General features: G+C 55.2%; 1 protein-coding gene across 3 annotated transcripts; it reads right to left on the bottom strand.

The window, feature by feature from the left end:
- Positions 1–34,983: 34,983 nt before the first annotated feature.
- On the bottom strand, positions 34,984–56,985 carry TRMT44 (tRNA methyltransferase 44 homolog). Of its 3 annotated transcripts, XM_032855764.1 has the most exons (11): positions 56,393–56,985; positions 54,845–54,959; positions 52,850–53,069; positions 51,106–51,174; positions 50,283–50,390; positions 49,061–49,132; positions 46,125–46,231; positions 45,124–45,307; positions 43,127–43,535; positions 40,839–40,955; positions 34,984–35,920 (listed from the first exon to the last, which is right to left on the bottom strand). In XM_032855764.1, the coding sequence occupies exons 1-11, from the start codon at positions 56,967–56,969 to the stop codon at positions 35,688–35,690; spliced, it is 2,211 nt and encodes a 736-aa protein (XP_032711655.1). In that variant the 5' UTR covers positions 56,970–56,985; the 3' UTR covers positions 34,984–35,687. The 3 variants fall into 3 exon arrangements, with proteins under 3 accessions (XP_032711655.1, XP_032711662.1, XP_032711668.1); XM_032855771.1 differs by lacking the exon at positions 50,283–50,390; XM_032855777.1 differs by lacking the exons at positions 45,124–45,307; positions 46,125–46,231.
- Positions 56,986–57,265: the final 280 nt, after the last annotated feature.

Below are 57,265 nucleotides of genomic sequence, written 5' to 3'. Positions count from 1 at the left end.
GTCCACTGCTCAGGCTGGCTCTGACCCTTCTTCAGGTCTACTCTAGGAAATCTCAGATCCTTTCTCAGTCTGGGGGACGTGTCCTCCAGGGACCCCAACAGTCCCGTGCCCTGACTGTGATGTCACCACTATGTAATTACCTGCTTACATTTGGGGTACCCCCTCTAAGCTCTGGGGGCAGAGACTACATCATGGCACCACCATGCCCCAATGCCAGGCCTTAAGCCGCACCCCTGAAGTCCCCATTATTAACTCACATTCTCCCCCAAGAAAGCCACACAGGAATTCGTTATTCCCAGTGGAAAGAGCCAGCTTCCCTGAAGGCATCCCCCTCCCCAGTGGAGTGGACATCAGTAAGCCAGGGACAAAGCAGCCGCTGGCCGCCAGCAATGCTGTCTTCCCAGCCAGTGTACTGAACAGTCCTTTACCGCCCCAACCTTATAGATAGGGTACTTGAGTCTCGGGTTTTTTAGTTGATAATGGAAATCAGCAATCAGGATTTGTCTCAGCTAGATGGGAGAGAAAACCCAAATGAGCAGAGAAATAAGGTAGAAGTTTTGTCTCTCCCATAGTAAAGTCCAGAGGGGGAACATCCAGGGCAGAGGCAATGGGCAGTCACAAGATCATCCAGGACCCTGGCTCCGTCCTTTTGTTCCGTCATCCTTACAGAGCAGCTGACATCTTCAAGGTCACCTCCTGGTCCAAAATTGCCACTGGAGCTCCAGCCATCACATCCAAATTCCAGGCAGAAAGGAGAAGGAAGGGGAAGAAGGCAGAAGGGATATATACAAATAGCCCAGTCCCTTCAAACATTTCTCGGTAGCCCATCCAAGCAACTCCTGTCACCTCTCTTTGACCACACTGGGTTACAAGGGAAGCTGGGACATGGAGTTTTCCAATGAGCACATTGCCACTGTGCTGATTGCTCACCCTTTTGCTCTCAGCCTCATCCCTGCTCCGTGTCATGGGGACACGTCTCAGGCTCCCAGGCCAGGTGGCCTTCAGGTAGGCTCTGGTGGTGGGAGATGTGGCTGGGGGATGGGAGAAGCAGACTATCTGCTCTTTCCAGGGTCACATGGGAGCTCTGGACCCCTGCAGTAACAGCTGTAACAGTCTCGGTGCTGGGCCCAGCGGGCCACGTCTGCGGAACTCCACCAGCAGGCACGGACATGGTCTCAGCCACCGAAGTGAGCAGCCCTGATCTCAGGGCAAGCTCCTGCCACCTGCTCCCCCAGCCTTTCCAGCACTCGGTGACCAGCACCTTGTATTAGATCCCGTCTGAAGGACCTGGATGGGCTTCTGTTTTCCAGACCAATAGTAGCACGGGATGAAATCAGTTTGTATTGGGAAGAAATCGGGACAGCAGGCAGTGAATGGGCAACTCTCAGTGTCCTCCAGCCACACTGGGGAAACAGGGTCCCCACGCCCAGCGCCCTGCAGTCCCCATTCTGACTCACTGCCTTATTAGGACAGGAGGCCACACATTGCATTTTGTTTTGTTCAATTTATGGCTGGACCTAAAACAAGCAGTTTCCCTACCGTCGCAATCTCTGGTATTCTGTGTGCTCGAAGACTCTCAGGCCACTGCCCCTGCCCATGATAAAGGAAGCTAGAAAAGGAAAAGCTTTCCCCAGTCTCATCGGCAGAGAAGGTGGCTCAGGCTTGGGAATGCCATCCCCGCAGTGAATTGACCAAGAACAGAGAAGTTTGTTTCTTCACAAAAGATGCCAGGCTGTGTAATCAGGCTCTGGGTTACCAACAGATTTTGAACGTATCACAAGAAACCTCTACCTTCCAAGAAGATCTCCGATCGCCTGTAGATACTTGGAAACCCCGCGGCCGGCCCAGACAGACGGGGGACCATGTTATTGGTTGGATGCTCTCAGGAGTAACTGTCACCTGCCCATCAATCAGGCAGTGCCAGCGCTAGCTGAGCTCTCCGCCCTGCTGCCCGTTGAGGGACAGGCCATATATACAGTGACTACACTGCTAGGTTCTTCTGCTACCTCTGGGGTGGGGGTGGGGGGCAAAACCCAGCCACTCGGGCTGCTGAACCCACAACACATTTGGACTCAGATGTGCAGGCTGGATATGGGGTGGGGGACACGGGGAGCCTCATCATTGTCACCCAGCCACCTCCCCTGCCAGGTGGGGGAGCACAAGAGAGAAGCGGAGTAAGAGGGAATTGCAGGAGAGTTAGGGAATGAATGACTGCTCGTGAGAGCTGCATTAGATAACTGCCTTCCCGTGCCCCGGGCCTCCTGCTTCCAAAGGTGCAGCAGGCCCTGTGGGGGCTGTTTGCCGACGATGGGCCCAGGGCCATGCTGCCTTCAAGACTGGGATTCCTTGAGGACCTGGAAGAGCAGCTGGGGACCCTTTCTGGAAGAGGTCCGTTCAGCCATTTATCCTGCCGTTCAGTACCCCGTGTTGGGTCCCCAGGGCAAGGTAGGGTGCAGGAAGGGCACAGACTTGGTGTTCCCCTGTTCAGCAGTGGGGTTCCGGGTGCGTGTTCTATGGGGCTGTCGATTGGACACAATGACAAAGCCCCCCATTCCTGCAGTGGTGTTTAACATCTGGGCCTGCACATCAGCTGTGCTCAACACGCCGACAGAAAACAGCCTAATCTGAGATGAGCAGGTGGTCTGGGGGCAGAAGCTGGGGCGGGGGCGGGGGCGGGCAGGCAGCACAAGGCCCAGCTGGAAGACAAGGTCCTAAGGTGTGTGCGGGCCACCTGACTCCCCTCCGTGGGTGGTGTGCTGGCAAACCCGCTCCCAGGGAAGCCAAGAATGAAGAGCCCTGATCTGTAGCCCTTGTCGGTTTCCTTGGCGCAAACACAGCTCCCTTGGCCGATTCTGAGCTGGGGGCCATTTAACAGTTCCTCCCTGTGTTCCTCAGGACTTAGCATCTGTCCTCTAGAAGATGAAGGCCATGCCCCCAGCAGCATCCCCCAGCCATTTGTCCAGACCATCCGTCCACCCGACCCCCCAACTCTGACACACAGCCCTCATGCATCCTCAGCAGCCAGGCTCCTAGCTGCCTCCAGAAGGCTTTTCCAAACCATGAGATGTCCCAGATTCCTCGAGGAGCCCATGTCGCCAGAGGGCTGGGACCTCTGCTCAGGGCAGGACCCCTCCCAAGAGGAGACTGTTTCCTTTGCGTCCCTCCTGGGTCCAAGGGAAGGAGGAGACGCACCTGCACCAAGGCCCCCCATGCTGTCCCAGGCCCCAGGCTGCACACTCGCCCTCAGAGCCCATATCACAGGTCAGGAAGTAGAGGCTCCCAGGAGTGAAGAGTGTCCACTCAGGCTTGATGGCAGAGCCAGGATCCCAGCCTGGGGCTCAGGCTCTTCCCTGCACCCCTCCGCCTCCTAGAGGGAGAGGAGAGCAGAGCCTGGGAGTGAGTGGTCCGGTTCTGGAGCGTAGCCAAGCCGCACCCCATCCTGACTGCCCAGCCCACGGGCTCAGCCAGTCCCACAGTCCGACCCAGCCACCCCACCAGGCAGCTACCTCCACTCTGGGCTGCTTGGTCTCGGCAGTCGCTTAGGTTCCCACTATCATGCTGCCACCCCTGCCCTGACGAGGGTCCCCAGACAGTCAAAGCCCCTGTGTCCGCCACAGGCCAGAGCCCATTGGGGACAGCCCGTTTGAGCCACCTGTTTCTAGCCATTTCTGTGATGACCAAAGCCTTGGATGGCTCCCAGAAGCCCTCCTGGCTGAAGGTCAGCTTCCCTGACTCTGGGTGTCTGGGGAGAAGAGGGACCCATGGCACGGATGCCAGAGCAGCAGGGGTCTCATCGGACACATCACCCAGGGTTTACAGGCTCCGTTGAGACTTCAGTTCTCCCTCACGAGCCGAGAGGCAGTGCTGCTGTGTGAGTGACCCGTTTGAAAAGTGTCACAGAGAGACAGGGCTTGGGGCAGTAGGGAGGATGATCGCGAGGCAAGAGTGGGGAGCAGGGCCTCATGGGCAGACACAGCCACAGTGAGAGGTCGGGAGGCTGGCTGCGGGATGTCTGGGAGTAGAGCCAGACGCTGTCATGAGGATCGGGAATTGCACAAAGCCGCGAGCAGACAGTGGGCTGTTGTCCGAACGTCCACTCAATCCCCCCGCCGCGCCCCGGGAAAGGGTTACTGCTCTTGCCATCCACGCAAGGCTTCGGGATGATTCCAGCCCCTCAGTCTGCAGGCCTACCTCCTTTGCTGTGACCTAGGCTGGTGGCCTGCTGCTGGAACACACCCAGCATGACCCCATGGAAGTAGGACAGGAGAGGAATCCAGACGCCTGGCACTGTGACCTCCACGTTGGCCACGGCAGGTGCCCAGGGTCTGACCTGGAGATTGAGCCTGGAACCCCCACTGCCCAGCCTCAACCTCCAACATTCTCTCTGCCTGGCTCCTGCTGGGTGTCCTTTCAGGCCTCACGTGCTGGCCCCCAAATCCCCGGGACCCTGTCGCCGCCTCCCCACCCTGCACGTTTCTTCCTCCCACCGGCCTCCCCCTGAATGTGCTCTGGGCTGGACTATTTACAAGGGCAGGTTTACTGCAGCAGTGCTCCCGGAGGCCAGTGCTCCCAGAGGTCGGTGCTCCGGGAGGGCTGTTCTCCTGGAGGGCAGTGCTCCCAGAGGTCAGCGGCCACGCCTGCTCCCCTAGCCCAGGGCACCCTGCAGAGCTGCACTAGGGCTGGATCACTGAGCTCCAACCGTGGAAACTGCCCATTGCTTCTGTGCAGAAAGGGACAGAAGGTCACCTTGGAGCATCTCTGCTTGGCCATTGAAGAATCACCTGAACCGCTGTCCATAGCTTGTTACTGAATTCCAACATAATTAACGAACAGCGTTGTGTTCGTTTCCGGTGAACAATATGATGACTCGATTCTGTACATCGCCCCGTGCTCACCACCAGTGTGCTCCCCAGTCCCCACCACCTCTTTCAGCCATCGCCCCGCCCACTGTCCTTCTGGTGACCATCTGCTTGCTCTCTTTAGGTAAGAGTCTATTTCTTGGTTTGGGTCATTTTTTCTTTGTTGATCTGTTTTGTTTCTTAAATTCCACAGATGAGTGAAATCACATGGTCTTTGTCTTTCTCCGATTGACTTATTTCGCTTAGAATAATACCCTCTAGATCCATCCACATTGTTGCAAATGGCAAGATTTCATTTTTTTGATGGCTGCGTAATATTCCATTGTGTGTTTATATACCACATCTTCTTTATCTATTCACCTGTTGATAGACATCTGGGCTCTTCCCTTGTCTTGGCTATTGTAGATAATGCTGCTATAAATATAGGGGTGCATGTGTCTTTTCAAATTAGTGTGTTAATGTTCTTTGCATAAATACCCAGTAGTAGAATTGCTGGGTCATAGGGCTGTTCTATTTTTAACATTTTGAGGAAACTTCGTACTGTTTTCCAGAGTGGTTGCACCAGCTTGCATTCCCACCAACATTGCATGAGGGTTCCACTTTCTCCACATCCTCACCAACATTTGTTGTTTCTTGTGTTTTTTATTTTAGCCATTCTGACTGGTGTGAGGTGGTATCTCGTTGTGGTTTTGATTTGTATTTCCCTGATACCGAGGGATGTTGAACACTTGTTCATATGTCTGCTGGCCATCTGGATGTCTTCTTTGGAGAAATGTCTGTTTGATGTCTTCTTCCCATTTTTTAATTTGTTAAAAAATGATTATTTATTTTGGGGGTGTCGAGTTGTATCAGTTCTTTATGTGTTTTGGATATTAACTCTCTCTGGATATGTCCATTGTAAATATCTTCTCCCATTCAGTATGCTGCCTTTTTGTTTTGTTGATTGTTTCCTTTGCCATGCAGTAGTTTCTATTTCGATGTGATCCCAACAGTCTGACTAGAGACAGAGGTCACGTACCTCAGTGGTGGCCCTACCCCCCAAGCCATGCTGCACTGGGGTTGGAACCTGCCATACGGTGAGAGCACATGGCCAGTCCTCCTATCTGGCCCACTTCCTCCTGGTACCCACCTGACCCAGTTCCCAACATCTGGTTTGCCTCAAGCGTTGTTCTCAATTCCTCCAACTACCCATTGGGACAGGGATGCTCTGAGCCATCTCATGGGCTTGTCCTTGGTGCTGCCTGACCCCAAGCCCCCTGTGTCCTAGAGCGAGGCACTCCCCTCCAGGCGGGGATGTGAGCTGGGCTGGACGCCCCTGTCCTGCCTGTCCAGCATCCAGCCCACAGTTCAGGCCAGACTTTACCTGGTGACTCATCCTCGCCATTGGCCACTACCTTGGTGAGGTATGGGTCAGGGACCTCCCCTTCCCTGCCTGGCAGAGAGGGCTCACAAGACCAAAGCCAGGTTACCCGCTGCTCTCCCAGGACGGTACTCCCGGATCTACAAAGCACTGTGCACTCATAGTGAAACTGTCTCAGAAGTCACACTGAGTCACTCCCGCCCCTGGAGTCCCACTCCAGTCCTGCCCTCCCACCCTCTTCAAAGCGGGGATCCTTAGCATCTCCCTGGCTTCTGTTAATGTCTTGATATGCTTCTAGCACATTCCACTTTGACTTAAGTTTTCCAGAGCAGTTCCCACTATTTGTATTTTTTAAAAGATTTTATTTTTATTTATTTGATAGAGGGAGAGAGAGGCAGGCAGAGGGAGAGGGAGAAGCAGATTCCCCACTAAGTAAGGAGCCTGATGTGGGCCTTAATCCCAGGACCCTGGGATCATGACCTGAACTGAAGGCACTTAACCGGTCATGGTGTCTTCTCTGTGAGGTCTGTAGCTCTCATTTCAGCTTGCTCAACACCTCAAGTTGGGCTTGGACCTGCAGCTGCCAGAGAATGTGCCTTCTCCAGAAAAAAGGAGGGGGAGTAGGGCCTTTGCTGTGCCTCAAAGCCCTTGCCAGCACAGCCACGGTCCTCAGGGGGGAAAGTCGGCCCTGAAAAAAGATGAGGAAGTAACAGCCTCCCTTTCCTCCCTATCCCCCTGCCTACTGCTCAGCCCTGGTCCCTGACCCTGCTCCCAGAGGCTCCACGGGGAGGTAGTCCTGGGGATCCCCAGAGGGATGGGGAAAGGCCTAGCCCAGAGCCTCCCTGTGGCCTTAAGCTGAGCTGCAGTCAGGGCCCACCCATCTGTTCAAGTCTCATCTCCCATGATGCATCTCCACACACCTAACTACACAGACTTTCCTCTTTCCTGTTCTCAGCTGAACAACTTCTCTGTCAGGACCTTCCAAATGCAGTCCACCTGCAGAGATGGTACTGTCTTAACCAGCACCCAGGGAGAGTGGGGCCAGGGCAAGTGGCTGGTGGGTCTGAACAAAACAGAAAAAGCTAGAAATTGGCCCCAGACACTCAGGTTCCAAAACCACTAACCTTAACTCACTCCCATGGATGAGGGAGCCATGGGACCTAGGAAGCAGCAGAGCCAGTCCAGGAGGAGAGCAAAGACAGCTGCAGAAACTTGCAGTGCGGCAGACCTGAGGGGCAGCCTAGCCAGGGTGGAGCTGTAGGTAGAAGGCCCCAGGGAAGAGGCTTTTAAAAATGACCAGGAGGTAACCTGATGCACTTGGCCACAGTGTAGGGAGTTTAGGGATAAGTTAGTGATAAGTACGTGAAAAAGCAAGCAAATGAAAAATACAAGGCAAGTGCTAACTCCAGGCAAGCAAGAAGGCTGGAAAGTCAATATAATCATGGTCTATTTCGTGTCCATAGGTGAGGGGTATTTACTAGGTCCCAACACTGAACACTGGCTAAGCCAAAACTGTGCTGCAACTTCTGGGAGAGGACATAGAAGGGAGGGAAAAGAAGAAAAATACCCCTCTTCCATAGGAGGAAGCCAGGAATAGTGTCTACAGTTAGGAAACTGAGAAATAGCAGCACTTTTCAAGTGGGGGAAGGAAGATGCCATGGCAGACACACAGCCAATTTTGCCAATACCCAGCAAGACTGAACATTTTGTGAGATTTTTACCTAGCAAAGCATCAATATTTTCCATAAACAGGGTGTTTCATTTTCCCTGTTTGGATGCTATGAAGCCCCAAGAAGGAAGATGTGTCCTAAGGGTGCCAGACTAAAGTCAATAAAGAAATGGACAGTCTTAGCCATGAGCACGGCTTTCCTGGGGCCTCTGGAACATTCTTCCCAGCATCCAGAGAGCCATGGCCAAAGGTGTGGACACCTGGGGACCATGGCAGGGCTTGGTCCTGAGAAGTTGGGTCTGGACCTGCTCCCTGATGACCCTAGTCTCAGGAGCAGACCTGAGAATTGGCCCCTCCCACAAACTGAGACCCTGCCTCATCCCACCTATCCAGGTTGCCCCCAGCAGGAGAAGACAGGTGGCAAGCTCAGAAGAGGTTCCCAGCTCCTGGACCTCACAACTGGGTGGAGGGTGTGGGTGAAGCAGTATGGGGAGTGGAAGAAAGGTTTGCAGGTGGGCAGACCTAGGTCTAGCTCTGGCCCTGCTGGGGACTGCCATGGGTCCCAGGCAACACTACTTCCTTCTGAGCCTCTTCTTTTCCTGCTGTGTTATGGGTGCCCCCTAGGAAGCCACAGAGGACTGGAAGGGCTCATATGGGTAAAGCCAAGCCAGTCCATGAGGAGCACACAGCCTTTACATCTCTGCATCTTGGTCCATCACGTTTCTGAGTTTGGCATCTGGAGGAACTTGGCAAATGTCTAATAAGTGAATGACTTAATGAATGGACAAGTGAATGAATGAGTGAAGGGCTAGAACCAGGCAGCCAGGATCCTGGTCCAGGAATCTTAATGGCATCCTTGTTGCTACCTCAGAAGGAACCTCCAAGTGGCTTTCACTTCTTTGATTGTGAAATTCTGTAATTTCAATGAGCACCGTCCTTCAGAAATCGCCAGAAGGAAGCCAGTGCTCCCTGGTCCTCAGCATTTCCCTTGCACTGTATGGCTGACTGCATCCAGCTAACACCAATCTGAGAAGTGTGGGAAGATGCATGAGTTATCAGTGTTCTGGATGAATCATCCGAGACCCTAGGTTGGAAGTGGGCAGAGCTCCCAGAGGCCCCAAGTCTACGGGCCCTGAGCACCACAAGCCATCCTGCTGTGGCGGTCCCCACCCTTCTCTCTGCTCAAGGTCAGGAGCCGGCTGAGGATTCACCCCTGCACTGAGGGTCTCCCAGCCAGCTGCGAGCACAGAGCATGCTTCTGCTGCTTGGCCTCCCTGCCTGCCGTGGAGGGGGTCTTTGCCTGGTGCTTGTGCCCACAGCCTCCTCTGCTTGAGGAGGAGAGAAGCTCCCTACTTCTCTTCTGTGTCGTGTTTTCCACAAGTAGGTCTTTCACTACACTCTTCAGAATATACGGAGGTTTCAGGACCGGCTGGGTGCCTGTTTGTCCCTTCTCCCTCAGGCCCATGACTGTGCTGTCCACACAGAACTCGCTGCGGATTTTCCCACTGGCCCTGTTCTTCCTCTCACCATTTTTACTTTCTTCTTCTTTTTGTTTTTTTTTAAGATTTTATTTATTTATTTGACAGACACATCACAAGTAGGCAGAGAGGCAGGCAGAGAGAGAGAAAAGAAAGCAGGCTCCCGGCTGGGCAGAAAGCCGGAGGTGGGGCTCGATCCCAGGACCCTGGGATCATGACCTGAGCCGAAGGCAGAGGCTTTAACTCACTGAGCCACCCAGGCGCCCCCCCCCCGCATTTTTACCTTCTTATAACCTACAGTTTTGACCACGTATCCAAATTCTTTTCCAACTCATGTTGAACGACTACACAGAAAATCTTGCCTCCTTCAGTCGGGGGACCTTGGTGTCAGTCTGTTGCCAAGAGATTCCTTGAGGGATTAACTCAGGCTTGTCTTATCTTTTTTTCCCTCTTCCCTTTTCATATTTTATTTCTTCTTTACAAGCTGCTCTTACATTGTATGGCCAGTGACTTGTTTAGAGTCGTATTAGCAATCGGACCCCTGAACCTCATCTATCAGAGCACACATTGGGTCTCAGTCTCCTGGGAGCTCAGCTGGGGGCTGGGCGGGGGCAGGCGTCGGCACAGTCACCCGGGGTCCTGGGCTTGGTGACGTGTGTGTCAACACCCAGCTGGTGGAGGGAGCGAGAGGGAGTAACACACAGCTCTTCCCAGCTGTTCAGGCCCGACTTTCTGGAGTTTTCTGGTGCAAAGGGCAAGGAAGGCAGAGTCTGGCGGGTGCGGCTTGCAAACCCAGCTCTGCCTTTGTGAGTCACTCCCTTAGATTCTCTGAGCCTTGGCTTTCTAAGTGTTCTCCGGTAAAGACTGCAGACCCTGAGAAGTGACAGGGACAAAGAGTGAGAGCTGTGGTCATGTGTGACTGAGTGCCATGTGGGCATGGGGTGGGGGCAGGTAGAGAACAAGTGGATAGGTTGGAGGGAGAGGAGGGGAGAGAGGATTTGTGATGGGTGGGGCAGCAGGGAACAGCTCACTCTGGGAAGAGTCAGAAGCTGGGCCTGTCTCAGAACCCCCGCAGGCCAGAGGGAAGGAGAGGTGACAGGAAGGTAAGGAGTTTTCAGTCAGGGAAGGAGCAGCTCTTGGGGTTGGGCACCTGGCTGAGGGAGGCGGAGGGAGAAAGGGGTGCTGCAGAGGGGAGAGCACCAGGCACCAGACCCCCATCTGTGCTGGCCTCCTGGGCTGTTTCCTGCTGTCTCTCAGGCGACAGGATCCACTACACTAACAACAAGGCCCTATGAGCCTACAGGTGTCCACACATCCCTCTCCCAGTCCAAGGAGCCTAAGTCTCTGGAGCAAGGGACAAAGCTGATTGCTTGGTGTCCTGTCCTCCCACCGTCTGGCCCACACGCGGCGTAGCTCCAGGAGATGTGCAGCAGGTCAGGCAAACCCAGACTGAAGAGGGGACCCCTGAGACCTAGCAAGCCCCCAGAGACATCAGAAAAAGGAAGGAACTTGGATCCTGACACCAGGGGCTGTTCCTGAAGCCCCAGGCCCACTCCTGAGCTGCCCATGTGTGCATCTGTGTAGACAGTGTGCTAGGACTGAGGACTTGGCTGAGTGGAGACCACCTCTCCAGACCCAGACTGGCCACTGGGTGGTGCACGCAGGACAGGCCACGTCCAAGACTGGAAACGGAGCCCATGTTAAAGATATTAAACCTCGACCCAAAGAAACTGTGGGAGACTGTGGTCTGGACCCAGCTAGATTCATCCCCAGTTACTACAAAAATATGGACATTCTCCATAATATTTAAACAAGACCCAGAGTCGTATAACGTAATACTCTAAATGTCCAGGATACAATCCAGAAGTACCTGGCATACGAAGAACCAGGAAAATTTCAACTTGGTGGGAGAAGACCACCAGCAGACAGGAAAGCCACGAAGACTCAGATGTCAGCACTGTCTCTGACAACTTGAAGGCAGGATCATAAAACTAACCCAGGAAGAAAGCATGAACACGACTGAAATGAAAGAAACGATTTTTAAAAAAAAAATCTCAGCAAAGAAACACAGGATGTAGAGAGGATCCAAATGAAAGAAGTAAGGCTGAAAAATACAGGAATCAAAATTTAAAACTCCTTGTAGGGGCTCGATGGTCAGAGAGAAATGACAGAAGAAGAAGCTGGTGAATTTGGAAATGAAGCAATAGAAATTACCTGGTATGAACAAAAGAGAACAAAAGAGGTTAAAAAAATGATTACAAAATCCAACGCCCTTTTATGAGAATAACACCCAACAAACTGGGCACAGGAGGGAACTTCCACCACCTGATAAAGGGCATCCACAGAACGGTCACCCACAGTGACCATCACACCTAACAGTGACAGGCTGGCTGCTTCCCTGAAGATCAGGCCACTTCTGTTCAAGGTTGTACAAGGGCTCTAGCCAGGCAATGCAAGGAAATTACAGGCTCCAGGTTGCAAAGGAAGAAGTAAAAGTCTCAGTTGACATGTGACATGAACTTATGACTTGTGACATAAGTCACAAGTGACTTGTGACATGAACCCCAAGAAAGAAATGAAAGCAGAGCTAAATAAACAGGAAGACATCGTGTGTGCCTGGACTGGACGGCTTTGCTATTTTGTTCCGAAGGCAATACTCCCCAGACAGAGCTACGGCTTCCGGGCAATCCCTATCAAAAGTCCAATTGCAGAGATGGATACACTGGTTCTAAAATTCATCTGGAATTGAAAGGGAACCCAAATAGCCAAAGAACTTGGAAAAGGGAGAACAAAGCTGGAGGATGCACGTCCCTGATTTCCAAACCTACTAACAAGCTAGCTTCATTGAAATGCCACAGGGCTGGCGTCATGATAGACACAGAGCCGGGCACATGCCTACACAGCTGGGACCGGCTGATCTTCTACACGGCTGGTGAGACCATTCAATGGGGAAAGAACTGTCTTTTTAATAAATGGTGGCTGGACAATTGGATAATCCATGTGCAAAAAAGCATAAATTGAGACCCCTACCTCACACCATATATAAAAATTAATTCAAAATTAATTCAAAGACTTTAAGATAAAGGCTAAGACCATTGAACCCTGGGGAGGAAACACAGGTGTAAGACTTTGTGAACTCTGATTTGACAAGTTTCTTAGCTATAGAAGCAAAAGCACAAGCAATAAAAGAAAGACAAGATCAATTGGACTTCATCAAAATTAAAGACATCCACTGCAAAGCATATTCCCAAGAAAGTGAAAAAGAAGAAAACCCGCACAGAATGGGACAGACTATTTGCAAATCATATATCTGATCAGAGTCTGGTGCCTGGATTATAACAATAAACACACCAATGATCCAATTTCGACACGAACTAATATCTGAATGGACACGTCTCCAAAGAAGACATATGGAGGGCCAGCCGGCCCACGAGAAGGTGCTCACATCCCTTGTCACCCAGGACATGCGGAAGCTCACACAGCATTACTCCCTATAGCCAGGTGGGGGAAGCAGCACAGACGTGCACCAACCAACAGACAGAGCTTTTAAATGTGATGCATCCATACAAGGGAATCCTTCTTAGCCACTGGAAGGACACGGGCTGAGGCCTTGAGGACTCCAAGGGGCTCCAAGGAAGAAGCTGGGCACTACAGGCCATGTGTCCCTGGTCTCGTCCACCGGCAATGTCCACACCAGGCAGATCCACAGAGACAGAAGGCAGACAAGGGGCTCCAACTCTGGGAGAGGGGGCTGGGGTAGTGGCTTACAAGGTATGACATTTCTTTCTTGGGTGGGGACGAATGTTCTGGAAGCAGACTACTGATGGCTGCCCAACACTGGGAATGTACTAAAAACCATTACACTGTACACGTTCCAACAGTTTAAAGGGTGACTTGTGTTACATGAGATTCGTCTCAATAAAAAGTATAATTAAAAAAAGAGAATTAGGGGTGCCTGGGTGGCTCAGTAGGTTAAAGCCTCTGCCTTCGGCTCAGGTGATGATCCCAGGGTCCTGGGATCGAGCCCCGCATCAGGCTCTCTGCTCAGCAGGGAGCCTGCTTCCTCCTCTCTCTCTGCCTCTCTGCCTACTTGTGATCTCTGTCAAATAAATAAATAAAATCTTAAAAAAAGAGAGAATTAGTGGTTCAGTCGGTTAAGCATTCGGCTCTTCATTCTGGCTCTGGTCGTGATCTCAGGGTCATGAGATCGAGGCCTAGATCAGGCTCTCTGATCAGCGGGGAGTCTGCTTGAGACTCTCCCTCCCTCCCTCTGCCCCTGCCCCTCCCTCCCTGTGTGTGCACAAGTTCTCGTTCTCTCTGCCTCTAAAATAAATAAATCTTTAGAAAAATAAAAAGAAAAAAAGAAAGATGTGAGTACCGCTTTGGAGACATGGGGAAGGGCAGAAGGTCTCAGGCGTGATGGGAGAGGGGCTGGCGGGCGTCTGGAGGAACGGCGGCTGACACCTCGCCACACCAGGCAAAGGACACCCATGGGAAACAAGGCACGTTGTCTCCCCTGGGTGAACGGAAAACCAGCCAGGCCATATTCCCCGACATTGCCCACCAGCGACAAATGGGAATGGCCCCAAGGGTCTCACGATGGTGAAGAAAGCTGCCCTCCGAGGCCCACTTTCTTCTCAGGCGAACTTCACGGAGCTGGTGTGAAAAATTTGTCGTGTCTCATTCCACTCACGTGATGTCCTGGGAGGACAGCCTCCGGCGTGGGGTGGGCGTGGGGGAGGCATGGGGGCGGGCGCGAGCGCCACGGACAGGGGCCCCCATGGCATCTGAAGGGGTTCTCTGGGGGGCAGGCTGGTGCACTCACACAAATCCACATGCATGTTAAAACCCACAACACCCTGCACCCAAACAGCCACATGGCCTGTGCGAGAATTTGAAAAACAAAACATATAAACTTAAAAACAAAATTTTCATAACAACCCAGGCTCAGAGAAGAGACGCTCCTGGGACCCAGATCAAGAAAAAGTGGGCGGTCCTCCCGGTCAGTATTTTGTCCTAGGAAACATCATTTACACACACACAGGACGGCGCAGGTCCAGAAGCCTGGCCTCCGCACCCATGGAGTCAGGTTGCTGCATACCAGCTCCCAGAGCACAGAGGCCCAGACACACAACCGCACACGTGCACACACACTCACACATGCATACACTCATGTGCACACGCATTCACATGTATACTTACATGTGCACGCACATGCACGTGTGCACACATGCACAGTCATGCATGCACACACGGTCTCATTTGCTGGGACGTCACTTTTGTGACGTGGCTGCAGAGGGCTTTCCCTGGGGTGGGGGGAACGACGGGGAGCTGGGCTGGGTTGGGGGGAAAAATGGAATCTCTAAGCACAACCCAGTGCCTCGCCCACAAAGCCACCCCCAGCCCCCGCAGCCACAGGCTCTCTGCACGCCTGTTTCCTCAGCTCCAAAACTGGGAACAGAAAGTCAAGACAGAAAGAGGAGGTGTCCAGGCCGCAGCACCCAGGGGATGAGTATCAAGCCTCGGTGCCTGTCCTCACTGCGCCAAGCACCCTCACGCTCCCCAGGGGCAGCTAGACACGACTCGCGGGAGCCTGGTCCCCACCCCTTCGCGTGCGTGTCTGCACAGAGCTGCGGGTCTGGCACGGAGAGGAGAGCTGCGTTCCAGTTCCCTGGCAGTGGTTTCTCCCCTAGCGGTCTGCAGATGAGGAAGCATCTCACAGAGGACAGTGTCCAGGGTCAGTGGGGGTGGGGCTCCCTGGATGTCGCCCCCACAACCCCCGTGCTGCCTGGGGCTCCCTGAAGAATGAAGCCTATCCCAGGGCCAGCCACGTAGACACAGTCCGAGCAGGGGTGAGTGGCAGGCAGATGGAGGCCCGCCCCAAATGTTTGCCACGTTGGGGGCTGACACCGGCGCAGCACCACCACCCTGTGCACACTCCCCCAAGCACGCCTTCCCAGCGCTGACCTTGCTCCTCCCTGGAGGCCTTGGCCTCGCCCGTGAAAGAAGAGTCCAGACGGGCCGACATCCCGGGAACACAAACCTTCCTTCCTCTGAAACTTGGAATATTTGAGATTCCACAGGATGCCCCAATGAACTTTTCCAGAAATATTTCCTGAGCAGCAAATTCTTGACCCTCCTTTGAAATGCATCTTCCCTCTGCCCTGCTTTTCTGCTGCCCTTTGCCAATTCCGTGGCCCAGAAACCTCCCCGGTTCACAGGGAGGCCTGCGTGCTTTTCAACCGCCTTTGCTGGAGGCCCTCGATGAAAGGCTGAATTTTCAACCTCTGTCTGTGCCGGGGCCTCTATGGAGATGGATTCTGAAGGTGTAACCCACAAAGCACCTCCCACTAGAAGCCCTCCTGATTACCACCCAACCCTGGGGCAGAGACCTGGCTAGAGACCTGAATTGCCCTCTCCCTTCTCCTCCTCTTGGCCAGCTCCTATTCATCCCTCAATACACAGCTGTGTTTTCACAGCTCCCAGGCAGACTTCACCCAGGCCAGGCCTGTCTTTGGTGCCTCCTCTGGGCTCCCCCAGCCTCTCTTCTCCCCTCTGTCACAGCAGAAACACCATCCAACAAACTGGGGTCAGTCAACACAGTTCAAAACTCTGCTTCTCTTTTACTGGGTGACCTTAGGGAGGTTCCTTAACCTCTCTAAGTTCAGTTTCCTTGTCTATAAAACAAGACGCTAACATAGCCTCTAAGGATGTCTCAGGCGTTCAATAAGGTTATCATTACAAGCTTCCTGGCACCATAGAAGGACGCTGTCGCTGACCATTGTCGCGGCTGCTGTGTTGGCCGTGCACGCGTGGCCGTCTCTCGGCTCCCCGGCTTCCCCGCTGCACCCAGTGCTCCTGGGGTCAGGAACCGAGTGTGGCCTGTGGGGCTGTTTGCATCTGCTGAGCAGAGCGCAACCACGCTGCCCGGAGACAAGGCTAGGACATGGGGAGGATTGCTGGAAGGAAGAGCAGCTTGGCCTTGGCGGGGAAACGGGGCTCCGGTCCACGTGGCCACCCCATTCCTTCCAGAGCATTCCTTTTCACAGTGGAAAGTCAGCCCTGGCAACCAGCCCTGCCGGAGGCGGAGGCACAAACACCGGCCAGGAGAGGGCTCCTCCAGATGGGCTGGGGAACATCTCAACTGCATCCCAGCCCAGCGTGCTCTCCAGCCCACTGCAGCCGCCCGGACCCCAGCACACAGGGTGGGACTGCTCAGTGTGGGAGGCCTGGCGTGCGCCGGGGACACAGCCAAGCAGGCTCTACGGGGGGACCCAGGCCGGACACTTTCTCTCCTGAAAGTCAAAACGAGGAGGTTGAAATGTTGAAAAACCACCAGTTTTTTCATCAAGACCTCTTTAGCCCTTGCCGTGTCCAGCCCTCAATAAGACGTGGAGGGGTTGTGGGGGCGTTTGGAGACCTAGCCCCTGCCGTCCAGCTGGAATACCACCCACGTCCTGCCTGCGATCCCATCACTAAGATGGGAGCCGACAGGGCACAGGGGGCTCCCAGAGGGTCCATCCTCCTCACCCGCACACCAGGGGCTGCCCTAGCCCCGGCCTGCCACCTCACCCAGCCCTTTGTGTCGAAGGCACGGTATCCTACGGCAAGGAGCCTGTATATGAATGCACATGGTCCTTCCGTTCACTTGTCTTTCTGGGCCTCAGTTTCCTCATCTGCACAATGGGGACATGAACATTCCTCACCTCGCAGGGATGGTGTGTGGATTATCTCTGGGAGCAAAGAAGTCTTAATTAACCGTGCGTTTTCACCCTGTCCGAGATCTGTTGCAGCCAAGTGGGAGACCAAGGAATCAGGCAGAGGAGAATGGAAATGCATGATTAGCTTGTTGGTTAAAAGAGAACAAAAGGTTGGATTCAGAAGAAGGTAGCTTGATTGTGCAGCAATAATCACTTCCTAACAGCAGGCCCTGGGCTTAGGCTGCTGCCCGGCCAGCAACAGCAGGGACCCCCAGCAAGCCTCCGCTAGGAGCTGTCCCCAAGCCTGGCAGCCGGGAGGAGCCGCCACCCTGCACACCTGGAGTGGCCAGAGGGCGCAGAAACTGTGCCTGGGTGCGCGGTGTGCTCCTGCGGGGAAGGATGCCGTCCTCTGGAGGGAGCCCAGCAAGGCTGGAGGCCAGAGCCCAGGAGGGTCCAGAAAAAGTCCCTCCTTAGGATCTTGGGTGTGGGAAGCTGCATTCTGCCACCCTCGTCCCGTCCATATATTCACACACATGGACAGGGTGTAGACAGAGCCAGGGGGTCTTGGGGCACAGTGACTACTAGCTGTCATAGCGCTGGCCACCGGTAACTTCTCAACCCTAAGTGCGTGTGTGCGAGGCATGGGGCTGGAAGCTGGAGACACAGCAGTCCTCAGAGCGCAGGCAGTCCTACCGCCTGGGCCTCCAGCCCCTGTGCTCCCGGCTGGGGGTATCCGGTGAGCCAGCAGCTTCCTACACCCCAGTTCCCTGCAGGGTCCTTGAAGGGATGCTGTGAGATCATGCACAGCCCCCATGAGCATCCCTTCTTTTTCCCCTACCTCGTGCAGTCCCCGGTTCCGGGGAATGGTGGGTGTTCGCAGATGTCTTCCATCCAGAGGAAGTTCCCCTCCACTCCTAGTTTGCTGAGAGTTTTTACCAAAAATAGGCACTGGCTTTTGTTAAAGGTTTTTTAGCTTCTTTTGAGATGATCCTGTGTGTTTTTTTTTTTTTTCATGTTTTGCTTGTTAATGTGGTAAATTACTCTGGTTGCTTTTTTAATGTTAAACCGACCTTGCATACCTGGCATAAATTTGCTTCGGTTATATTAGCCTATTTACATATTATTGGATTAAATTTGCAAAATTTTGATTAAAGATTTACATCTACATTTATAACAGAGATTAGCTTCCGGTCGTCTTCTTCAGACGTGAGGTCGGCTGGGACCCCGGATCCTCCTGTTTCTGCTTTGGCATACTCCGTGTGCTGTGTGGTGTGTGTCTTCAGAGTCACAGTGCAGCTGCTACAGCTCCAACTAGCAGATCTGCATTCCAACCAAGAGGAAGGGAACAGCAAAAATTCGAAGGGGTGAGCACCTGCGGTCTGCAACCCCCCCACATCCCTTAAGGAACATTCCTAGAGAATCCCTGGACCATGTCCACCTCCCCCTCATTGGCCCATGCCTGCAGCTCCAGCTGACCCTGCTCTTCCCCCGAGCCTGTCTGCCGGGGTCACGCCAGGCCCACCCCTTTCTCCAGCTCAGCTCCACACCTGATGCCTCACCTCCCCACCAGAGGAAACCTGGCTCCTTCCCTAACCAAGGCTCCCCATCACTCCACACATGCGAAACAGAGGCCTCCAAAGACGGGGGCCCACCCAGGGGCGACTCACAAAGTTAGTGACCCAGCAGGGCAACCAGGCCAGCCAGAGCCCTTGTAGGCACATTCCGTCTGGCTCTCTGAAGATGACATTTGGAGGGAATGATGGATGCCTCTAAGACCACCCAGAGAGTTGTCCCATGGTCAGTCAGTGTGCCAGGCGCCCTGAGCCCTCCGGAAATGTGGTTATTGTCTTACTTATGGTGAACACTCTCATTCCCTCCCCACACGTTTCTCTGACCCAACGCAGACCAGATGTGGCTCTGAGCCTCGGCTTCTGCGAAGGTTCCTTTTGTCTTCCCAGAAATCGCTGTCTGCCCTGCTGGGCTCTGGGAGTACAGACAGGCCACCCATCTCCTCCTCACCTGGGGCACACTAGGACACAAAATGGGACCTGAGGGCAAATGACATTATAGCATGGGCAGATCCACCCCACACCCCTTGTCAGGGTTGCAAAGAACCAAAGGAAGCCTTTGATGCATCTGGGGCTGCCCTGTCTCCTGCCACCTCCTGCCCATTTGACAGGTGGGAAGCCTGAGGTCCCGGCTGGTGTGGCCACAGGGGCCTGGCTACGAAGCCAGCTGTGAGAAGGGCCACCTGCCCCTGATGGTGCTCTCCTGGGCCTGGCTGTCCCTCCAGAGTCCTCACTCCCCACTCTGTCTCCCCTCCTGAGTCAGAGTCCCCCAGTAGGCCCTCTGCCCCCTGCTGCCCTTACATGTGACTGAAGCCAGGTGGGCAGAATCAGAGCCCTTTGCAAACGCCAGCCGGCACAGAGAAAGGGTCCTTTCAAGGCAGAAAGTTTCCTGAATACGACTCAGTTCTTGGAAGTCACTTTTTCCTTCTCAGTCTGAGGAGAGGAAAGCAGCTCCCTGGGGGCCTGCTCTCCCTTGCTTCCTGCCAGAAGCCTGTGCCTCGTGGAAACCCAGAGAGCACGGGCTGCCTCCCAGGCCAGGCCTGCTGCTGACGTGGCCTTGAGCCTTGGCCACCATGGGAGAACTCGGGGATCTTCCAAGAAGCCAGTGCTAGGAAGGGGCCATGTAGGCCCAATTACCCAGCCCCTTGCGGCTGGCCTCCAATAGGTCATCTTGGGGAGATTTCTGGGCAGGGGGTTGCCCCGCCCCTACTCTCATTTGGCCCTTCAGCCCACAGATCTCCACCCCAGGGCTCCCCAACAGCCCTGCCAGCCCCTCCTTCCTTCCCTGCAAAGCCCGGAGGAACTGCCTTGGTACAGGTACAGGTCACCTGTACCTGGTACAGGTCAGAGCAGAAGAGTCTGACCCCAGTTACCCAGGAGTGCGTGGCTCAGCCCACAGCCTATACTCCTGTGCAGGCTGCTCCCTCCTGTAGTGGAAGACAGGCTCAGCGAAGGGGCACGGCCACAGCAGACTGTCCACGTCAGGGGACTCAGGGCACCTGGCTCGTGTGCAGGTCTCACGTGGGGACTCAGAGGCCCAGGATCTGCACACAGAGGGTTGGTGACAGGGCTGGGACATGCCTGCCACTGCCTCTAGGGTAGGAGACCCCGCACTGCCCTTCCACATGGCCTGCTTCCGGAGGGGAGAGAGCCTCACCAGGGTCCGGATTCAACACGCTACAATCCCCACCGGAGAGAAAGGAGTTTTGAAATAAATTTCTGGATGGAATCAGAGCTCCGGGAAACCTTCAAAAACTTCCTGGGTCTTCTGGAGGCTTCTGTCCTGTCTACCCTGTCCAACCGCTTCCTGCTCCCTCCGTCCTGAAGATCGGTAAATAATTCAGGGGCTCCAGATTCGGCACCAACGCTGCCCCACAGATGGCTGCCTGGTGATCGTGACTGATCGCGGAGGACGTGGTGCTTTGTCTTGTTACGTTCATTCTCATCCCAGACAGCAGTGAAGTGGGATGGCACCTGCATCGAGAAGAGGTTCGGTCTGCACGCCAGTCCCTTGCTCAGGGTTTAAAGATCTTTTTTTAAAATTTCTTTATTTGACAGAGATCACAAGTAGGCAGAGAGGCAGGCAGAGAGAGAAGAGGAAGCAGGCTCCCTGCTGAGCAGAGAGCCCAATGTGGGGCTCAGTCCCAGGATCCCGAGATCATGACCTGAGCCGAAGGCAGAGGCTTAACCCACTAAGCCACCCAGGTACCCTCGCTCAGGGTTTAAACGCAGCTCCGGAGAGAGCAGACTCCAGAAATGGTGTGCGGGTCGTGCTGGTTACACTGTTACAAGGTTACAATGACAATATCGCAAATGTCCTTTGGGACCTCCAGGCAGAATCACACAGCGGGGAGCACAGAGCACGTGGGATGTCTGTGGTTCAACAAGCCTCTTGTAGGAAGAAAGGATGGATAGATGGGTGGTGTGTGACCTGGCAGGCCAGTTGCTCCCCTTGGTCTCCGAGTCTTCGTTTGTCCAGTGGAAGGGACTGCCTTGTTCACAGCACTGTCATGAGTGTTGAGCGAGAAGATGAATGGGTCGGACTCCGTGGGGCAGCTTGGACACTGTGGGGCAGACTCATACCCAGCAGCAGGGTGGGAACCCTCCCATGTGCGGGCTTTTGCTTCCCCCATCCCAAGGCCGGCCACAGCCCCCAGGAGAGAGCAGGGTGAGGCCTGGGCCTCGAACCTCCTGCAGGGGGCAGAGGGTTGCGGGGGAATCCCAGCCCCGCACATGACGGCCAGTCACACAGCTTAACTCAGCACCGCTGCGCGGGGCAACCCAGTAACCTGTCCCTTTGGAAACAGACAGACACGTAGGTATACGCGTGTGAGGATAAAAAGAATCCTGCACTGAAGTGTGTAAGCATGTGTGTACGTGTTCTTCTATAAAGGAATGAGTAAATATACATGTCTATGCAATGCTTGATACAAGCCTGATATACATGTGTGTATGTGCATGTACACATACATTTATGTAAAGACATTAATTAATTTAATAAAAATTATTTTATAATTTCATAATATAAATTATACTTACAATAAAAATATATTCATTATCTGTGCATAAAGGACTATGATAACATAGTCTTTTCTATAAATCTGTACATTGATAGATTCACATGAATGTATGTCCAGAGACATGCAGACAAGAACCGGTAAGAAACATACACATCGGGAGCGTCCTGCCTCCCTGACAGACCCCTGACAAGGGGCCCCTGGGTATCTAAGTGTCTTTTGATTCTTAATCTAGAAAGTAAAACAAGAGCCCCCTCGAATTCTGGCAAAGGGCAGCACAAAACGGAGTTAAAAATGGCCCAATCCATCTCATCGTTTCCAAGGAAACCTAAGTTTATGTGTAACAGTCGTCATCAGAATTAATTTCCCATGCACTTCCATTGTTTTGATCCACTTGGTTCTAATGACAAATGTAGGGATAACTAAATCCAGAAGATGATGTAAAGTTTTCACATATAAAGAAGGATTGTAGAAATTTTCTTTTTTGATCTGTTTCAATTTACATGATTACGTTTGTAACAGAGCGGCTTTGAAGATGGCGAGGCAGAACCGCACAGTTTCCAATTCAGCAACTGGGATCTAGACATCACAGACTCAGGTGTGTACTTTCCTAGAGTGGATAATAATCAACCACATTTGTTTAAATGCCAACATTAAAAACTAAGCTTATTTGGCCATTCATCGCCATTTAAACTTGGGGTGACAGTGTGGAGAGAGCTGTTCAACACTCACTTGGGGGACAGGCAAGAGGAAGAGTGGGAGAGCCCTGTCCCCGGCCCAGCCTGGCCGCCCCTCTGGGAACTCCCTCCTGGCGCCAGGGGTCCCATGCCGGGTGGCCTCCTTTGGGGAGGGCACGTGGAGATGGAATGGGGAGTCAGACCCCATTTGGTCTGGGGGGGATCCACACTCACCCTCGGGGACATGAAACCGGAAACCCTGCAGACATCTGCCCCCTTCACTCCAGGCACATAGGGACAGCACTCTGAGCTCCTAGGACTTGGGACGTCTGAGGCTCTAAAGGTCCTTTTTTTGGAGTTGAAGGAGCCCAGATCCCCCTTCACTTTCATCTCTGCCTGGAAACGACCTTCTCTCTGAGTGGCAGGGGAGGGTCCAGGCAGCAGAACACACAGCGGTCAATCAGGAGTGGGCTCTCAGGTGGCCCACCCAGACGGGGTTCCTGGCCTCTGTGGGAGACCCTGCCAGCAGGCCCCAAGCCGGAGGCTGGCACAGTCAGTGTTAAGGACTCTTCTCATTTCCCCTGCCCCGCCCCGAGCCCCGGGATGTTTTCCTGGAGTTTCTGTCCCGTTAAGAGTGTCCCTTCTTCTGTATGATTATTGATGGTTTACTCCTGTCCCTTATAGTAACAACCAAACCCAGAGCCAGAGCCACCCACTACTGTACCTTCACGCCCCCCTTCACCCCAGGGAGACAGTCCAAGAGTGAGCCGCCCACCCAGATGCCCAAGCCCATGCTCTCATAAGCAGACATCCCAGGAAGGATCCCCACGTGTGCATGCGTGTGGCAGGGGCAGTGGGAAGGGGTCCATCCTCCACCCACCGCTCTGGCCAGATCCTCCACATCCGTGTCCAAGACGAGGTCTCTGCGCCATGAGCTTGAGATTTGGCCCACACCCCAGGGCCTCTGTGTGGTCACTGCTGGCCAGTGTTCTACAGGGGATCACTCCTGACCTGCCCGGCCTCTTCAGGAGGGAGCGCTGTGCGCTGCCCGGGAATATTTCAGCGTTCCCCTAATGTAACTTTCTGATGGAGTTAGCCACATCCATGGAAAATGTCAGATGGACTGAGCATGTCCTCAGTACGTGTGACCACATTATCATCATGTCCCTCCCCCCTGAATATGCAACAGTCTTAAGGGCCCAGAAACATGCCGAATTCCTCTTTAGAGCTTCTGTATCCGACATGACACAGGGGTCACTGTCGGCACTCAGCAAATGGTGGGTGGATGGATAAATGGAAGCATGGATAAATACATGGGTGGGCGGGTGGACGCGGGACGGGTGGGGGATGGGTGGGTGGGTGGACACGGGATGGGTGGCTGCAGGAAAGGGAGGAAGACAGGACGTGTGGTCGGATAGGTGAGCCATGGAGCAAGCCGGCAGTGAAGGCTGAGCACACCTCGGGTAAAGATAAAGGAGAATGAGGGCAACAGTGCACACATCCTCTTCACAAGAACTAAGTCCATTTATTTGCTAACTGATGGGAAATAACAGGAGTTTTGATGTGGAAACAGACTCGTGGACCCCTTGGGTGCAGCCCACCTGATAAAAAAAAAAGCCTGTGGGGGCCGTGTGTCTAGCCTCGGTCCCTCCAGACCCCAGGATATGCAGAAGCCTGAATGCGGGTCTTAATGGAGACCCCTGGAGGCCATTGGTCCTTGGGGAATGGGTTCTGAGGGCCACTGTGCTCCCCCACTCTCAGGAGACACGCTCCATCCTTCCAGGACCAACCCACCCTGCTCCCTTATTCTGACGGCTGTCCTGGAGGGTGCTCATGATGCTCTCCGAAATGGTCTTTCATCTGCATTTCCAGTGGGCGCCTGCGGGCATCCCAACTTGACCCGGACATGGGGAGCCTCCATTCTTCGTCCCACACCCCCAGGCTCCCCCGGTGTCTCCGTGGGGCTCTAGACGGAAACATTGCAGGGCCTGGAGGTGTCCTCCAAGACATGTCCCACGCCCCCTCCACCACCACCACCGCATGGATGGCAGGGGACTGCGGACGTCCCTGGAGGTCTGGGGTGAGTGTGAAGCCAGAGGTCTGGTTCTGGCCCCAGTTGTGCGGCTAAGTTCCTGCACTCAGCTTTGGGCTGTCCCTTTTTCCACAAGATGGGGTTACCGACGCCACGTTAGGGGTTCACAGTGACATGTCAGGGCCTCAATTGGAGTAGAACAAAGAAGTGTTCACCAGAGCAACAGCACTCCTTCCAGAAGCTCAGAGCTTATCCTGAGGTGTGTGCCCCCCACCCCCAGGAGCCTGACCTCCAGAATGGGAGGACTGCCCCAGGTCCATCCCTTGGTTCTTTCCACAAACCTGGCCAGCCCCTCCCCAGGTCTCAAAGCCCCGCCAGGACCCACCCAGTGTCTGCAGCTGACCACTCTAAGAGAGGCAGGGGTCCAGGGGCAGAGCCAGTGCCCTCCAGCCAGTCCCAAGCAGGCCCCAGGGAGGGATTCAGCGCCCCTTCCCCACAGCCCGTGTCAGCAGATACCGAGACTCTTATCTGGGGCCAGAGAGAGACTTCTAGCAGCGTCTCGGTGCAGAGTGACCCCACAGGGTAAATGGGGCCAACCAGGGGCTGTACTTCCAATTTGAGCAACTCCCTGCATTCAAGTCAGACGAAAGCCTTCTTGTGCATCCAAATCCTCGAGGGAAATGACCATACTGAGGGAGGGCTGTTAAGATCCTGTTAAGACCCAGCCTCCCCATGGAGGGTGTTGCCTCCCAGTCGGAAGCTCCAATATCGGGCACACACCCCACATGCACCCATCTCTCTGAGCCCGGGATTCTGCATCCGTGAGAGGGGATCGGACACACCACCGCAGGGGAGACCCTGGGTGTCCTGACCAGAGCTCCCCTCCCCCAGCAGCAGGGGGGCTGGCTGACTCACAAGTGCCCTTTCAGAGGAGAACTGCCCTCTGTCAGTGCCTCCCCTGAGGGCCGCCCCCGCCCCAACCCGGAGCACCTGCAGGCATGCCTGATGGCTCCTTTCACGCTCCAGAGCCCCTGGGTGGAGGGCGGGCACCGGGCTGCCTGAGACCCTGCCTCATCCTGAGAGCATCCCCAGCAAATCCCAAAGCCACAATCCTTGCCTCAGGCTCTGCTTCTAGGGGACCTGGGTGCAGAAAGAGCCAACCCCTGTCCAGGGTCTCCCCCATGCCTTCTGCCACAGTCAGCCCAGATGCTGCAGCCCTCAGTCGTCCTTTCTCTTGGGAGGGGCCTGGGTGCACCTGCCTTTGCCCCTGCTCTTTCATGGGGGAGGGCACCTCAGCACCATGCAGAAACCCAGCTCCAATGGCTAGAGTGGGATTGAAGATCCCATTGTGTTTTCAGGTTACTCGAGAGCTGCGATTACAAAATCTCAAATTTATCTGTGCTCTGTTTTCTGATTTCCATGGAAACGCCACAGGCTCTCTGTCATCAGCTGTGGGAGGAGTGGCTGGCTGGGTGCCCCCAGGCCCTGCCCCTGCCAGCCCTTTGGGGGAGCGTGGTGCAAGGAGAGGCCAGGCAGGGAAAGGGGCAGAAAGCAGGTGTCACCCAAGGACACCCCTGCTTTACAGACGAACACTCTGAGGCTCGGGGAGGGGAACAGACTTGTCCCCGAGCACAGAGGAACCGTCTCAGGACCCACTGGGAACGGGACCCTGGGGACACGTCGTTGCATGCATGCAGCCATCACCTCATGTTAGGGCCAATGTCCCCATGTCCTCGTTGCAGCAATCACATGGCCACAGTAGGGGCAGCTGGACCCTGGTGGCTGTGATCACACACTTGAGGGACAGGCTCCGTAAGCGGCTGCCTGCACGTGGAGGTAGCTCGGAGTGGCCCTCGTCTTGGTCAGAGGCTTCCCCTCGGGCTAGGGAGTCGGGTGAGATGTGGCCAGGAGTTCCTGTCCATCCCACAAGGCCAACAACGACCAGCTGGCTAGTGATGGCACAACTGCTGGGACTGTCCCCTGCCTGCCTCTCACAGCCCCACTTCTCGCCCCAGGGCTGCCTTGGAGTCCCGTGTGGACAGAGCAGATGCCCCCAACTCCCGAGAGCGCGCTGGGCCCAGCGTTTTCGGGACTAGACCTCCACCTCCTGGTGGATTCAAACCGGGGGCCAGTGGTGCAGACCATGGACATGCAGGCTCATTCTCAGGCCCTCAGGGTCTGCGTGCTTCTGTTCACTGACCAACAGCCCTGCTTTAGGTTCTGGGTGGAGTGGACAAGTGCGGGACCCCAGACCCCCAGGCAGGGGGCACCTCACACCCCAAGTTAACTCTTCCTGGATGTTGTAACAGACACGAACTCTAGTTTAGCCAAACGAGAGAGAGAGAGAAGGGAAGGAGGAAGGAGATGGCGTCACAGAACCCACAGCCAAGCATGGCTAGGGAGCTCAGGGACCTTCTAGAACCAGGCAGTGTAGGAGTCTATGGGACTCTGTTTATCACTTATGCATCTCTCAGGGATTTGGCCTGGTCCATTCTAGGTGGAATCACAGGACAGAGTAAATCCCCACCCACGTGACCCCAGGGTTTCTGACCAGCCAGGCCTGGTCCCTCTGTTGTGACCCTGTGGGCAAGGCGTGCAGTGGAGGGACTGCCACTGGGTCCCAGAGCAGGCGGTGCCCCTGGGAGAGCAGGGGGTGGAGGGGGGTGGAGGGCGGGGCCCCCCACAGGCCCAGGCCAGGCTGGGGGAATCAGCGTGGCCACAGGTGTCTATAGCAAAGTGGGTTCTGATGGGGAAGCTTTCTCTGGCCAGTCTCAAGGGAAGGCTGGCCACACTGTACTGGGGGGATCCGCGGAAGCAGCCCTGGCCCCCTAGCTGCAGACAGGCCCTCGGTGAGCCCAGACGGAGGGCAGGCTGCCTGGCTGACCAGGCAGCACTTCTCTTGAGGAGCAAGACGGAGCTTGAGTTGTGTTTTTTATTCCTGCCAACAAACGGCTCCTAGTCCTCCACGCTGGGCCTCTGCGGAGCCTCGGCGGGGCGGGTGCCAAGCAGGCGAGGATCCACAGAGGAAGTGCACACGCAGCACTTGGCCGGCCCACAGGGACCCCCGGGCCGAGGGAGGGACCCCAAGATGGAGCAGAGCCAGCCCTGAGGTTACATCGGGTGAGTCGGCGTGGAGTCTGGAGCCGTGCCCTGGCTGAGCCCCGGCTGGCTGTGGAGAACCGTCCTGACTCCCTTCCAGCCTGGGCAGCGGGGATGCGGGCTCTGCCGCCAGCGCCAAGGTCTGGCGATTCCACAGGCTGGTTAGGAAACCGGGTGTTCCAGGCAACGCTCTCTGGGGCCCCTGAGGTTTGTTTCACCGCTCGGCTGGAGGGACCTCTTTGCGCTGAGCTCTCGGCGGGGTCCAGCATCAGGGGTGCCCCTCCTGGAGCTGTGGGACACCCCCTGTGGCTCCAGATCTCAGGGAGGCCCTAGGACATCGCGGGGACCCCATATCTTCATCTGGGACCCACGAGAGCAGGGAGAGCCCTTTCTCCTTCCTCGTTCCGTGTGCACTCCAGCGAGACAGCCCAGATCCAGCGCTGGGCTGCCATCCACTGTGTGGCCTTGGGCAAGTGTCTCAGCCTCTCCGGGTCTCTGATTCCTCCTCAGTGTAAAGACTGCAGGTGAGGACACCCTCTCTTGGGGGTTGAGGATGAAAGGCAATCCAAAGCAGGGGACAGGGTACATGTTTCCTGCCTCTCTGACACCGTGACCTCAGCCCTCCCTCCATTGCCTCTCCAGGGCCACAAAGAAAGCCCAGGAGGGTTTCTGTCCACCACCCCTTTTACAGGTGAGAAAGCGCCATCCAGTCCTCCACCCAGGAGAGCAGCCCACGACCCACATATACAGGGTGGACGAGTGCGGGCAGCAGAGGTCGCTCTGGGGGCATGCTCTCTGCTCCTCACCGGGGTCCTGAGCATCCCTTCTCCTCATGGACCCTCCTGCGGACCACAAACTCTGCCCCTCTTGGCTTGGATCTCCACCTGAGTGAGTCTGGTGCTTTGGGCCGCTCTCTGGTTCAGGTCTTCAGGCTGGGTCCCTTTGGGCAGAGTCAGGGCAGGAGCGCTCCCTTCCAGGGGCTGTGGGCTGGCAGGTCTCACATTGTGATTTATAATATGAAATATATATTTGGTCTTCGTCCATCCTGGCACAGAGCCCCCAAAACTCTTGGGATCTCTCAAGTTCTGACAGTGACAAGAGTGTCTTGTTGTGTGAATGAGGTGACCTTTGAAAAGTCCCCCGAGGTCCCGGGGGGCTGGTTGCCAGGGAAACCAATCACGAGATTGGAGGGGGGTCCAACTCTCAGTAGCCCCCACAAGCCTCGAGGGCACAGGGGCTGGAGACTGAGGCCCAGGAGCAAGGCCCGGGATTGGATTCGTCAGGCCCGTGGGCACGTGGGCGAGCATCGGGGCCAGTGACCGTGGGTGTGCAGGGACGGGATGGCACTTACATGGGGAGCCTCTCTCCCATCTGGGGGCTCTGAGCGATGTCCTCTTATCACAAATCAGTGACCCCGGCACACGACACACTTGCCCAGGCTCCACAAGCTCCTCCAGCCAATGGTCAAACCCGAGGAGGGGGCTGTGGGACCCCTGGATCCACGGGCAGACGGTCAGAGTGTGGGTGACTGTGGGGTCTAAAGTGGGGGGGGGGCGGCCTTGTGGGACTGAGCCCTTCTCCGTGGGGCCTGACGGCACCTCCAGGAGGAGCGGGTTGGGGCTAAGTTACACTGGAGGGGATCTCAGCCAGGGTCCATGGAGAACTGAGCTAATTGCTCGGTAGTACAGGAAACAAAACCTCCACTGGTCAGCCTGGGAGGTGGGTGGAGTGGTTGCTCGTGTCAATTTATGGAAGGGATCGGGGCGGCGGTGGGGGACAGCCTGCAGCCTGGGGCAGGAGGACACAGCCATGGCATCTGAGACCCGGGTCAAGCCGCACCACTGCTGATGGCTGAGGAAGCAGAGACCCAGCGGGAGGCTGGTCCCCAGGACCCGTACAGGCCTGGGAGCGTGTGTCTGCAAGGATGAGGACCAAAAGGCTTGTGCCCACCCACACTGGGGCGCACAAACCAGTGGCCCCAAGGCCCCTGTCCTTCCCTGAGCATGGGCAGGACCTGCTTCTCACGTCTCGCCAATGGGGTCCATGGGGGGATGCGTGCCGCTCCCACAGTCACGGGGCACAGCACCAAAAGAGGTCAAGCCAGACTCTCCGCCTTGGGCCTCTCAAGAAGCAAGTGGCCCCATCCGGAACTTGCCTCCTCGAGCCAAGCAAGGGCAGCCTCTGGCCAACAGCAGGCGAAGAACGGGGTCTGCCAATAACCTCAGGCTTTAACACACAGGTTCTTCCCCAGCCGAGCCTGAGCGGAGACCCCGTCCCCTGCCGACTCATGTACAGCCTGGTGTGGTCCCGAGCGGACGACTCCCGCCGCAGCTGACCCGGGGCTCCTGGGAGGGGACACATAATTCCTGCTCTAGGCTGCTTGGTTCACGGCTCCCAGCCGTAGATAAAAGACAGACGGAGGGGTCCTTATTGCCCACCTGACCCGTCTGTGGGAAACATGCAGGCGTGGTCAACCAGCGCCACAGAGAGAAGTCAGAATCAGGTGTGATGAGGGGAGGGGTATATCCCTGACAGAAGGGGTGCACATGGGGTGATGTACATCGAAGACACCATCTGGACCATGCAGCGCATGGGGGCAGAGATCAGGCAGAAAGCTGTGGTCTCACACCCCAAGGAGTCCATGCATGGGGTTTAGGGCTGCCAAAATAACTGGAAACTGAGGGGAAATCACCCCACAATCTGCGTATGAGCTCCCCTGAAACCCTGGCGGGAGCAGGCCAAAAGACCAAGAGGGTCTGGATGGGAGCTGGACATGCAGCTGAGCAAGGCTCATGTGTGCCTGCATGTCACCGGGGACACTGTGTGGGATTCAAGTCCTGCAACTTCCCCCTGAAACCCCAGAAAGGCCCATCTTAGCAGGAAGGCCTGTCCCAGGACTGGAAGGTGCGCAAACCAGAAACAGATTGGCCTTAACAAAGCCTGATGCCAAGCCTCCACCAAGTCAAAGCGATTCACTGACAAATTAAACAGGACTAAAACAAAACTCAGCACTCTTTGTAGGAAGACAAGAGAGTTCAGGATCCTATGACACATCACCCACAATATCCATTATACAATAACAGCAAAAAAAATTCTCGTCATATGAGAAATAGGAAAATGTGACTCATGGTCAAGAGAAAAAAACAGTCAATAAAAACAGACCCGGAGATGGCCCAAATGTTGGGACTGGCCAGAAAGGACTTTAACCCTGATGGACAGAGGCTGAAGAAATGGGAAGTTTCAGAAGTTCAGAAGTTGTTTTGTAAAGACAAAAACTACGATATCTGAAATTTTGAAAAAATATATATCATTGAATGGGATTAACAGTATATTGGATGCAACACAAGAAAGGACCAACAACTTAGAGACCAGTTAAGATAGAAGTCATCCAAACTGAGACACATGTTAGAAAAAGGTTAAAAAGTAAACAGACTCAGTGACCAGGAGAGGTGGTGTCAAGTGACCGTTAATACACACACTGGAATTCTAGCATCAGACACTGAGAGGAACAGAAAGAGCTGTACGGAATATTGGCTGATTTTTTTCCCCCAAACTTGATCAAAAACAGCAACCCAGGGATTTAGAAAGCAAACCCATGCAAGATAAATAAAAGAAAATCACACCTCATGCACGTTACACACAACAGCTGAGAACCACAGATACAGAAAAAATTCTAAAAATCAGCCACAGATGGAGCATTCATTGCATACAGGGGTAAAACAATGAAAACCATAGTTAACCTCTTACCAGAAACCTGGGCCAGAAAAAGATGGAATGATATCTTCAAAGAGCTAAAAGAAAAACACTATCAAGCCAGAATGTTATATGCAACTATAAAATACCGTTCAAGGGGCGCCTGGGTGGCTCATTCATTAATAAGTGTCTGCCTTTGGCTCAGGTCATGATCCCAGGGTTCTGGGATGGAGCCCCACATCAGGCGCCCTGTTCATCAGCTCCCTCTCCTTCTGCTGCTCTGCTGCTTATGCTCTCTCGCTTTCTCTGTCAAATAAACAAAATCTTTAAAAAAATACTTTTCAAAAATGAGGACCAAAAAAAAAATGTCATTTTTCAGGCAAACCAAAGATAGATGATTAGATCACCAGCAGACTCTTGCTGCAAGAAATGCTAAAGGAAGATCGTCAGGCTGCAAGGAAGTGATACCAGACGGAAACTGGTATGGACAGAAAGGAATGTGAAATACAAGAAATGGTAAATATGTGGGTAAATATAAAATTTTTTCCTTTTAATGTTTAAAAGTCAATGGACTGTTTCAGGCAACAGCAACAACACTGTGCTCCTAGGTTTACAACATGAGAAATAAAATGCCTGATAACAACAGCACAAAGAACAGGAGGCATGTAAATGGCATGACATCACTGGGGAGGCTTCTGCCTATTCTGGAAGTAGCTTTAATATTGATCGAAGGTAGACAATGACATGTGAAGGACATGAACTGTAAATCCTGACCAGCCACTAGAAATGCAATGTAAGGGACGGTAGAGTGCATGCCAGTTTGTGACTCTTCCGGGGACCACCCTTGCCCTGCTTCCCCTAGCCCGGCCACCCAGGATGGCCTCTCTCTTCTGAATCCAGCCTGGCACTGCCAGGACATGGGGCCCTGCTCCAGCACTCCTGCCCATCCAGCACCCCTTGGCCATTCTGGAAGGAACCACCTCCATTCCCCGTGCCAGCTCAGGGCATGGCCCACCAGAGGGGCTTTGTTAAGTGTTTGCTAAACACCTGGCCCAGGGCGATCTTTCCACTCCCACTCAGGGTACGGCTCCTTCCGCCCACCCACAGTGTGCTCCAGCTGTCCAGCAGCACCCCAGCCATACTGGCCTTCTAGTCCCCCGTTCCCCACACCATGTGGACGCCTCGGGAGGGGGGGAGAGACCACGGAATCACACAAGTCGGCAGATGCTCTGCAGCCCCTCACCTGGATAAATCATTGAACGAGAGGGGGCTGGAGGCCAGCCACAAAGGTTGCTGTGGCCTCTTTGGATTAAAAGTCCCTAGACTGCTAATTACCCAAGAAGCCCTGGAGGCCAGGTCCTCCAGGAGCAACAAAGGCCAGATGGATTACTGTGTGGTTTCAAGTAGCCTCCCAGCTGTGGCCCTGAGTGATTCACCTCCATTCATTAGAGGAGCCGCCAGGATGAAGGGCCCAAAGGTCTGGGGTTTGATGCGCCACCATGACTGACACACAAGAGCCAGGGGGCCAAGCTCCTGCCTGGGGCCCGGCCAGCAGAGCCCTCAACAGCTGCTCTCGTGTATTCTGCTGTTTCCAGATGTCTCACAGACAAGGATGCTTCAGCACCGATACGGGGAGGCCAGCAGCACGAGCCCTAACCGGCAGATGAGACGCCAGTACCTGACCAGTTAGGCCCGGGTGCCCCCTCCAGTCAAGGACCTTGCTAGGGAAGAACCTCCTGGAAGAAGCCAGAGCCAGATTGGAACCCTGCCCCCGGTAGCTACTCACCATGACTTTGGGCAAGTCACCTGGCCTGAGGGACAGCCTGCTCGCTGTGGCACTGGGTCACTGACACACCACAGGGTGGCAGGGTTTAAACACGACAGCGGGTATACTCTGTCGTCAAGAGCAACAGGGCTGGAGGCACCAAGGGGGTACCCTCTGTGGGCCATCAGCCTCTCACCACCTCGGGCCTTGCCGAAGCTGTGTGTCCCCACTGGACCCAGGGCCACAAGGACAGTGTGCCAGGTCGTGCCAAACAACCATGGAAACCATTTCGGGAGTTAGAGCCTGGTGACAAGAAGTCAACCAGGAGCTGGGAGACCCACCATTCACCCAACTTAAATATGTTTCTCATGAGCTGCCTCTCCCTGACCACAAAGCCCATGAGAAACCCCCCAGGGAGGTGCCGGCCCACTCTGAGCTCTCAGCCTCTCCGGGCTGGGCTGTCCCCCTGACACAGGGTCCTCCTGCAGGGGCCCTGGGTCAGTTTGCTGTGACAGCTGTGCCCCTGCGTGGTGGCCCTCAGTGGGCAGAGGAAAAGAGAAGCACAGTGTCACCTTCCAATCCCCTTTGAGGGGGTGACAGGTCTAACAGGGAGAGGTAAGTGGGGGTCACCTCATTGGTGGGAGTGGACCCCTGCTGGCCAGGGGCACAGAGCAGGTAGAGGAGGGCAGAGAGGCTAGAGGCCACTCCCGTCCATGCCCCCAGGACCCTCCCTGGGGGGACTCTTCGTCACTCCCATCCCGTACACTCCAGCCACACAATCCTGTGGACATGTGTGTGCTGTGATGCCACATGAGTGTAACGCTAGATGCGACAGTGACCTCTGGGCAGTGACACGGTGCCGGTGGCCATTAAGAAGGGGTACCTGCAACCAAGAAGTCAGGTCCGGGTGACATGGCCCCCGGGCCACTTCTGCTGCCCAGAGTAGCAGGCAGGGAGTCTCTGAGGCAGGGCACGTCCTCCTGCAGCACGGCACCCAGCCTGGCAGGACCCTTGGCCACCCGCCTTGGAACAGGCATAACCCGGGGGCACCCAGGAGAGCTGAGATCATCCAACACCCACCCCTGATCCCAGCCAAGATGCGTGTTTTTCAGGGCAAAGCATCCACCTCAAGACTTTGTGGGGCCGCTCATTCCCCCAAGGGCCAGCCCACCCACTCCAAGACGAGCAGCTCCAGGGCTGGCGACAGGGATAGGAGCACAGCCTGCAGGACCAGGCTGCTGTGGCCGCCATAGTAGCTCTCCCTTAGTTGGAAAGTGAAGCGGACACATGTGGGCTACCAGAGCCTGGCCACCGGCAGCTGCACACCCTCAAAGGCCAGTCCCAGGGCTCCCACTTCACCCCTTAGAAGGGGCTCCCCTTTCGAGAGGAGGGAAGGGGAGGTTGCCCCAGGTCTGAGCCCAAGGCAGAGAGGCCAGGGCTTGTCTTGCGGGGAATCGTCCCAGAGGTGTCAGGCAGCAAGTGCACAGGCAGCAAGTGCACTCACCGGTGTCACGCTGACGAAGACCCCTGGTGGCCATAGCTGAGGTCAGAGGCAGGGAGGCCGCAGCCCCAGCATGGGCTAACCCAGCTCACGGCCACCACGGGAAGCCCGGGGCTTTCTCCTGCTCAGCCAGCCAGTGGCTCACACCGGGCATCCCCCACAAATGCGGCCAGAGGGGCCTCTGCACCAGGCCCCCCACCTCGAGGCTCAGAGCAGCTCCATGTGCACCGGTCATGCCAATCGTAGCCCAAGGGGCACCGCAGCGGCCGCTGGCACCAGCAGGACTTTCTGCTGGGAGCCTCCTGCAGGGAAGAGGCTGGGGGTGGGGAGGAACACGCCCACCACACGTGGTGAGGGAAGCAGGCACAACCGCAGGCCCCACCTGGCTGCGGCTGGCCAGGCACCCCTGTGCTGCATCGAGCGGAGGCGCCTCTCGGGGAAAGGGAGGAGTTCATTCTCATGGTCGCGAGCGAAGCAAGAATACCCACACCGCACAATACCGCGCTGCGGAAGTCACCAGGGCACCCGTGCAGAAAATGAAGGGCAGGACAATGCACACCGACGTGACCTTTTATGTAAAACTGAAAAAATAATTTCAAACAGAAACGCATGGGGGATTTTTTTTCTCCAGAACCAAAAGATCTGCTGACAGCACTTCTGGGGAGAAGGTCTAGTAGAGAGGGACGGCAAGGGAGTTTTCGCTTTCTGTGATCTTTAGATTTTCTGGCCTTGTTGGGTATCACTTAGGATTTTCTTTCCCATCACCTAGTGTGACCTGGCTGAAGACATGACGGTTGTTTTGTTCTCTGTAACTACAAATAACCTGCACGTGTAAGCATTACAGCCTTGACAAAACCTGCGTGTAGTGATAAGCACCCGGAGTGGCTGGGCTGCCTGTACAGCCTGGAGTGGGTGGGACTGGCTGTGCTCCTGGGGTGAGCCCGCTCTCAGCCACGAGTCCAGCGAGCCCGAGCCAAGCTCCCGAGAGGGGCCGGATGGTCCAGGCACTTCCTCACCTTCGAGACAATGAAATGCTCCAAGTGCTTCTGTGCTCTTTCTGGAATAAAGATGCTAAACACAGGTGTGACCTCATTTACAACACAGCGCCAGCACTGACTCAGGGGTGGGTGCAGGAGGGACACCAGCTTCTGCAGCGTCTGGTGTGCATGTAACTAACAGGCCACATTACAGGGGAATCCAGAGGAAGTCACCCCAAACTGCAGAGTCCACAGTCCCCAAGGGAGCCAGGGTGTGCCCCTCGCACGCAGCTCACAGAACTGGCTTCTTCCTCTTGGGGGTCCGGGGCAGCCGCAGCTCTGCAGGCCCGTGGGCAAACGGGCAGCTGTCCGAAGGCAGAACACAGCCATCGGGGTGGTGACTGTAGAACCAGCACACGCGGGTCTTGAAAGCTTCTGAGCAGAGTCTCCGCTTTGCTTCCGAGTGAGGCTGCCTCTGTAGCTTCTCTTCTCTCCAGTCGCGAATGTGAACTCTCCCGTTCACAACTGTGTTTGGAACAAAGAGAAGACGTGGCCCAGTCATTCTCCTCCAAGTGCACCAACTCACCAAGGCCTGGGGCTGCAGGCCCCCGACACCAGCCGTCCACGCCTGAAGGGTTAGCACCCGTGGAGGCCGAACCTGGAGCCTTGGCCTGGCGGGGCGGACAGGGTGGTGGGAGGGAGGGCCCGAGGGAGCAGGCAAGGAGCAGGCTGGGGGAGGCTGGGGGAGCCTGGAAGGGCCAGTACCAGGGGACTGGGGCCTTCAGGAGGCCCACACTGGACACCTGGGGCTGGGGCAATGAGCAGCAGGGAAGCTGAGGGGGCGCTGCTGACAAGATCCGGGCTGCAACCACGGACAAGTGCCTGGGGCTGCACCAGGACGGGCCTATGGGCAGTGACCAAAGGCCTGGGAGACCACGGTATAAGAGCCACATGTGGTCCCAGGCTCAGGTGCAGCTTGGGAAGCTGCGGTGGCGTCTGTCATGGAGAGCCTCACCTCCGCATCAAAGAGAGAACAAGCAAAGCTCCCTTCCAGGCAGGCGAAGAGGAGGGTTTACCTGTGCCCAGCAAAGTCAGAGCCCCCAAACGCAAACAGTGTGGGGAGGGGTATAGCAGCCCCACTGGCAGGGTGGGGGCTGCCACAGGACACGGAGACTGGGGAGTGCTACAGCCCCAGTGGCTGCCCGGGCCCCCCACCGGGCTGCCTCCTGAGCCAGCCACCCCCATTAAGGCCCAGACTCCACCCAGGCGTTCACCTGGCCATCTGACCCCCAGAAGCCAGCAACTCCACCAAAACATGGCCAAAGCAGCCACATCCATCCTGGTTTTCCCCGGAAGCTGTAAGGCCACCCGGAGACAGACACGCTCAGGGAGAAAGAAAGGAAGCTTAGTGAATAAATCTGGCTCTCCAGCTTCTAATGAGAACTTGAAAGCACAAATTAAAGCTTGGAGTTTGCTTTCAAACAGCCTCGTGTTGTGGCAATAATGAGAGTGTCTCTGTGGACTGCCATTTATTAAACATTTTCCGTTAAGGCAAGGAAAGAAGCTGCAGAGAGGCGCCTCACAGATGGAGGGCCATATGGACAGCTGGCTCCCCCTCGGAGCTGGCCTCCTGCACTGCTCCCAACAAGGCCGATGCCCAGCTTCTTTAGTGTGAGAGCTCAGGTCAGGGGAATATCACTAAGTTCCACTTGATGTCCCTGCAGAAGGACGTGGCCCTGAAGTGCGTCCCCAAGGAGCCCCGAGGCGAGACTCCCACCAGGCACCTTTGGTGTGTGCCCAAAAATGCAAGGAGCCCTCGGCCTGGTCCAAAGCCTCCACGGGGGTCGCCACTCGAGGAGAGGCTGGCCTGCAGCAGGCTGTCACCTTGTCACGTTTCTGGAGCAACACCTGCAGGGCCAGGAGACAGGGGACCCGGGCACCAATGACAGAGGACCGGCCCTGGCAGAGATGGATTTTCCCGAGCTTTCCCGCGACATGCTCCCATGCACCCCCAGGTCCCAGGGAAGCTCCCTGCCGTGCCCCTCCTGACACACCCAGCTCCCATCCTGGGGAGGCCTGGGCCGGGCACCTGCACCCACTCCAGCTGGCTCACAGGTCAGAGTACCAACGGGCCTTCCCAACCGCTGTGGGAAATATGCTCCCGATCCTATGGTGGAATCACAGGATTCTCCTCCCAAAGTACTTTCCCTCCCACGATCACTACGGGCAATTTACCAGAATAGTGCTCCATGCTCAGGTTCTGATCAGACGTGACTTGGGTTGCCAGGCCAGCAATCTCTAACCAGGAGACTTTGAGCAAGTCCCCACGTGAGAGGCAGCCACAGGTTCATCACGGCCAGCACAGAGTGACGGCACCTCGGGCACAGACCACTCGGCCACGGCCCCGCCAAGCCCCTGCCCCCAGCACGCACCCACCCGGGCACTGGCCCATCCCACACAAGGTGCTCGGCTCCTGAAGAACTGAGGGCATCCAAAACGCTCCAACCTCCTTGGCCCTGTAAACACTACCAGAAACTAGAGGATCTTGTTTCATACACCCTGGGAGATAAGAGCATACTCCGTGCATAGTTTTTGCGTGACCGTGAGCAGAATGTTTACTCAGTGCTCAGGCCCTGAGCTGCCTACTCAGAAGTGTTTCCAAAAATAAATGTGCCCACCCCCGCCATGTGAACTGCATAGGAAAGCAGTCACATACATGCATATTTATAGTGGAGGGAAAAAAGCTACGATTTCACGAAGTCAAACAGAAAGCCATGCTGGGAAAACAGAAGGGCAGCCCTTCTGGGTTGCAGCGGGTGTTTTCACGGACAAAGATCATGTGAGACGGAGAGCAAAGCCCAGGTAGCCATGCCAGAGCTGGAATGCAGCAGGAACTGCAGGTTCAGGAAGACTGCCCCCGCGCCCCAGTGGCTCCACTCCCCAGCAGGGGGCCTGCCGGCCCACACCCTAGCCTCTGCAGCCGCTCAAAACATGGAGACTCCAATTCAGCTTACAGGGCTCCATGCCATCACAGGCACTGCCCCGAGAAAACCAGGTTTAAATGAAAACAAAGTCTATCTCCACTAAGGGCACCTGGGCCACCCAAAGGCACTGTAAGCCTGCGCACCTGAGCTCTCCCATGCACGCGTGGAGGGAGCCATGTGCATCCAAGCTCTGCTGTCCACATGTGGGGGGTCGCATACTCCTGAGATCTCCTGTGCACGCATGGGGGGGGCCACACACACCTGAGCTCTCCCGTGCATGCGTGGGGGGGTTGTGCGCACCCAAGCTCTCCTGTGCATCTGTGGGAGGGGGGCTGTGTATACCTGAGCTCTCCCTTGTACACGTGGGGGGCTGCACACACCCAAGCTCTCCCATGCACACATGGGGAGGGTCATGAGCACCTGAGATCTCCCGTGGGCGCGGGAGCCATGCATACCCAGGTTCTCCCATGCGTGAGTGGGGGCCATGTGCATCTGAGCTCTCCCGTGCACACATGTGGGCCTTGCTCACCTGAGCTCTCCTGTGCACTCGTGGGAGCCATGCACACCTGAGCTCTCATGTATCACGTGCACACACTGGCAGGGAAGATAAGGTGACAGCGCCCAACTCCCTTAGCTTTACAGGCTAGGAGTGGACAGATGTGCTCCATCAGCCATGGCCACTTGCTCCAAGTCACTGCCCCAACCACTCTTCTCAGCAGCAGCACAAGGGTGGGGGTGTGGGGACTGACCCAAAGGAGCTTGGCTCAGCAGCTGCAGGGTGGCCCCAGGAGCACAGGAGCAGCCCCTGCCGGCTGGGTCTTCTCCGGACCCCACGTTCTCAGCACATCTTCAGGTACCATCACCCAGAACCCACCACCTGTACGCCCTGCACCCACCTCCCAGAAAGAAGAGGTACTCAGCACCAGCCCACAGCTGGCCTTCCTGGGCCACCTCCCAGCGGAAACAGAATCAAGTGTGCTTTCCCAGATGCAGTCTGAAGGAGCCAGATGCTGTGCTGTGGGGGGACTTGCACCGGGCCCTGCCCTTGACCCTTGAGGCCCCCGATGTGGCAGAGAGCGGGTGCACAGATGGTGACCCCACAGCTGGCCTAGAGCTGGTCACAAAGGTGTCACTATTCCCCTGCCGTCACGGAGGCCCAAGCCCTCCCTGCAGCCACAGGAGGCTGCAGGCCACACCCTCTCATTGCGCCCCAATTCCGCTTCTTCCCAGCACAGACCTTTAACAAAGGCTGTTCCTCATCCTCTTTACCAAGTCCCGGCCCAGAGGTCATGTCCCCAGCACAGCCCTCCCGCCCCCCGCGGTAGGCCTCCCTGCACATCACGATTCCAGTGGACACGCGCCTATGGCGCAACGGTGATACCAGACACCAGGATCTCTAAAGCCCCTTGCTGATGTACTCAGGAGTGATCATGGGCAGGCTGGGATTCACACTAAAACACTTCCACAAAAAAAAAAGGGGAGAGGAGCTCCAAGAAGGAAACAGGACAAATGGCTGATCGCGCTCTAAGTAAGGGAACTTCCTTCCACCCCTGGTCTCCATGTGAGTACCTGTTCTACATCCCCCTCCCCACCAGCCTGGACACTCCAGGAGGCCAAGAGCAGACTGAGTGAAAGGGCACAGGTTCCTGGGCCCCTCTATACCACCTGGCTGTCCTGGAAGCCTGGAGCATGGGGCAGGAGGGGATTGAGAGCCTTGCTCCCAAAGGCCCGGGGCAGACACACAGGGCAGGGCAGTGACAGGCATCGGGGCTCCCTCCTCTAACTGCTGGGAGCTCGGGATGCTTCCAGAATGCAGGTAGCCGAGGGCCAATGCAAGTAACAACCCCCCCACCCAGAAAGTCCTCTAGTGACACCCGGCCGGGAGGCTTTCAGACTTGCTCTTCCTTCCATGTGAGGCGTGAGCACATCTCCGACAGGGTTAAGGCCAGACATGGCCAGGGGTGCCATGCCTGTGGGGGCTGGACTGGAGAAAATCAGACAAGAGGCATGGCCAACATCCCTTCCTGGTGGAAGGCGCTCAGAGGGCAGAAGCTAGGCATGGGCAGGGGGACTCTATCCCCTCTCTCCCACTTTCCTAGGTACCTAAATCTCCTCTAAAGCAAACTTTACTCATGGGCGCCCAGGGGCTCAGCTGGTCGAGCTTCTGACTCTTGGTTTCAGCTCAGGTCATGATCTCAGGGTCCTGGGATCGAGCCCCACAGCAGGCTCCACACTCAGTTCTCTCCCTCTGCCCTTCCCCTCAGATCACTTGTATGCACACACTCCAAAATAGATCAATCTTTTAAAAAATTTAAGGGAAAAATAAAGCAAACTTCACTTAATAGAAAAAGCAGGGACAGGGATGGCAGAATCTGTGGGGAAGAACCTTCTGATTCAGTAAAGCTAGGCGTGTCCTCCACATCTGAGGAATGAGTGTGTTTCCGGGCTTGATCCCTTACCTTCAAACACCTGATGGTTGTTTCTGAGCAGCGTCTGCAGGCCTCCACACTCCCGCTTCAACCTCTGCAGCGTCTCCCCGGCCAGCTCACGGGCCACTTCTGCCAAGGAGAGGCTTCCTGCGGAAACCGGGTTTCCCCAACATAAAGGCCGATGGAGACCTTAAACAGGCACGATGCCTATTACCCGGGGACAGTGCCAGCTCCGTCTGTCCCGGCCCCTCACACATGTCAGCAGAAGGGGCCGTGAGATTGACCGTGGCTCTGAGGCCACGCCACATGGAGTGGGAACGACATGGCTGCGCCACAACCCCCTGGGGATGCCAGGGACGTCCAACCTGCCAGGCCCTGTACATGGGCTCTCGCCTCTGCCCACCGGACGACTGTGCAGGCCAGCAGAGACAGCCCTTCCTTCCAGACATGGAAAATCAGTGCCGCCGTGCATCCCAGCCCCAGACGCCCAGGGGAGCAGCCGTGGCGTGCCTGGGATTCCAGCTACCAGAGCCAGCCCGCCTTCACGAAGCACCTCTCAGCCACCTCAAACCCATTCCGAGAGCAAGCGGGCCGTCTAAGGAGAAGGCTGAAACCCTTGCAGATGGCCTCCCCTGCTCCTCCTGGGTCCGGCCCCGCTCCAGCTGCCGGCGGTGGTGCTCACACACACAGCTGCACACGGCCTCCCCGTGGTTGCTCATCCTCGGCCGTGTGTGTGTCCTGACCCAGCTGTGAGGGCAGGGGCCACCTGCTCCGACCCTGTGCCCCCTGCAGAGATCACTCAGGGCCTGGAGACAGACCTGTGCCTACGTCACACAGGGGCAGGCTGTGGAGGGGTCACTAAACTCCAGCAGCCAGAAGGTGGGAAGACCACCCAAGGGCAGGAACCTGTGGGCTGAGAGGCCAAGGGCACAGGTCCACCCCACCGGAGCACCTCAGGCCAGCCCCAGACACCCAGACCCATGTGGCACAATGGCCCCCCAGCTCTGCAGGGGTTTCCACCGGGCAGGCAGGCCTGAGACCCGACACCTGACGATCAACTATCTATGTCGGGCCCAAGAAGACCCAGGTGGTTACTGCTGGGAAAGTGCCGTCCCAGGCACAGGCATGGACCTCCTGAACTCAATCACTCCTGGGTCTGAAGGTCGAACTCCCCATTTTCAGATTCACACAAACGTCTCTGAGGCACCTGCCTGCCTACTGCAGGGACTCCGGGCCCCTCGAGGCCCCACTGGAAGCCCCCCACCCAGCTTGCCTTCCTCTTTACTCGGGCCCCACCTCAGCAGGGCACAGCAGGAAGTGGGGCACCAACCCACGGAGCAGGCCATAGCACACAGTTCCACGGGCGGTCAGCCACCTGCAGCAGGGGCTCTGGCAGAGGCCGCCAGCACATCCCTAGAGAGGCCCTTCGGTCAGACGCCACCAGGGTTAGTGATCCACAGGGAAGGGGAGCTGCTCCACAGCCCTGCCCCGTGGCACGTACACCAGAGCCGTGGAGGCTCTGGGCAGGACGACGTCACCGGTGGGGGAGAACAGGCTCGCCACCTGCTCCCGGGCCCCCACTCACAGGCAGCCAGGCAGCAGCCCCAGACAGGCTGAGATAGGGCTCCCCCAGGCCCTCCAAGGACTCCCAAAACTCAGAGGCAAGTCTCAGGCGCCGCCCAGCCCAGCCAGCTCCACAGCGCCCTCTGGTGCCGCCGCACAGGAAAGAAACCAGCTTGGACGGGGCAGCCGCCTAGGACTGGAAACACTCACTTTACAAAACTAACGGAAGCCCACACTTGGTTCCCTATCTCTCCTGAACGCCACTGATTTCAGCACGTTACTCATCCTATGAGAACAATCAGATATAACTGTCTCCCTTTCACCACGTCTGAGTTTTGTTTGGGGGATTTCAAAGAGAACCAGGTTATCCAACTATGCCTCCCAAGTGTTACCCTATTGTCAAGGCGACAGTGTGCTTTCCTGACATTCAGGACTATTTTCCATTTGGATGACCCCTATAAACTGAAAATAAAGAGCTCCACCCCCTGAAGCCTGGACAATTCTGTGAAGGTGAACTAAGGGTCTGAACACCATCCCTCTGCCCTCAGTGCCTTCCTCTGAGGGAATGGAGTCCTGCACATTAATGGGAACTGCAGGGAAACCTTTAAACAATGAGAGTGTCGGTGGCCTGTTCATCCTCAACGTCTCTTTAAAATACACGTAATTAAAAACAACCACACAATTTCAAGTTGGTCCTAAAGGAGAGCTGAGCCACCACCTGAAAGCCAGCAGGCATGTGGCTGCCGGGGGCCTACCTCCTCGGTTCCAAGCCTTCGAGCTGCCGCTGGAAGCGCTTCCTGTGTTTAACTGCTCTCCATCCAACAGCAAATGTGCCACTTGCAAAACCACTTGGTCAATAAAATCTCGAGGAAGGGTGGCACAGTTCCTCACGTGCTCAGCTTTCTCTCTAGGCTGAAATCCAGACAGCCAGAGTTGGTCGGCCCGGATCTCCGCCCCTCCTGTGGCAGACCCGGTGTCCAAGGCCTGGTGTCCGCCAGGGTGACCTGCGTGTCCCACCGTAGTCCGGGGTGGAGGAGGGACAGACGCCTCGCCAGGTGGGCTCATGGGGCGGCCCCGCCTGCTGTTGATGTACTGGGTTCTCTGCTCATCCATGGCAACTTCCCCAGCAGGTGGGTATGTTCTGGATTTCCCGATGAGACAAACCTGCGTGTGAAAAACAGCAGGGTATATCACCAGGCTCCTAGAGCATGGCCTGGTTTCCACTCAACTCTCCTGTTCTGCAGCACAAATTAAAAGCTTTAGACATTTATCATGAAAGAAATGCTTACCTTAGGAACCAGTATCAATAAAAACGTCCAGAATAATCCAAGAGCAAAAGCCCAAGAAGAATCTCAAGGCTCAGACGTTGAGGGCCCTAACACACATGTAACAACAGAGCCCCCCACTGAGCTTACGGCCGTGCCCGCTCTGAACACTTCACCTGTGGGCTCCTTCGTGTGACCCCAAGCATGGACGCTACTGGGAAGCCAGACCTCTCCAACTAGGATGTCCTTCTGGACACCTGGTCCCATGAGGGGGGCACGTGGCCCCTGCAGAGTACCTGGGGCAGCACGAATGCTCTCTTCAAGCTTTCTCCTCTATATAGCCCAGAGGAAGGCTGCCGCACAGGCGTCCCCTGAGCGAGGCCGGTCTGGCACCACCGCCCTGGGTACAGCATCTCTCAACGTCCTCCCCGAGCGAGAGCTACAAAACCAGCTTACAGGCAATGAAAGCAAGCATCAGAGCCACCCCTCACTACACTCCAGCTCTGCCACCTGCTCCCTATGTGATCCTGGGCAGGTGACATGATGTTGCTGTGTGGGGACAAATGTGCCAGGTGCCCCCACTGAACAGCATGATGTGTGCACACCTGCTCTCGCATCTGCCCCCCACTCACCGCCACCACTGGGTGCCCACAATGAAGGCACCGTGTTATCGCCTCCCCTCCAGAAACACAGGGACACAGGTACGGTTTGCAATGTGTGCGACAGTTCGCGGCGAGCAGGGGGCAGAGCCAAGAGCTCACCTCATATCTGTCTTGGGTCCTTCTCAGCATATCAAGCAATTAAGCAATCAAGCTTCTAATTTGGATATGATGGGTTTCAGTGTTTTGCTGGTCAAAAAAGCACACTGACAGCCATGGAGTCGGACAAAAGGAAGCTACCAAAGATTATCACAAATCGGTAGCTCAGAGGGTGAGTGGGAAGGCTACCCAGTCCACTCTGACCCCTCCGGCAGGGAAGTCACACTTGCTGTTTTCACAGACTGGGCAAGGGCCAAAGTTTGTCTGGGCAAACTACCTTTCAGGCAAATCTGAATTAATGGAGCATGTCACGAGAAAATGGGACTCATTTGGAACTTCCGAACCAGACTTCAATTTGGGCCAATCACTGGGGAACCCGAGGAGTCGGAACTCAGAGCGGGCAGCCCCAAACAATACTCAGGCCACCGCTACACAAGTCAGGCTGACGCCTACTCTGGGCAGGTACCCGAGGGCCACGTGCAATTTCTGGGAAGGAAATGAAGACTTGGCAAGCGTCCTGCAAAGCCACCACGGGAGGGTCCGTGGGTGCAGAACAAGCCCTCCGAAGGCCACCGGTGGCTGAGACACTGAGATCAACACAGGCAGCTTCTGGAACGCCCCAGTGTTGAACGCCAGCAGCCCTTTTGGTTCTGTGACGCGACCCTCAGCCCCCCATCCAGATGCCAGCACCCCACCAAGGACAGCAAGCGCATGGTGACCAGAACGCACCCTTTTGGTTGACGGAATACGCAGGCAGTCCTCCTCGACGTGAAACCCGCAGGTCAGCCCCACTTCTGTGATGAAATCAAGGTACTCTCGGTACTGAGTCTTCCTGCTCTGCCTCCGGGAGTACTTCCCGGTGAAGTCAAAGAAGCAGCAGGGAAGGACAAAGAAACGGCAGCCATAGGAGGACCTTCAAAATCAATCCACCAAAACCGAAAAATTCAGCAGGAGAGCCACGTGGCTATCATGCCTCGGGATAAGACGTGTGCTGGCGGCTGCTCGTGTTTTCTGATGAGAACATGAATAACAGCTCTCCCTAATTCAGTTTCTAGAAACAGTGCAGCATGCCATACTTTCTTCATAAAACATGAATCTAATTACTTTCATAAAAACCTGCTCCCTCGCAGCTGTTCTCCTCAACTGCAACGTAAGACTTCCAGAAGCACGTGAGGCTTCAGCCGGGAGGGCGGGAGCTCAGAGGCAAGCACGGCAAAGACTAAGACGTGCTCCTTGACCTATATTACCCTTGGAGAGCCAGGGCAGTTTCAAAGACCCTGGATGGCAGACCATAGCCACAGAACATTCAGTGCGACATCTCCTCCTAAGCCAGAAGGGCCGCCGCCCCGCGTGAAGCCCCTGGGCTGAGAGAGAAATATTGTTCCAAGGGTCACCTTGTCCACAGACTTTTCCTTTGAAGACCGACCCTCGCTGTCAGAAAACAACTTCCAAGAAAACACAACCTGTCTCCACACCAGCTATAAACACCGCCGAAGTCCTTAGTTTTCATCAGCGTTGTTGAGCAGAATGCCGTGAACCACATTTGGGAGCTGATCTTCTCCAGCCAGGCAGAATTCAGCCCTGGCCTGATACGCTCCACACATCATCCTTCCGACAATCTGAGCCAGCTCCATTTCCAGAGTCCAACAGCCACTAGTGGCCAGATGCGGACAGAGAGGGCACCCAAACCTCCCCCGCCATCCACCCTGCCGCCAGGGCCACCTGCTCACCGGGCCGCAATGACGGGTACCCACGGCGTCAGTTCATCGGAATGGTTACCAATCAACCAATCGACGTCAGGGAAAAGGGTCTTATCACTTGGGGTGATTGCACCTTCCTGAGAGAAAAACACAAAACAAGATCGCGTGTTCAGTAAAGCAGCACAGAGCTCCCCAAGCAAGGCCCCGCGGAACCCCGGCTTGCTGGGCGAGGTCTCAGCCCCACCCTGGGGCCTCAGGGACACTGGGCGGGCACCCGAACACAGGGCTGCATCTGCCCTAGACGGCGTGAAACCCAGCAGCTTCCAGCATCATCGCTAGAGAAACCAACCATGCCCTCTGAGTGCTCATCTCTTTCTGATCCATACAAATGTGCTTCTGTTCATCAACATACAACATACAAGCAGCTGCAGGAGGTGGGACAAAGGAACCGTTTCCACACTCCAGAACATCGGAGCCATAGAGGGCTTTAGGAGCAAGTGAGCAGAAAGCAAGCAGGTCTGAAGTTGATCTAAGTGTGTAACGTAATGCATCACACAACCTCATGCCTGCCGATCAACGTCACGAAGCACGCCCATGGGAGCACAGGTAAGAGACCAGGGCAGCTCACACGGAGCAGAAGCCTCTGCTATCATGTGATTTTTTTTTTAAAGATTTTATTTATTTATTTGACAGAGAAAGACATAGCGAGAGAGGGAACACAAGCATGGGGAGTGAGAGTGGAAGAAGTAAGCTTCCCGTGGAGCAGGGAGCCCGATGCGGGGCTCGATCCCAGGACCCTGGGATCATGACCCGAGCTGAAGGTAGAGGCTTTAACCCACTGAGCCACCCAGGTGCCCCCATGCGAGGTTTTGTAAACACTCAGACACCAAGTAAAAACCCACTCCATAGGCAGGTTAACCATTCTGATAATTCCTATCATTAAGCTGAAAGCAGCTTGATTTTATGACTTAACAATGGTCATTATGAATGACTGAAGTCAGGTCCCAACAGTGGGTCTGTCGGTAAAAACCGGAAAGATAGAGAGAAAGGACATTATACAACCACTCAAAACCCTAATCTTGAAGCCCTAAGGGAAGTAAATGCAGCTGCCATTCCTTCATCAAAACAAAGAAGACACTAGGACAACCCCACTTTCAAGGCCATTCCGTAGGACAACAAAAACCATGGGTCTTGTGCAGACGTGATGTAAACGAAAGTAGAATTTAAACTCCACAATCTTTCTGATTCTTAAACAAGCATCTGGGCTTCTACTTACACACACACTAAAACACCGAAAACAGTACTAGTCAACAAGCATATGCGTAATTTAAAAGCAGGAAAAACAAACCTTTGATGTTATTCTCTATTTCCACCCTGTCTAGATTTAAAGTTGCTTATTTCCCTTTAAACGGCCTGCATGAATTAAAACACAATTTACAGCTTCTGTTATTTAAGACAGGTGGTTTTGCTTACAATCAAACGAGGATTTGGAAAGAAGCTGGAAACTCACGCTCGGCTTTTGACCATGCAGATAAGGACAACCAGCCCACAGAAGCAGCTATGAACTCCCTTCCATGAATCTTTTTTATTTTTTGCGATATTATTCTCAACTTTAGAAGAAAGTGAGGCAGAAGGTATAAAAAGAGTCTCAGAGTCTAACTACTTACAGATGAAGTGGCAGAGCTGAGATTTGTTTCCCAAGAGCAGCGGGCGGAGTGGGGGCTACAAGAGTGGCTGTGACGCCCGTAAGCTTCCGGGACGACCACACGCCTTGTGACGTCCGTGTGCTCTTACACTGTCCACAGCAAAAAGTGAACACGAGACGTCCCGTCAGCACTCTGCCACCAGGGAGGACAATCTGCATCCTAGTCACACCCTATGTATAACTCCAGGACCAAGGTCCTGAGGCCACAAGGGCGGCAGAGCCCCGTTGGGTGGCAGGAGGAGCTGAGTGCACAGACCCTTGCTGCTGAGCCCTCCGCTGGCCGGCTTGGAGGCCTTGACTGAACCCCAACTCCATAAACACTGAACACCAGACCTGACGTGGGACTGCTGCTCAGGGGTCCAGTCACTTCCTCCCTTGGGGAGATACTCCTCTCTGACTCATACCAGGACAAGTGAGCTACTCCTGAGCAAGGTTGCAGGGACCTGGGTTCACTGTGGCCTGAGGGTCATGGGCTCTGGAGGTCAGACCACTAAATGGACCATAGGAAATGTGCGTGGCCCAGCTCTGCAGCTCCATGGGGCATCCGCACACCTGTGGCCCTGCCCCAGCCCAGCTGCATTTTACCTTCCTCTCCTGGGCTCCTCTGCACCTGCCCTCTTGCTGGGAGGCCCTGCCGGCCACCCCCACACACAGCACAACCCAGACCCACGGCAGCCCCCTCACCCCCCTCAGCGTGTACACCTGCCACCCCGAACCCGCTCTGTATGGGTGGATGCTCCCCGCCCCTGGAAGGGGGCAGCAGCCTCCCATCACTGTCGAAGTATCAGCCCCTGAGAATGCCTGGCAGGTTGAGGGCACTCAAGTATTTGGTAAATATGCAAACCTCTACTTTTTCTCCTTTTTTTGGATGCATCTCTTATAGCATTCCAAACTCTCCTTGAAAGTGTATTTGAGGAAAAACCTTTCTGAAAAGCATTATGACAATATCATCCAAAACTTCTCAAGTTTGGCCTATGACAGATTTTTTTTTTAAGTAGACTAAGACTGATGCACAAGGATTTACACAGTGTGACTTGTCATCTGAAAACACCATTGAGAACAGGAGGTGAGCCAAGAAGCAGGGTGCGTGTGCCCTGGCCTCCAGGCACAGTGGGCATGACGGGGGACCAACAGCTGGTACTGCTCGAGGACTAGCTAACATGCAAGAGGCAGCTGGAAAGGTCAGCGCCGGGCACGATCGTGAGAACAATTGCCCCAGGGGGCAAGCACATGAGAGCAGACAAATGAACACAGTCGGTACCTCCAAGAAAGTCTGTGGTCCATACATGTCCCAGATTTTTCTTCTTCGGACATCGATCCCTCTGCCTGGGTGCTAGAAGAATTTCAGAACGCAATGGTCAACGTCAGTACATCATAATAAATGAGCAAGAATGCCTGATGGCACCCGCAGCTTCTCAGCGACTGAGGCAGGTCAGATCCTGAGGGCTGCTGAGGGTCACCAGGAGTCTTCACCAAGAGGAAAGAGAGTCGAGGCATGGAAACGGGTTCGAGGCCAGTGGCCCAGAAGACACACCTGGACACAGAGCTCCTTCTCATGGCCCAGAGTCAGGCCCAGACCCCAGTGCACGCGCCCCTCCAGCTGGCCAGCCAATGAGGCCTGTCCCCCTGCAGCGGCTTCTCCCCCAGGATGCATGCCCGTGCCCATGGGCTCCTGCGGGGCAGCCATGCTCGTTTCCAAGTTGGGGGGAGAGAAGAGGTGCACAAGGTGCCCCGTCCTTACCTACCAGCCTGAAGGTCACCGCCCAATGTGCTGACACGCCTCTACCCCAGACAACTTGTTTACAGCTGTTACTATCACAAACCCATTTTTTAACAAAGCAAATAAAAAGTATTCCAACAACCCCATTTCAAGTCCTACAGCTGTGCACAGAGCGCCTTTCCCACAGGGCAGAATGCCACAGTCAGAAGTCAGCGGGGTTCACGGGGTGACAGTCACCTCCCACAGTGACTCCGAGGGAAGGCTGGACACCGGCTGGAAGCACAGGACCGGGAAGCTCATGGCTCACACTGAACCGCTTGCTCTAAGTGACAGGGGCTGTTCTATCGTATCCCGCCTTTACCGCATGGATCTGACACACCCCCGTCGCTGGTGTACACCACAGCGGGAGTGTAACTGGCCTCTGCATGGGGATTCCAGCTTCTGGGGGACAGAACCCACCGCCTCTCCTTCCCCTTCCAATGCCCTGACATGCCTCGTTCCCCAAAGAGCACCCGACGGCCACAACAGCCATGCTGTGCGAAGTCTGTCGTCCCTAGGCACACCCATGTGAGCCCTTTTCCAACCAGCGGGATGGCCATCCTCTCCCCAAGCCACCCAGGCCCCCGCTCTCCTCGGTCCTAGCCCAACAGCCAGGCAGACTCTGGGTTCAGCTCACACCAGCAGTGAAAAACATCAAGGACCCTTGTCCTGGTCTGGGAGACACTCGGAAAAGGCATTAGGTGGGCCATGGGAGTGCCCTTACCCCCTCGGTGCTCAGGATATGGACCAGGAGACCGTTCCCGCATCCTAAGTCAACAAAGGACTGCTTTGCCATCAAGCCCCGCTCAGCTCTTTCTTCTTCCCACAAAATCTAAGTTTAAAAAAAAAAAAAAATCAGTACCTCATTCATTCCCTCCAAGAATAACTCAGACACAAACTCTGCATGAGTTACAAATCGCATTTCCAGGACAGGTGGCCAATCCTTGTCTGTGGCCCTGCGTCTGTGCAGGTGACACACAGGTGAGCAGAGGCCACCCGTCCCAGCAAGAGTCCACATGGAAGTGGTCCTCTCCAGGCAAGAGCTTCACAGGCTACTGCTGGGTCCTCATGCCTTCTCTCTGTTCTTCTGGGCTGTACACTTTGATAATCAAAGCAAAATGGGCAATTTCTAAAAAGGCTCTGAGAATCATAGACGAAAGGGAATTAGAAATCCTCTGGCCCAAACATGTGCTAGATAGGGGAGTCAAGACAATTCCATCAAGGGCACACCCAAATTCCCGGGCTAGCGAGCTAGCCAAGGACGGACCCAGAAGTGGAAGGCAAGTGGATGTCACGGGGGGCCTGTCAGCGGCTCGAGTGGTGCCATGGGCCCGTGGTGAGGGGGTGTTGGAAATGCCCGCCTGAGCTGGAGCCCCTGCGGGTGGCCTTCACAGCGCAGGCGTGCTCCTCTCCCACAGTCAGACAAGGGCCAGGGCCACCACGCCGGCACACTGGCTTACGGATTTAATGACTGTTGCTCCCCACCGGCAGCGGACAGCATGCCGCCCCCACCGCAGAGGGGCTTAGGCGACTGGACGTGCGCTTACCAGCAGGTATGCAGCGATAGCCACATCTTCATACACAAACTTCTTGGGATCGGTTACTTCGGGCCACACCTAAAACGTTTTCCAGGGCATATGTAACTGTTCGCTGTCACCCGGCCATTTCACGACATGTGAAGTAGCCGTATCAGCCTAAGTCAAATGAGACTAACCAGGCAGGAAAGTTGGGAAAAAAAAGTTCATTCTGAAAGCAGACACAGATAAAGCCTCTCTCACAGTAAGAGCACGACATAAAGACACGCCAAATCTTCACCGCACGCGCGCGTCACGGGACACGGCAAGAGCACTGCAGTCCGTGGCAGGACTTCACAACAGAAGTGACGGATGTAGCTGTTTAGATGAGGTCACATTGAGGAGAACGCTTAGCTCTCCTGCTCCATCGTTCCTCTAGATGAGGAAGAGGAACAAGGAACCCCGGACGAGGAAAGCAAAGGGCTCAGGAAGCCGGGCCCAGCTGTCTGGTCTGTGGGCGCCTGGCTGTCATTTGTCAGAGGTAGCCCTCAGCAGGGGGTCCCCATTTCCCTCTTGGGAAAGCTAAAGCCTCCATGGCCACATGGGACAACAAGCAGGTACTCCAAAAGCACTGGCCACTCAGACATAATGCCTCACTGCCCACACAGGCCACATGCAGAACAGACAACTGGCAAAAGAGGAAAAACCCAAGAGAAGGCAACACGTTCTGATGTCCGTGTCTAGTCATGGGGGATTAAACAGGTCGGGCTGTCTCACTAAGGACAATTTCAAAGGCTGGAATAATAGATGAAGTCCTTTCCGGAAGGAAATGAATAGTTAGGAAGATAATGAAGGCCTCTCAGTCCAGGATCTGGAAGCGAAGGGGCCATCAGCTTTGTCGGCCAGGCCTAGGACCCACACACTACAGCAAGAATGAAAGGGCACGGTCTCTAGCCTGGGACCTTTGGAATATTCTGTTATACGATGATAGGTAACTGGGAAAAAAAAACCACACCCACATATAGGTGCCTGGTGGCTCAGTCGGTTAAGGATCTGACTCCTGATCTCGGCTCAGGTCTTGATCTCAGGTTCATGAGATTGCGCCCCACATCAGGCTGAACATTCTCTCTCTGAAGATTCTCTCCCTCTGCAACACCCCTCAAAACAAAACAAAACACAGAATACACACACACACGTACACACAAATGACAAATCACGGTTCCTTCCAGAAAGAGGGCCATACGTGGGCAAGACTACATAAGAAGTTCAGCTACGTTAGGGAAACTTTATTTCTTCCTCTGGATGTGAGCACAGAGGTTTGCTGTTACTTTCTCTTTACATCTTAAATATAAAGTTAAGGACATGTTCTGAAATTAACCTTCTTTCTGAAAGTATATGCTTTTTATACTTTAATTTTTCGTATCTTTTCTTTAAACATGTTTAAGTTTACATAAGGAAATGTGGCAATTTCAGAACTAATATCCAATTATTTTCAATTAAGTACTTTGCTTTTATTTGCTTGGGAAAAAATTAGCAATATGCAAAAAAAAACAAAAAGAAAGAAAAGATCCTTTTCCATGCGTCAACAGTTTCGCAGTTTGCATCCCTATCTATGTCAAAATACAGCCTACAATGCAGGCCCTTAAGTGGCGCTGTTTTGACTTGAGACCTGTGTCTGCATACACCACAAAGTTTACCGGAAAATGGCTTTTCCTGGCATAATTTGGTCAACGTCCCCTCATCTAAAGGAGGGAATCACCAATGTTTCCCCAGTTACCTTGACCATGTCTTTATACTTCTCCTTAAGCATCTGGTACGTTTTGCTGTACTTGGTGATGGAAATGAGGGACAGGGTGCTTTTAAATGCGCTCTTCTTGCTCTCCACAGACCACCGGGCCAACCTGGCCAGCAGCTCTTCTCCCAGCCAGGCAGGCTGGGGATAAACGATGCCATCTGAATGCCATCTTTCTGGACAGAAAATTAAAATAGATATGAACCTTTAAAAATAAGAGAAATATGAATAAGCAGAGCTAGTTTCAATTCCTATTTTTAAATTCAACATTGACCAAAAGACAGGACATGTTAAGACAGCTGCGAGTATAAATTATTTGATCTGAAACCCGAGAATTGGGAACTAGTGGCAGAACTTTCAACAAATAGAGAAAAACACATTTTTTCTAAGAGCAGAAAGAATTCTTTTCTTACAAATGCTATTAAAAATGTGTTTACCCATCCTATGAAGCCCGTCCAAAGGATGGACACGTAACAGAACTCCTCCCACTGTCTGCATCACGCACTGATTAGCCGCCTTCCGGATGTGTCAGGATTCTCCTAACACTGTGTTTTTATGTACTTTCACACATGCAACTCAAGTGTGAGTACACTGGCTCATGAAATACTTCCCGGCCAGAAAGTGGAGCGCTCAGCCCCACAGCTAAGGACGACCACAGTCCCCATGCAGCTCAGGGCTGCGTGCGCTGTGTGTCTCCATCCACTGCTACCTGCCCCAGGCCAGGCACACAGCGGGGCCTCTCTGTCCATGTGTTGAACACGCGAGTAAAAGCTCACCCCCAGGGACTCAGATCACAGGACGCTGTCTGAGGACACGATTCAGGCAGACCAATAAGGGGAGAGTGTCCAGTCTGTCGGGTGTGGAAAGGCTATAAAAAGGTGGTGTTCCACAGCGGTCCTAAGACAAGAGGAGGCATGGGAGACAAGGGTGCGTAGGGGTCAAGGACAAATAGGGGGCGAGGGTGAGAGGTCAGGCGCTCTGGCTGGAGCTAGGGCTGTCACACTTTTAGCCACCGTGAGCCCTGGAGACACAACTCACCCCCTCTAAGTAACAGGTTCCGACTGTGCACTAGGAGGCACACCTTGGGGAGCTCACGCTGCAGGAAGAGCCTGGGAAGGACTCAGGCTGTCCCCTTCTACCCTTCCCTTCACCTTTCACCTTGGAAGCTCCCTGATGGGGTAGGCACACCCTGTCAGGCCCCTCCCCTGCCCATCCCTGGGCCTCGGGCTCTTCTCCCAGGTGTCAGGTAAGGTGACTGAGGGCTAGAGGCCACGTACCCAGGGCCACACTGCTAGTGGGCAAACCCAGGTCCATCTGCCTGCATAAGCAAGCTCTTCCCACAGTACTCCCCTGCTTTATACAAAGCCATGTGCCAAGCCCAGTCTGATTCAACAGCACAATCCCCAAGGTTGTTCTGAAAGTACAGACCAGACATGGCTCTCAGGAAAACAGCAGCAGCAGAGTGATGAAGTGAATGTATCCTTCCTCTGACTTTTCCATTTAAAAAACACCAAAGCGAAGTAAACCAAGTTTCACATTTGCGGTACAGGCCCAAAGCCACATGGAATGAAGGGGGCTACTGAACTGCCACTTTCGGGATAAGAACCACTGACTACCCACTACATACAGAACGTGAGCCTCAGCAGGAAATAAAAAAGGAAGCTATCCTCACTCCCCATTCCCAAGTTATAAGAAAGAAAATAATAAGGGGATTTGCGATTACTCAATTAGGCTAAACCTATGTGCTACTCATCACCCTGTCTACGTGGACTGGGCAGAATACAGACTCAAGCCAGGTGCCGAAAGGAACCAAGACACGCCACGGAAAGGGCAACTAGAAACAGGTAACACGTTCCCACACCCCTTCACTACCAAAGGGCACCTTCATCTATCTCTTCCATGACCCTGAGTCCTGCAGCCCCCAGACATGGGACGGAAACCATTCAGCTCTGGAAGAGGACTCCATTCTGGAGCTCTTACCATTCTTCCTGGCTCTGACTGAGCCGGATTTGATACACGTTGCTCGTCTCAACCTTTACGTTCCCACCATCATCTTCTTCTAAAGGTAAAAAAGTTACAGTTCCATTGAGGACATCTGGGGGAAAAAAAGACAGGGATAATCCAGTAAAACTGCTCGGTTCAGCGTTTTATAGAAGCAGTACTAAAAAGAGTCATGACTCAGGCCGACTTTGCTCTCCCAGGGCTTCCCTCCTCCCCACCCCACTCCCCCTTTATCACAGCGTCCAGGAGGACAGACACGTTTGATGTCCTATTCACTGCTGCATCCCGAGCCTACAGGGGGCCAGGCCCACGCAGCAGACACGCTCAGCAGCAGCTGAAGAGAGAAAGCCCTAGTTGAGGACCACTGCCTCTCCCCCACAGGGAAGCCAATCTTCGAGTGCAGACGTCTACATCTGAAGCCCTCGGGGGCACTGACTCACCAACCTCTGTCTGGTAGAGGGGAAATGAAGATCAAACACAGGAGACAGAAGCTGGAAGAGTTCCTAAATTTGTGTGGACATAACAGATGAAGAGAGAGCCTCCCAGCAGAGGGGACACGTGGGAAGAGCCTTGCAGAGGAAGAGAGGCAGACAGTGCTGGGAAGTGGGGGTGGGAGGGAAGGCACCTACAGCAATTTGGTGTTGCTGAATGTGGTCCCACAGCCTCTCAAAGGCAACGGCACCCAAATGCCCCAGCCTGTGTTTCTGCCATGTGACAAGGCACAGAGGGTCTCTGCAGATGTGACGAGGCTACAAACCTCAGGAAAAGGAGTACTCGGGATTAAGCAGGTGGCTCAGGTCAGTCACAGGGGCCCAGATAAGCTGAGAACTTTCTCCAGCTGGAGGCAGAAAAGGAAGATGCAAGTATGAGAAGGACTGGACACCACTGCGAGCTCTGAGATGCAAAAACCCGAGGGAGGCCTCCAGCAGCTGCTCCAGGAGCCGGCCTTCCACTCATCTCTTCCCCTGCTAAACTCCTATCCATCATTCAACACAGGGAGCTCCTTCACCTTCTCCCTCAGGCATTCCAGACCCCTCCCAACAATGACCCCATTCTCTACACTAGAAATACATATTTCTATGCGTCCCTTCAAAAAACAGTAAAAAAAAAAAAATTTACAACCTTCCTAGGACACTGCAAAGGTACTGACATAGTAACCGTGCGTGCCTCTTCACTGATCTGAGGTTCAACAAATGCTTTTTCATCTGACTGCATCCTGTGCCAAAGATTCTCTCCCTGACCCAACTCCAGACCGCCTCCTCTGCGCCCCGTCTTAACGAGACTCCAACCTGGCCTAGAAGCTTCATTCAACCCTGACACGGCTCCTAATAGCTCAAGGCTGCAGCCCTAGAATGACCCAAGCCTCCCCCAAAGCTGCAAGGACGGTATCTTCCCTGACCTGAAGGTGGGCCCCGCGCCCCCGCAACGGGGGGAGGAGCCTAGGTTCCAGAAGCCCGCTGAGAAACCCCCGCTTCGGTGAATTTCCACCTCCCTCCCTCCGCCTGTCACCACGAGACAGGCTCGTACCTTGCACGACTAGTTCTCTCCTCGGGACAGCAAGCGGGCAGCGAGGGCCTGTTTTCGGGATGAGGGTTCTGAGAACCACGGCGAGCGAGCTCGGCGCCTCCGGCTGGGATCCCGCCCCGGGCCAGCTAAGGAAGGCCAGCAGCTCTGGATGGCCGCCGTCGAGGCTCTGAGAGAAAGCGTCCCAGAGAGAATCCAGATTCGAGGCAGGGAAATCGCTCTCCCCTACTCCAGCCTCGCCGGCTGGCCCGGAATCCCCTGCGAGCCGAGCCGCGGCGGCCACTTCCCTGCGGTTCTCCCTTTGCCCGTGCCGGGGCTGCGATTCCCCGGGCCCGCGAATCGCGGTGCCCTGCGCCGGGCCTGTAGTCTGCCCGGGACCCAGGCCCTCACCGGGGGAGCGAGGACGGGGTCCGGCAGCGGCCCGGGGCAACGCCACACTCCGCCGGGCCTCCAGACGGACGCCACACAGCCGTTTGTTGGCCACCTGCGGCCTCTCCAGCCACACAGCCACCGCCGCCCAGAAGCCCCCCGGCAGTAGCGCACCCGGGTCGCGCACAGCAGCCCGGCCCACCTCCGCCATGGTTAGCCCGCGCCCAGCACTGCGCAATTACAGCGTGCCGCGACGACGCACAGGCGGCGCAGCCTGCGACGTCACGGGGCGGGGCCGCGGGGGCCGCGGGGCCCCTGCCCCCGGGTCGTTCCCGCGGGCTGCCAGCGCGCTACGCAGTGTTGCCCACGCTGGCTTCTCCGGGGCCGCCCGCGTGGCGCGTGCTTCCTGTAGGGGCGCGTCCTCGCTGGGCTCGGACTACAGCCCTGGCGGCAGAGTGTGGACACTGCGTCGGGCTGGCCAGGGCCGGGTCGTCTGTGGCGGATGCA

Source organism: Lontra canadensis, unplaced genomic scaffold (assembly GCF_010015895.1).
Source record: "Lontra canadensis isolate GAN:19392208 unplaced genomic scaffold, GSC_riverotter_1.0 scaffold1, whole genome shotgun sequence".
In the NCBI taxonomy this organism is placed as follows: Eukaryota; Metazoa; Chordata; class Mammalia; order Carnivora; family Mustelidae; genus Lontra; species Lontra canadensis.
The sequence above is the reverse complement of the archived record's forward strand: the minus strand, read 5'-3'. Positions and strand labels throughout refer to the sequence as shown.

What these genes read in the sequence shown, in the direction of transcription:
- TRMT44 (XM_032855764.1), bottom strand. Translation starts at nt 56,969, where the DNA reads ATGGCGGAGGTGGGCCGGGCTGCTGTGCGCGACCCGGGTGCGCTACTG. An exon ending in AGTCAGAGCCAGGAAGAATG is followed by an intron (nt 53,070 to 54,844) that starts GTAAGAGCTCCA and finishes TTATTTTTAAAG; the next exon opens with GTTCATATCTATTTTAATTT. An exon ending in GTACCCGTCATTGCGGCCCG is followed by an intron (nt 45,308 to 46,124) that starts GTGAGCAGGTGG and finishes TTGATTTTGAAG; the next exon opens with GTCCTCCTATGGCTGCCGTT.